The sequence below is a fragment of the Pinus tabuliformis genome, chromosome 5_1 (genome assembly GCF_031772625.1).
Source record: "Pinus tabuliformis cultivar Carrire ecotype Pingquan chromosome 5_1, CPIR1, whole genome shotgun sequence".
In the NCBI taxonomy this organism is placed as follows: domain Eukaryota; kingdom Viridiplantae; phylum Streptophyta; class Pinopsida; order Pinales; family Pinaceae; genus Pinus; species Pinus tabuliformis.
This window is the reverse complement of record NC_142305.1, coordinates 532,815,992-532,884,237: the sequence shown is the minus strand read 5'-3', so window position 1 is coordinate 532,884,237 and position 68,246 is coordinate 532,815,992. Positions and strand designations below refer to the sequence as shown.

General features: G+C 38.0%; 1 pseudogene; it reads right to left on the bottom strand.

Moving 5' to 3' along the window:
- Positions 1–27,665: 27,665 nt before the first annotated feature.
- LOC149165898 (kinesin-like protein KIN-14L) lies at positions 27,666–34,945 on the bottom strand (annotated as a pseudogene).
- Between the last annotated feature and the right edge of the window lie 33,301 nt (positions 34,946–68,246).

The following is a 68,246-nucleotide window of genomic DNA, read 5'->3' as shown; positions in this document are numbered from 1 at the left end:
ATATCACCAAATAGATGGGAAGGGCCCGCCGCCACTCCCTTCCCCCCCAGGGGTATAGGCGGGCCCTATCCATCTATACCGGGGGCCTTAAGAGACAGATGAAGTAGAGGTTTCCGTCTATGTAACCCCATAAGCAGTAGTTGCCATAAACTAGTAACACCAGTAAGAAACTACAAATTGAGAAAATCAATAAAGTAAGAAATAAGAAATTAAAAATTGATAAAATCAATAAAGTAAGAAAGAAAAAAATCAATAAAGTAAGAAAGAAAAAAATCAACATAACAATAAATAAAAGAAAAAAAACATAAAGAGATAAGCAAATTTATGTATCCTCTCATTTGGGTTGGCTGGAGTCGGGGTAAGGTTTACATTGTTGCTTATGCCGAATATAGCCCTCCGAATATAGTCAAAACTTTGGAGTAAAGTTGAAAACTTCTAAAAGAAAATATTAAATCTCTCTAACAGAGAAATAATTTGTCTCACCCATTTCATTCGTTTATAACATCTCTGAGTCAAGAAGTTATTTTCCTAGTCTTTCTCTTTCGATTTGGTTTCTCTTCGTTGATTCTTCTCTCTTTCGGCGTTCATTTCATCAATACCTACCTAAACTCTATTTGAAAGCCAAAAAAGAAGTGAAGGCAAAATAGAAACGCACTATTTTAGACCCGAGGGATGGTGTACACTTACTTCGTTTCGCCGTTATAGGCGGACCTACCCTATTCTATTTTATATAGTGATCCTCATTCGTCGTCATAAAGGCGTAGCTATTTGGGGCGTGAAACGGCATTCGTAAAGTCAAGTTCCACTAAGTGTTTTAGGTATTAGTCTATTTTAGTCTATTTGTTTTCATATTTCCAAGTGGAGAAATTTCATGGCATTCAATTGCAAAAGCATGATTCCAATGGTATTGAACTATCAGTTATTCTCTAAAATTAAATGCTAAGAAAGCATTCTCAGGAATTTTCATTTTTAGACTTTGTGAATCATTTTCTATCAGTCTCCTTTAGCCTTATATATGATGTTTCACCACCAAGAATATTTCCATAAATTAAAAAGATTTTACAGCTCAATGATGCAACGAAGGTTGGAGATTGGTATATATACAAAGGCATTGAGATCATATTATATGGATGTGAGTTGGCACCTTATAGGTTACCCATTTTTCTACCTATAAGGATTTTTGCATTGGGATTTATTAGGCAAAGTTTAAATGTGGATCAAGCTCATTTTCTGCCAAGGAAACACCCTACTATCTTTAAATTAAAGGTATAAGTGGGACCATTCCTAGTGAACACTAGAGAAGCAACAACAAAAATTGAAATTATGTTACAAGAGATGAAGTTTTCTCAAGGAAAAATTTGGCACTCTGATCAACACGGGGTAATTTCAAGCAAAAGGATTGAATAAAAAAATGTCCCTTATAGACATGTGCCAGAGCATGCACTAGAAAAATATGCTAATAAGGAAGTGTTGGAGAAAGAACCTGCAACAGTGACACAACAAATTATTGAAATAATTGAACTGGAGATTGTTGCACCAGTGGCATAGGAAACTACCATAGCAAAGAAATCATCACCATTAGACCTATTGGAAAATCCTCAACCAAAATAAAAGGAGTTAAAAAGAGTATTTTTGGAAACTCAACATTCAGCTTCAGAATCAGGGGATGCAAAATTCATAATGGAAAAGAGATAGAGTGGAAGAGTCAGAGGCTTTTGTTCATAAGTTACATCAAGAGAGCAAATTGCATCAAGCGGGCCTATTTTGAATTTATATTTGTTTCCATTTGTAGCCTTTAGATTTGGAGCATCAACAACTAGCATGTCGCCTACCACTTATTCTAAACAAAAAAGCATATTTTCCCAATTCAAGGAAATAAAAAATAGAAATGCAAAATTGAACCACAAAGCCTGCAATGAGCTTTGGAATCAAGGCTCAGTTTCCCAAACTAGATTGTTGTGAGCCCTTGATTATGAAAAGGAGAAGCTTCAAATGGTGGCCTTCGAGCCGAAATCTCAAATCATTAAGACAACAGAAGATTATAAAGCCTCTAAGCTTAAAATTGATTTAAAAAATATTCATGTAATTGATCAGATGGATCTTCATAGACAAACTGGAGAGATGTTATGTAGAAGTTTTTCAAGCTCAGCTGCAAGTGTTACTAGGCTTGATAATTTGTTGATTAAAGTCAATAATTAGATTAAATCAAAGAATATTTATACTAGAACCAAACAGATGAAGATTTACAATTTAGAAAACATCATTATCAAGCTGGGAGTGGATCCAAATGATTCATCTAAAATTAAAGAATTGATAAAATACATAGAAAGGGACATTCAGTTGTTAATGAAGAAGCTCAATATGATAGCTATGGAGCATGTACAAATTGAACAGTTGGAGGACATGCTAAAATAAAAAGATTATTTACTTTCACTAATTATTGAGTTGAACAAACAAATGGGAAAACTAGAGCTCCAGACTGAAAGTTTACTGAAAGAGAACACAAAACACAAGTGTCAATACTACACATAGGAATAAAATTCAAAAAAATAGTACAACGATATGGCTAAAATTGGATGTACCGTCGAAAATTATAAGAATTAATGTCAAATCTTTATATTTTTTTTAATAAGCATGTGTTCATCTGTCTTGCAATGACATATCTCCACATCATCTTAATTACGATGGTATTCTCCACATTATCTTAAGTAAGTCGGTATCCCACGTTAATCACAATACTGACGAAAGTAAGTTTTTTGACATGTCCCTTCTATCTATTGAACTATTGATGAAACAATTGATCATTTTTTAACTAGTCAACCTCGACTTGGTATGTAAATCTGATGGTACGTAAATTTATAAATATGTTGCATTTAAGAGATGTTGTGACATTTTTGTTATAACTACAACAGTTCTAAAATATTATATATATATATATATATATATATATATATATTGCATTACAAAATATAATAGATCTATTACACCACTCAATTTTATAACATAATCATAACATATTTTTTGTGGTGAAGAATATCAACAAACATTAGTAGGGGAAAAAATCAAGGGGATGACGGAAAATGTTATTTCCCTTGCATTAAATGAGGGGGTTTACGTCACGTAAGAGTTTTAAAAGAAACATATAAAAGACATTGTAGGAAACATGGGCATAACGAAGGGGGATTGAAGGAATATCATCCCTTGGTAAGTTATATATTCATTATTTATTGTGTTTATATTAATTGTATTTGTAAAAATTGATATTGTTATAATATTTGTTATGCATACTTTTGCATGACTATTTGTGATTATAAATCCAAGTTGGCCCCCTGGTCAGTGTCTAAATGCTCCAAGTAGTAGTAGAAATTATGTTGTACAAGCTAAGAAACATGGAGCAAATATTGAAGATCTAGTTAGTGATCTTATGGAAGAAGATGGCAATAATAACATAGTTTAATATGATGGAACAAATGAATTGATCCAAGACTTGTCCACTCGACCAGTCAATGATCAGGATGAGGACGATGATGATATTCTTGATGAACCTCTCTTAGTAAAGGCAACAACGCCACTTTATGAAGGTTCAAGAGCAAATCTTCTCTCCACTACATTATTGTTGGTGAACTTAAAGGTTTTTAATGTTTTATTAAACACTTGTATGACACATATCCTAAGGTATGTAATATGTTTCATCACATATTATACATAAAGGTCGATTTTTTTCCTTTTTTGTGTTAATTAATGTGTAAAATAAGAATGCAATATTTACAATTAATATTCTTTATACTAATTAGTGATTTTTTATGTTGTAGATTGTTAGGTGAAATTTTGTTATCATCATCAAATATTTTACCTCACACATACTAAGATTTATAAGTCAATATGAAAGAAATTGGAATGGAGTATCAAGTTATAGATGCATGTCCTAATGGTCATATTATGTATTATGGACACATGCATTGAAAATAAATTACCCATAATGTCAGAGCAATAGATATTGAACCGATCAAATAACAAAAAAGGTGACTCAAAAGGTTCTTCATCATATTATCATAATTCCACATTAGCAATGATTGTTCAGGTGCAAAAGCATAGCATAGTTTGAGGATTACCATGCATGGAAGAGAAGTGGAGATGGTGTTCTTTGAATGCTTGTAGATGGTTATGCATTTATGGAAATTGAGGGAAAATGGTCATATTTTAAATATGAACCTCGTAATGTTAGGCTTTCATTGGCACTTGATGGTGTTAATCCATTTGGAGAGCTCAGGTTTATTTACTCAGTGTGGCCAATTTTTGCTATCAGCAATAACCTTCATCCTTCGATGTCAATAAAGAGGGAGCACATAATGTTGACAATGATTGTTCTAAGTATTTGTTTACATTAATTTTTCGAATGTAACATTTTCATTTGTCTTGTTTGTTACATAATATCTTATATTTATTTATTTACTTATATATACATATCATGGTAGTAATTATGTGTAATTTCAAACAATTAGGTAAGTACCAAGTTAAAGATATTAATGTATATATTGAGCCTCTTATTGACGAGTTACTAAAGTTATGAGCTGACATCACTATGCATGACTTTTGTAAACCAATAAGGTAGAGATGATTTCAATCCATGGAATACTTGTATTGAGAATCCATGATGCCCCACGACTAACACATTTTTATGGTATGTAACGTTCCAATATTGCACTTTAATAGTGTATAATTATTTGAAGATATCATGCATGTTTTTTAAAGAATCCCTTCATATAATTGACATTAATCCATCTCTTATAGTTCTTCAAACAAAGGGTAAATTTGCATGTCCAACTTATGGACCTAAAATGAAATCTCATCATTCAAAAAGTTAAGGAAAGGAGGTGTTTGAAGAATATAAGCACTTCCTCTCTAAGAACCATGCGTATCTACTAAATAACATATTTTCAATGGAAAATAAGAGGCTGGATTAAAACCACAAAGAATGACACCTAAACTATGGAAGTTGGAATATAACAGAAATTGTCAAGGCACGCAATTTGTTTATGTATCATATATGTAATGTTTTGAATTTTTATCTTCATAAATTTATTTTTTTGATAATTATTGTTGTGATTTCTTCTATGCTTAATCAAGGTCATGAAGGTATTAATAATGGGCTTCCATGAGGAATGAAAAGTTATCCCACTCAATTCATTGGGTTTCCCTACTATGAGGAGCTAAGAATAGTTCAGTACAATGCATATCGGGAAGGATGTGAAAGAAACATTATGGTGAATCATAGATGGTATGAGGGATAAAGAAAAAATCATCAAAATTTATAATGACATTCAGGAATCCAATCATGCAATGCAAAGTGGGATCTAATCAAATAACAATGGATACCAAAATAACCTTCCATGGTTATTAACATAGAAACAAAGAAACAATGTAAAAGAGATCATGCAAAGAAGAATTTAAATGTAAATGAGAATTAATTCATTTTTAGAGAGCTTCGTCTGAAGAAAACCCCGAAGAACAAAATGTCTTGGGTGCGCGGCTACAGCGAGACACCTCTGAAAACAGAGGCGGATCCGGGTGCTTGCTCTTCCTGCGGAGGCGCCGTCTGGACAGCTGATGTGCAGAGGGGATGGAGGTGCTGCTTCGTGCATGTCATTTTCCAGAAGCAGCAGGGTCTGATAGCGCAGGAAGGGGCCAGAGCTCACGCCGATCGTCCGCCTCTGCAACCACCTGTACCAATGAGCCCAGATCTGATCGACCCCCTTATTGGTCATGATCGGAAAAGTATGGGTTACACCCAGAAGATGAAAAATGTCGACAACCCTAGGCTTGGCACAAGCGGTTTGAACGGCCATTCGCCAGGCCGCCACCAGGACATAGTTGACATCGAGAACAAACTTGGCGGGGGAGCGATTTACAACACTAATGGAGCCCTCAGGATGGAAAAACGCAGATTTTGTTTAAGGTATGGAGGAAAACCCCTTTTCATGGAATATCATAATGCTGATCTGGTTATTTATGGTGTAGATCTGGTTACCCACATACCATGGGGCTCTGATTGGGAGCCATATCCATCGCTCCGTGGCACCCAGAATAGATCGAGCACCGGGCTATCAGATCTAGACCTTTTTATGGTCAATCGAACCTTTTTTATCCCGATCCCGGAGATTATGCGCAGATCTAGACTTGGGACCTCTGAACTAGATCCACGCATGGCAGATCGGTCCAAACTCATATCAGATCTGGACGCCCAACCTCTGATAGGGGGCATGCAAAAGCCACAGATCAAACTTTCTGAAATTGACCCATTGAATACAAGAAAGGGAACTCTGGCAGGAGGATTCCAAATTTTTATAAAACTACCTGAAGGAAAATCGAAAACTATCTGGGTAAAAGAATCTGATACTGTTAAACAAATGCAGGAAATGATTATGGAACAATTAGGATTCCCCATCAGATTACAAAATCCGATATACGAGGGCAGAGCTCTTCAAGATACAAAATATCTCTGGGAATACCAGATTGAACCCCAGTCAACAATCATACTCAATCTGAGATTGAGAGGGGGAGCACCCGTCAATGGCAGGAATAATAACAGTGCTGAAGGGAGTGGTACAGGTGCAAAGAAAAAACCAAGCAACATTTCCTTCAAAGACATCCTATAAGGGAAAAACAAAGAAGGAACAACATCAAATCAAGCAGGTACGGAGGCCAGGCCATATATTGTGGAACAGCTGGATCATACCCCAGAATATAACATAGAAATACCAGAAATTGAGGAGTATTGTTCTACATATGAAAGGCATGCAATAATATGTAGATTTAACAGCTTTTGGCCCAAACCAGTGGATTTATTCCATTGGATCTTCACTAACTAGACCATGCAATGCGATATTCACCTCTGCTCCAAAGGACTTTTTATAGTAAATTTCTTATCAGCAACTGACAGGGACACAGTGCTACAAGAAGGACCGTGGTTCTGGGGATCCATAGGACTTTTCATCACACCTTGGTTCCCAGAATTTGACGCAAATACAATGGTTGTTACCAAAATGCCAGTTTGGGTTCGACTACACAACCTCCCAATTCATCTCTGGACTGATCAAGTACTAGCTGGAATCGGAAATACCATTGGATGCTACATCAAATGGGACACCCAGCGAGTGGAGGAACGAATTTACACATATGCTCGGATATGTGTGGAAGTAGACCTCAGCAAAGGCCTGCCAGACCAGATTCAGCTAAAGCATGGACAGAGGAGCTGGACCCAGGGTTTAGATTTCGAAAATACCGCTTTTAGATGTCGAATATGTAGACAAACAGGACACCTACAAAACACATGTCCAGCAGCCAAAAAAGACAATCGAAGAAAGAAGAAAACAGAAAAACAAGCGAAGGGATGGCAATTTTCTCCACCTGATCTAGACGACGAGGAAGAAGAAGAAATGGTGTATACAAATCCCAACCAGCATAGTCAGATAAGCAAAGAACCAACAGCGGAAGACAAAACACCCCAGGAACAGTTAGAAACAACACAGGCACTATCAACAGAAAATATGGACATGGGCAGAAACAAACGACAACACATATCAGACTCATCAGACTCTGATAAAGAAAATCCACCACCTGTCGCTGAAACTGCACTAGCACTGATAAGTCCAGCAGAGACACAAGGGGGTTGGAAAAAAGTTGAGAAGAAAAAGGGGCGAAAACTCTGACTTTCCCCCACATGTACATAATTATATCTGCATAACATGCCAGTTACTTGTACTCGCACACCCTGCGCGGTGTTGACGGAACATTGCATTCTCATAATCGCCATTTTTGACACCAGATTACTGCATACGCCGAAAGGCATCTACAACATGTAATTTTTCAATGTTAATGAAAGATTACGATTTTTCCAGTGGAAAAAAAAAAGAGATCATGCAAAGAATTAAATTTCCCATGGGTTTTTCTTCAAACATAAATATTATCTTAATAAAGAAATGTGAATTTGGTGGGGTAAAAACACATGATTGGCATACCTTAATTAAGGTAATTATTTTGTTATATATATTTCTTTATTGGTGTACATCTTCGTAGTTTTTTTTTGTCTACGTTGGATTAAACAAATAACAATTCATTTTTATTGTTACAGTATGTTCTACCTCTATCTCTCCCAGACGACTTCGACAACAACATCAAACAAATTATATATGATCTTGGGAAATACATGAGGTAAGTAGTGATTTATATACAAAGTGTTTTTTCAATTTGTTGTTCAACTTAATGACATGTGTTTTACTTGTAATGTAATATATTATGTTTTGTTGAAACATGTTATTTTCTTGCATCATCTGTAGATGGTTGTCATTGAAAGAAATCCATAAAGAAGATATAAAGTATTGGAAGAGATAAATTCCTCAGCTAAAGTGTGAAATGCAAAGTATCTACCAACAACATTTTTCAATGCACAAGAACTCTACCTCATACACCAAGTCGAGGAGATTGAATTATGTGGACCTCTACAGACAATGTCGATGTGGATCGTGGAGAGGCACCTGTAATCATTGAAGGCTTTGGTTAGAAAATGAACACGTCTTAAGGGTTCTATGGTGGAGGGATATATGGAATATCAATCCTTGGAGTATATTAGTCAATATTTTCCTAAATTAGGAGCAAATATGCATGTGGATCACATTTGGGATGTGAACTCCATCAAAAATTTTGAAGGGGAGAACCTATTAGGGAAAGGGAGAATAGGCAAAGTGAGAGGTGATTAAGTGTTTGTGGAGATTTATAATGCATATAACTTCTCGTTTTTTGTGTATACCATACTTATTTAATTTTTATTCTTTCATAATTATTAATATTATCCATGGTAACTAAATTTTATTGATGAATTATGATATTTTAATAAAGTTGGTCGAGAGTGGGATGCACTACATATGTACATTGAAAATAATCTCGATTGGATGACAATATGTTTATTAATTGACAATGTCTTATATTATGTGTTTGGTATATTGCAAATGAAACATCACAAGGCTGTGTGGTACAATGGTAGTAAATTTCACATCTAAAAGTTGGATGAAAAGAGGAAAAAATCTTATTGTGGGATAACTATAGTTTTTTGGGTCACTAATGTTTCCTATAGAAGTGACACATGTCCATAAGCCTCTAAAAATCGATATTATAGGTATTTGGATGACATACTTGAGTGTGACCTTAAATTTTTCAAATTGGTTATGTTCAACGGCAAATGGTATAGGTTATGAATGATTGAATGTGATCCTCATATAACTATGGTTAATAAAATGTCATTTGAGCCAAGACCAGATCTCTATGTTCTTTCAAGCCAATGCGAACAGGTATTTTACTCAGATGTTCCAGGTAGAGGGCGTTGATCATATATTGTTAAGTATGATCCAAGAGGAAGGTCATTAGAGTATAATGTAGCAAAAGAGGATGACATTGAAGAAGAAGATGATGTAGAGGAGTAGTTACTTCATGTGTCAAATGAAGACATTGAAGAAGTTTAAGAAGATGTTAATCGAGACAATGTTTTGGATGAAGATGATATCGACAATTCACTGTCAGATGAAAAACTTGAAGAAGTCAAACCAAATGTAGGAGACAATGTTCCTAATGATGATATGATTGGAAATGGCAACATTGATGATGATGCTAATATGACCAATCCTTTCAACATCAATTCTCAACTAGATGATACAGATGTTGACTTGGGTGAAGAATAAGATTAATGATATCAAAATTTTGAAATGTACAAGGTATGCGTTTATATATTTTTAGTCAATTTATTCTCTTTAATTTACCTTAAATTTTTGCTTTATTAGTTTGCAGCTATGCTTGATTCCTACTATATTGATCTAAAATATTTTCTAATAGATAAATTGGGTGTTGGGGAATTAAGAGTGATGTGAGGGGGGTAGGGCCCATATGAACTTCCACCTTCACGTGGTTAGCCTTGCTCAGTAGAGAATATATTATTTTTGAAACCAAGAGAAGCTCATTGATGTTTATACCATCATCTCCAATTTTAACTTTGGTTCTTCTAACAATTTTTAAGGTTATCCATTTTCTAATTAGTGGAAATTATCCTTTAATTAATTGACCCCACACAAAAGGAGTTGTGAATGGGGCCAACATTCATTTTTAACTTTGGTTCTTCTAACAATTTTTAAGGTTATCCATTTACTAATTAGTGGAAATTATCCTTTAATTAATTGACCCCGCACAAAAGGAGTTGTGAATGGGGCCAACATTGATTTTTTTTTTTTTTTTTTTTTTTTTGGTTCAGTTTGTGCTTGTATGCATTGAAATTTGACATGGTTATAATAGATTCATGTGTTGACAGTATTGGAGGGTTAAGAGATTCAAATACAACTCACACAAAGAATCAAACGACAAAATTATGACATAAATGTAAAGGAGGTGAAATTATTTATTATTTTTTAGTGTCCTTATATTGATGGCCAAAATTTTCCTCATCAACATTTGGGAGACCACCCAGTCAGAGCCCCAAGTTAGACTCTTTTCCATTTGGGTTGGTGGTTTCGATTGGTTTTGGATTGGGTCCAATTACCTGTACAGAAATTGCTCCAATGGATGGAGACTTGGAAGGTGTGAAATTTATAAGGAAAGGATGGGAATGGATCAATATTTCTTAATGAAAAAAATAAATAGAAATTTGAACTAAACTATAATAAATACTAATAACCTAGGTGTTGATACTTATATGTGAAAAAGAAATTTAACTTATAGCTTAAAATATAGATTTCCAAAGTATATCGTTAAACAAAATAATATAAAGATAAATTAATTCAATTAAATAGTTAATTGAATTAATTTCATAAAACATTCACATTTAATTTTGTGCCTCATATGCTTATGGTAAATAGATATAAATATATAAAAAAATTGACAATATCTCAATCAATTAATCATAAGCATAAGCAATCAAATATAAGAAGAGATTCCAATTATAAATTGAAGAAAAAAAAGTTGATAGAAGTACCAATTCTGCTTTACTCCTCATAGATACAGAATCAACAAGTGGTTCAGATATTTTATTAAAGAAATGGCAAATTACAAAAGAGTAACAAAGTTTTTCTTACAAAATTTCAGAACCCATGAGCCTCAGCTCGGGAGTCCTTTAAATAGTTTTTTAAAACAAAAAGAGAGAGCAATAACAAGTCTGATATTATTTGAACTAAAGCAAAAAGAACTAGAATAAAATAGTTATTAGTTACAATTTAAAATAAAATGTTTAACTGAGGAGAACAATTACAGACGAGGTGTAGAAATTACTTGTAGACTCAAACTGCAAATTGTAATATGTTAAAACAATTGACTTGAATCTACTCTACTCATCAACGGAAACAATAAACGATCGATGAAATCAAGAAGCATACAAACAAAGAATTCAATCACACACAACAGAATGATATTTTGGGGAAATCCAGAGCTAAAAACCCCTGCTATCTGTATATTGCATTAATCAAAATATATGAGAAGATTACAATGCTTTTCTCAAGCATGAGAAACCTCTACACTATCTCTATCTATCTCACCACTTCCCAGACAAGCTCTAGCCAATACTTAGTCAATTCTTCTGTCTGCCAAGCTCCTATTTCCTTGCACAATTCCCTTTGGAATTAGCCATATTTAATTGGGAAATTCCAAATTATGAATTGCGAAATCCTCATAGGCCTTCCTCTGAATGCATGCACCATCTATACAATTCAGATGATTATACAATTGATAGTACATTGTCCCTGAACTCCAATCTCAACTGGGTCTTTCTCTAATCTGACATGCATGAGTTAATTATGAGTGAATCATCAGTTAACTGGCTGAACACACGAAGCAACACCCCACTATTTGATCAAGAGATCGAATTTTAGCTCAAAAATGAAAGTGCCCATAAAGTCTTGAAGCCAATGTCAAGTCGAAGTGCTCATCATTCTGAATCCAATGACATTCGTTTCACCTCAATCCGACACCGTATGCTCAAGTTATCGTGTGTTAGTCATTTGGCCCAACAGCTTAAATTTTAGCAGGTATGTTGATTGGGCAGCTGACTGGGTGACCGTACAGGTGAATCAGTAAGGTGACTGTGAAAGCACGAGCCAACCAAGTAATGACACTTGTTCTTCTTTGATTCATCAATTGGAGGTCAGTTTTGATTGGTTGTGGTGTTTCTGCGTGGACCAATGAAATGGTGCCACGTGGCACCCCAGTGGCATGTTAAAATTTTGGCATGGTAGGACTGAGGTCTGGGAGTTTCGAACCCCTGACCTCTAGTTCATCAATGGAGCACTCTACCAACTCTGCTATCAGTGGGTCTTAACATATGTAGTTCATAACTATTATTTAAAGTTTATATGGCGCAATTTTGGGAGGAGGGTCGGGCTGTCAGCCCCGACCCCTGGTTGCATCCTCGGTATATGACCATAGTGCATAAGGGCATGGAGCCCATGGACCAGCCCCGACCCCTAATCATGGACTCCCACATAACCACAGAAGAAGCCACCGGTGCATAAATGGAGAGGGGGCTTAGGATTAGCCCCTAACCCTCGATCACATGAACCTAGCACATAACCATGATGAAGTATGAAAGGCATTAGAGGGAGGGTGTGGAGGTTTAGCCCTAGGACAAGGACATATGGGCCTGTAGAAGACCACAGGCTCTAGGGTTAAAGCGCTAATGCTGAGACGTTATGGAAGGGGGCCAGCCCCAGATCCTTTGGACCCTAATGTGACCAAAGCACAAATATTTTTGGGGCCCGGCAGGAAAGGCGGGCGGTTAGCCCAGCCCCTGATCCCATGGCACACACATGACCACACACCCATTGTTTAAGGGCTAGACCGACAAGGGCGGGCATTAAGGCCCACCCAATGACCTTATGTGGCCTATATGACCACATTTTTCGATGTTATGGGGTTATTGGCGAATTTAAGTTTCCTACCAAATGCACCAGCGGAGGGTGAAAATGTCGCTCTGTTAGTGAAAAATAGGGCAGATTTGTAGGATATTTAGATTGTTCGTCCAATTTGTAGGATAGTTAATAGTAAACTCATGGGAGAGCTTGGAGAGCAATATATTTTTGAGTTTTTGACCAAATTGAGCTCAATAAGAGTCTACCTAGGGGTTTTTGGATATTTTGGATCCAATGGTGACCTCTAATTTCTGATTTGAGCACATCTAAGGAGTCTTTTTGCAAGTTGAAGACCAAGGTTGTATGGATCAATCAAGTTTTTGAAGCAGTTCTGGAAGGTGTTTGAGCATGGAAAAGGCCTTGTGGCAGTTTTCTCACCTTCAAAAGTCCACTGCAGTAGTTGTTACTTATAGGGTTCAGCTCAGGTTTACTTTTATTTTTATGTCATGTTGAGGGAAGTTTTGTTTATGTTCTTTAATGAGGAATTGAAGTGCTCACATGCTCATTTTATCTCATTTCAGTTGGAGTACAGGGTATTTGTAGGAGACACCTTGTGTCGTTGCTTAATGTGAGAGTTCTTTGTAGGACAACATTACCTTATATGGGTAATAGCCACATGTTTCCATCAACAAACTTTATGTACTCCCTTTTTTGTACTTAACATATGGAACGGTCTAGCTATGTTGGCAGGCCCGGAGATGTAGCTCAAGAGGGCTGAACTCCGTCAACAAATATTTTTTTATGTTATTCATTATGCCTATATGAGTTATGTGCTATTATGTTGCTTGTGATAAGTTTACATGTGAAGACTAGCTCAGCTTGAGGAGGGTAAATCAAGTTTATGTTGCTTCTAATTTCCAAGATGGATTCAAGTTTGTCTTCAACAATTTAACTTCAAGATGAAGTTGTTTTTGAGCCATGCAAAGATGAGATTAAAGAGAATGTTCAGATTCCACTCATCAGTATTTTTTTCCTGCATCGGAGATAAGAATGTGGGCTCAATTCTTAACAAGACAGTAGGTCTTCACAAAGAAGATAGATGAAGTGCCTTGATTGGGGCTTCAAGGGCAACAATTGAAAAGTAAGCATTTTGGATTAAGTTTTTAGGTGTTTTTGAGTTTCAGCCTCATTGTATTGACTAGGGAAGTAAACTTTTGGAGACCAAAAGTTCCTAGTGGGGAGGTGTGATCAGGAGATCAAATTTTAGCTCAAAAATGAAAGTGCCTAGAAAGCATTGAAAATGGCGTCAATTTGAAGTGCTCGTCATTCTAAATCTAACAACGTTCATTTCACCTCAATCCGACACTGTATGCTCAAGTTATCGCGTGTTGACAGTTTGGCCCAATAATTAAAATTTTAGCAGGTCTGTTGATTGAGCAACTCACTGGGTGACTGTATAACTAAGTCAGAAAGGTGACTGTGCAGGCATGATCCAACCAAGTACTGACACTTTTCCTTCTCTGGTTCATCGATTGGAGGTTGGTTTTGATTGGTTATGGTGTTTATGCGTGGACCAAGGAAATGGTGCCACGTGGCCCAATCATGGGTTGTCACGTGGCACCCCGATGGCATGTTAAAATTTTGGCATGGCAGGACTAACGTTAGGGCGGTTCAAACCCCTCACCTCTATTTCATCAACATTGTGCTCTACCAACTCTTTTATCAGTGGATCTTAACATATGTAGTTGAGAACTACTATTTAAAGTTTATATGGTGTGTTTTTTGGAGGAGGGGTTGGGGTACCAGCTCTGACCCCCAATCGCATCCTTGGTATATGACCATATTGCATAAGGGCATGGGGCCCAGGGACTAGCCCTAACCCCTAGTCATGGACTCCCACATGACCATGGATGAAGCCACTGATGCGCAAATGGAGAGGGGGCTTAGGATTAGCCCCTAACCCTTGACCGCATGAACTTGGCACAAAACCGTGACGAAGTCTGAAAGGCATTAGACAGATGGTGCAGAGTTTTAGCCCTAGGACAAGGGCATATGGACCTACACAAGACCATAGGCTCCAGGGTTAAAGCGCTATTGCGGAGGCGCTATGGAAGGGGGTCAACCCTGGGTCCTTTCGACCCCAATGTGACTGGAGCGCAGAGATTTTTGGCGCCCGACAGCAAGGGCACGCAGTTAGCCCAACCCTTGATCCCATGGCACCCTACGTGACCACACACCTTTTGTTTAAGGGGTAGGTCAGTCGGGGGCGGGTGTTAAGGTCTAGCCCATGGCCTTATGTGGCTTATATGACCACATTTTTCGGTCTTAAGGGGTTATTGTCAAATTTAAGTTTCTTACAAAATGCACCAAAGGAGGGTAAAAATGTCGCTCCATTAGTGAAAAATAGGGTATTTGTGGGACAGTTAGACTGTTGGTCCCATTTGTAGGACAGATAACAGTAAAAATCATGGGAGAGCTTGGACAACAAAATCTTTTTGAGTTTTGACCAAATTGAGCTCAAGAAGAGTCTACCTAGAGTTTTTTGGATATTCTGGATCCAATGGTGACCTCTAATTTCTAATTTGAACACAGCTAAGGAATATTTTTGCAGGTTGAAGACCAAGGGTGTATGGATCAATCGGGTTTTTGAAGTAGTTCTAGAAGTTGTTTGAGCATGGAGAATGCCTTGTAGGGGTTTTCTCACCTTCAGAAGTCTACTGCAACAGTTTTTACTTGCAAGGTTCAGCTTAGGTTTACTTTTCTCTTTATGTCATGTTGAGGGAAGTTTTGTTTATGTGATTCAATGAGGAATTGAAGTGTTCGCATGCTAATTTTAGCTCATTTCAGTTGGAGTATGGGGTCTTTGTAGGATATGCCTTGTGTTATTTCTTTATGTGAGAGTTTTTTGCAAGAGAACATTACCTTGTAGGGGTAATAGCCAAATGCTTTCATCAACAAACTTTATGTACTTCCTTTTTTATACTAAATATATGGAGCGGTCTAGCTATGTTGGTAGGCCTAGAGATGTAGCCCAAGAGGGATGAACTCCATCAACAAATCTTTTGTTATGCTCTTAATTATGCCTGTATGGGTTATGTGTTATTATATTGCTTATGATAAGTTTACATGTGAATACTAACTCATGATTTGAAGAGACATTGGAAAAACTTGTTTTGTGAAAAGGCCCATTTTATCTTACAAAGTGTTAGAATGGTCCTATTTTTTTTTGTTTGATTGTGGAGAAGAGGAAAGTGAACACCTCCTCCATTTTCAGATAATTGTCTGACCTCCTACTAGTTCCTCCATTAGTTGGAACTAGTTTAACTAATTTTAACTCAATTAAACTGAATTAATTAATTACAACTCAAAATAAACTCAACCATGGCTCCTATAATGTAGGAGACACTCTACATGACTCAAGTTAGACCCTCAACTCGAATTAACTGAGCCAACTAAGTCAAATTAACTTAGTTAACTATTACAAGTTGTCATGAGATGTGGAATTACAATTTAATTCCTAATTTAGTTCAAGGACAAAATTAAATTAGGATTTTCTTGTTGCGTTTTCAACACTCCCTCTCAACAAGAAAGGGATTATGTGCTACCCCGATCCTGCCTCTGTGAAACTCGAATTTACATCTTGACAATGACTTTGTCAAAATATTTGCATCTTGATCCTCTGTATGAATGTACTCCAGCAACATGATTCTCATATGCACACAATCTCGTAGATGGTGATATTGGATGTCGATATTCTTGGACCGAGCATTAAAAAGCTGGATTCTCAGAGAGTTTGATACAACTCTGATTGTCACAGTAAATCACTTTAGGATCCATCTACTGACCAAATAACCCAACAAGGGTCTTCCTCATCCAATAACCTCACAAGTTGCTTGACTAGCAACCATCTACTCTACTTTTGCTGAACTGAGTGCAACTAATCTCTGCTTACTATTGTACCAAGACACGGTTGTTGACCCAATACTGAATATTCGTCCTGATGTGCTCTTCCTGTCAGATGGCCTCCCTACCTAATCTGCATCTGTGAAGCCATGGAGCTTCACTCCCTCTGTCTGTTTGTACCAAAGGCCAAATTGAGTGGTGCCTCTGAGATATCTCAACACATTTTTAGTTGCCTTCAAATAAATTTTGGTTGGATTAACCATGGCTTGACTAAGACGGTTAACTGCAAAACACAAGTCTGGTCGTGTGCTCACCAAATACATAAGTGACCCCACAAGCTGTCTATAAATAGTAGCCTCCACTACTTCACCTGAAGTAGCATCTTCCTTCCTCTAATTACCTACTAGAGGAGTCTCCATGGGTTTGTTGCTCTCCATGTTGAACTTCTTTAGTATCTCGTTGGCATACTTTCCCTGAGAGACAAACAGTTCCTCATCTCCTTGCCATACTTCCATACCAAGGAAATAATACATGAGCCCCATGTCCTTCATCTCGAATTATCTTGCAAGATACTCTTTGCAAGATTTTATCAGCTTCTCATCAGTTTGGTCTTCACTTTTAGTGAAGCCCAAACTGATGAAATAGTTGTCAATTCTGGTGCACCAAGCACGGGGTGCTTGTTTTAGTCCATACAATGCTCGCTTGAGTCTGCACACATGTGACTCTCTATTGAAGGTCTCAAATCCTTCTGATTGCTCAATATACACCTCTTCCTCAACCATACCGTTGAGGAATGTTATCTTCACATCCATTTGATGTATACTCCATCCCATTTGTGTGACAGTGCTAGAACAGATATTATTGAAGACTACCTTGCTACTGGAGCAGAAGTCTCATTGTAATCAATTCCCTCCACCTGAGAGAATCCTCTTATCACAAATATGGCCTTGTGTTTCTCCACACTCCCATATGCTGCTTGATTTACCTTGTAAAGCCATCTGGAATTCACCATTGACTTGTTTGTTGGTCTTGGGACCACTTCCTAAACATTGTTTCTGATAATGGAGTCATACTCCTCAACCATGGCATTAACCCATACTGGTTGATGCACTGCTTCCTTGAATGAGGATGGCTCAACCTCTACACTCTTGCTCATTAGAGCCATGTAGCCAGTGTACCGATCTGGTGACCTCCTCTTCCTGCGTTGTGATGTGGGTGCTCCCACATTCTCTCTAGCATCATGCATCAATTTGTTAGCCTCTTTGGTGTGCTTCCTTCCATCTTTGGAAGTCTCTGCATGAGTGGGTGCTTCCACTCTCTACTCCTCTGCATGTGGTTGCTCCACATCATCCAAGGATCCTCCTTTGGAGCTAAAATATCCTCATCTGCATGTAACTGAAGCTCCCTCTCAAGGGAACATCTCATGTCCTTCTCTTCATTGAAATTCACATCTCTACGAACCACTGTCATCCTGTTGGAAGACAGGTACACCCGATAGTTATGAGGTGTATCAATGTACCCCACAAATATGCCTAACTCAGATGTTGGCTCTATGTTTTTTCGTGCATCCTTGATAACATGGTAGTAGACTGGTTAACCAAAGATCTTTAAGTGTGCCACATCTGGTTTCTTACCTAAAAAATCTTCTTCTAGTGTACTCATCCCAAGAATTCGATGAGGGCTTTTGTTATGCAAATAAACAGTTGTGTTGCATGCTTCAGCCCACAATTGCAACAGTAGGCCCTGATCATGTAACATTGCCCGTGCAACTTCCACAATACTTATGTTCTTCCTTTCAACCACCCCATTCCGTTGTGGGTTATGGTTGCTATTAACTCCCTTCGAATGCCTTCTAATGCATATAAATTCTTGAATTCATTCGACACATATTCTCCATCATTATCGCTTCTGAGAGATTTAACTTTCCTATCACTATATTTCTCGACAAGTGCTTTAAATTCACAAAATTTAGTGAACGTTTGATCTTTCTTATGCATGAATAAATCCAACACTTACGAGAAAAATCATCAAAAAATATTACATAATACATGTGCTTGGTCGTGGATGTTGTCAAGAATGGTCCCCACACACCTCAGTGAACTCTATCAAGGATCACTTGCGCTCGACTATATTTATCATGAAAGGATACTTTGATGTACTTCCCCAATGTACACCATTTGTATGTGTCTCTTTGCTCTAGTGTACCCTTGGGAAGTCCTATAGAAATTTTTTGCATGATATTCAAATCTCTGTGGTGAAAGTGACCCAATCTTCTATGCCACAACTCAGCGATGTCTCGGCTCTACACCTTCTCTACTTTTATACTCAAAGGAGTGCAGCCTTCTACATCCAATTTTCAGAGGTTCTTCACCCAAACCCTGATCTGCTTCACCTGTCCTGAGGCTATGTGATGAAGGAAAGAATTTCCCTTGCTAAATATCACATCATAGCCACGATCCTCCAACATGGGAACTGAAACCAAGTTATTCTTCAAACCTAGAACGTACATGACATATTTTAATGTGAGAGGAGAACCAGGCTCCCTCTAAAAAGTAACCGTACCGATGCCAGTCACACTATACCTCCCATCATCTTCCATCTCGATGTGCATCTGGAGGTCCTTCTCCTCCAAGTTATTGAAGAACTCTTTGTTGTCGGTCATATGTAATAAGGCTCCACTATCCAGGTACCACACACTAACCATCATCGATGTCACCATGCAAGCGATGAGGGTGAAATCTAGCTTGAATTGTGAAGAAAGAGATTCACCTGCGCTCCTCCCGAGGGATTCGTACTGGCCTTCTTGTCTGGACACTTTGTGGCATGGTGTCCCAGCTTGTGACAGTGAAAACATTTAATCTTTGACATGTCCTTATTCTTGCCACCCTGACTGGAATCTTATTTGGAATGGGATGAATTCCCCTTCCCTTTCTTCACCTTTCCAGCTATGGTACAGTTCTCCTCATCATCATGATTGGATGAGGATCCATCTCTGGTGTTCCACTGAATCTCATCTTATACAAAGTTGGACCACAATCGCTCCCACTTTAGTAGCTTCTCCCTCCCATTAACTGAGTCATGGTAGTTGTGCCAGCTCTTGGGAAGGCCTAGAAGTGTTAGGCTCACCAAATCATATTCAACAACTGTAACATCGACACTTCCAAGCTCATCCCAAGATTGGGTGAACTTGGTCAAGTACTTCGGTATTGAGTTTCCCTTCTCCATCTTGATCTTTCTGAGCTTGTCCTTCAGTGCTAGCTTCATGTGGTCATTGTTGTTTTGAAACAGGGTTTTCAAGGCCTTCCACATTGCAAATGGAGTTTCCTTACCATGGAGATTCGAGACAATATGATCTCAAACTCCTAAGATAATCCTTCTCACCTTTTCCAGAAATTTTCTCCACTCTACCAGATCTTAAGCGTCAACTATCTTAGGAATATCTTTGTCTATGAAATCCTTAAGCCTGTTGTCTTCCAACACTGCCTCCATCCTGTCTTTCCAAGCAATATAGTTCGAACTACCCTCAAGGGAATATTCGAGTCTCAATCCATAGAATGACATCTTGTTGGCCCTGAAGTATGATACTGCAAATTCGATTTCTCCTACAAAATACAAACTCGTATTCTCCTCTTCTATAGTGATTTCAGCTTTGATAACATGTAGAAATTCCTTGTATACTCAAAATTCATATTGTAATATGCTAAAACAATTTACTTGAATCTACGGTACTCATCAGCAAAATCAATAAACGATCAATGAAATCACGAAGCATACAAGAGAAAGAATTCAATCAAATATAACAGAATGATTTTCTAGGGAAAGCCATAGCTAAAAACCCTTATTATCTATATATTGCATTAATCGAAAAATATGAGAAGATTACAATGCTTTTCTCTAGCCTGAGCAACCTCTGCACTATCTCTAACTAACTCACCTCTTCCTAGACAAGCTCTAGCCAATACTTAGCCAATTCTATTGCCTGCAAAGCTCTTATTTCCTTGTGCAGCTCCCTTGGGAATTAGCCCAAATTGGGAAATTCTGCAATTATGAATTGCATAATCCTCATAGGCCTTCCTCTGATTTCATGCACCACTTGTATAATTCAGATGATTATACAACTAATAGTACAGTGTCCCTGAAATCCAATCTCAACTGGGTCTTTCTCTGATATGCCATGCATGAGTCAATTATGAGTGAATCATCAGTTAACTGGTTCAACACATGAAACAACACCCCATTGTCTAACCTCCTACTAGTTCCTCCATCAGTTGGAACTAGTTTAACTAACTTTAACTTGGTTAAACTAAATTAATTAATTACAACTCAAAATAAACTCAACCATGGCTCCTATAATGTAGGAGACACTCTACATGACTCAAGTTAGACCCTCAACTCGAATTAACTGAGCCAACTAAGTCAAATTAACTTAGTTAACTATTACAAGTTGTCATGAGATGTGGAATTACAATTTAATTCCTAATTTAATTCAAGGAAAAAAATAAATTAGGATTTTCTTGTTGCATTTTCAACACAAGGAGCCATTAGGCAATTGCCAATGTTGATAAACTTCTATAAGAGGTGCCAACTTGGGAGGAGAATAAGGCCTTATGTTCATTTGATAGTTGAATACTTGAGCTTTAAAATATGGTAGTAGTGGAGTTTCCTTTCGATAATAACATTGGTTACTTGAAGGTAACCATGTGGATTGATAAGAAACTCCTAGGTCAATTCAAAATCTACCTTTGTCAATTGTTCATCCCTTTTATTGAACCTTGTCCTGTTATTTTTCCAATTCTCTTTTAATATATCTGCCTCTCGGAGAATCTCCTCATCATCACTTGATAACATTCCCACTACCTTAAGTGATTGGCTAACATATTGTATCATTGAATTGGAAATCCTTCCAACATCATTCACTAATTTTCTAACCAAGTGTATCTTATTCTTCCAAGTATGAAGAGTTGTTGACTTTTGTATTTCGTTAATCTTGCGGAGATTCAGTTAGAACCTTTTAGGGTCTTCCCGCCATTGCAAAATCTCATTGAGTTTTCTCTTGGTTTCATCATATTCGCTTTCTATACTAGTAATTTCATCAACAAAAGAGTTAACCAACTTTTCTTGAGCCTGTATCATGCTTAACTTGTTGCAAAGGAGTTGTTGTTGGTGTTGAAGAAGTTGGTTTAATTCAATAGTTTCATGTTTTAATTTGACAATATCTAAATAACTTGCTTCAGTTTGCTTAATTTTCTCTTGTAGCTCATTTATCTTGTACCTCTTTGCTTAATCCCAGAACCATATTAACCTCTAACCAAGGTTTTTTTGCCTACATTTGTGCTTGGAACTGTGAATATTCTTGTTCCAGTTGTTGGATTCTTTCATTTTTTCCTTAATAAACTCTCTGACACAAGTTGATTTATATACATTAGCAGCAGCATAAGCTCCTACATACCGATTTAATTCCTCAATCTCTTCATTAAGAGTTGTTGATGTTCCTTTTTGTTACAGATCATTTTGTCACATCTTCTCAAAAGGACTGAAAACCAAATCAATCAACATCCTTCAACACTTTTTCATTATCCCTTTGCAAATCCCTAAGAATCACCTCTCCAAAAAGTCTAAGTTTCTGGGTCAATCAACTCAAAACCATGTTTTTAACCCCAATGCAGTTTGCATGCATGTTCACCTGCAATGGTTGCAATTTGCATAACTAATCATATGCGTTGATCATCGCAGATTGTTATACTCTGTAGGTGTGATGATTCTAGAATTTCGGGAAAATTAAAAAATATTTTCTAATCTTCTCCTTCCAGAAGCTTCTAAAGTGGTTTTAACCATTTATCATGGATATAGATCTCAAATTCCTATCTTATCCTACTCTAATGGTATTATCTCTTATCCTAAGAGCTTATCCTCCCTCATATGTGGATCTCAAGCCTAGATTGGTAAATCCTAAACTACCACTTTCACCCTATATATATATATATATATATATAGATATGTATATATGCATATATGTATGTGTGTGTGTGTGTGTGTGTGTGTGTGTGTGTGTGCCTCCCATAGAGTTTAGGTTGTCTTTTGGATATTATTAGTGCCCTCATGCTGCTACTTTAAGCTTAAGGAGTCATCATCCATTTATGCATTAAGGTTGAGTGTGAAGGTTTGCTTTGCAGTAAGGAAGGACAAGAAAATTGGGGAGACATCTACAAAGTCAGCTTCTATATATGGTTGTAACTCTCTCCTTTATTTATAAATACCAAAAGAACTCTATTTTCTATACCTGTGTCATGTTGATGCTTATGTATTTCAATGCCATGTTGACTCATTGATTAGAGATATTGGATTATGCTATGTGGATATTGTAGTTCCCTTGCTTGTTTTAGTCTTTGTTGTAGGTTCCATTTATAATGTGAGGAGCTAGAGTTGGAGCTCACAAGCAAGGAGAAGAAGAGGACTTACTACAGATTCCAAGTAGGTCTATTTTCTGTATTCTAGTCTCTTTGAGGAAAACATAGACCTTTTTTTCTCTGTTGTTCTAGATCATACCACTAGATATAGGGAGTTCCTTTTTGTCTGCAGAAGTGAATTTTCCATATAAAAAATTGGTGACCATACTGGGGTACGAGATTTCCCTTAGTGGTTTCCTTAGCCTTATCATTTTTTTACATTTCAAAGTGACCTTAATTGACTTATTTAGACAATAATTGACCTTAAGAAAACACAATTTTTGAGCTTGGCAGGGTTTCTTGAGTTGTATCTTGACCAAATTAGCCCCAGCGCACTCTCTGTTTTGAGACAGAGCGCCCCGATGCAATGTATTCTATCTGGAAGTGTGATGGTTCACACTGGTACCCACTCTGCACCTGCGGTGATCCAGTAGAATGCAAAAATTTGCATTTCTTTGCCTTGCTCTTCAGTTTGCTTTGGTCCATAAGGTTTTCTTGAGCCTTTGAATTTGTTTGTATCTCTGTAAAACCATCATAGTGTTTACATTTGGATTTTTTTTCCTTTGATGAGAGTGTGTTTAATTTTTCTTTCTTCTTGTCATTAGGGTTGTAAACACTTAAGCTTGATTGTTGATTTGATAAAAGGAATTTTCATATTACAGTTGCAATCTGTGTGAGTTCTTTTGGTCAATGATCTCACTTCATTTTCATTTTCAATGCATTTGAAATTGAAAAGGAAAAGGAAAGGAAAAACTCAGTTTCTTAACAATTTTCTGAGTGTTTTTGCTTTCATTTTTGTGTATGAGTGTTAATTGCCTTTAAATGTCATCTCTTTTGATCTTTGGAATTTTCACCCAATTTCAATTTGAGTCCTCTGTTAATGAAATCTCAAATTACATTTGATTTCATTGGGAATTTCCTTTACACGATTGGTTCTTTCATTGTGTTAGTGAATGAAGGTATTGTTTGTTCATAAGTAGTCTTGTTATATTGTTCTTTCATTGATTTGGAATCATCCTGTGTTTGTTTTGAAGAATACTCTTGCATAGATTACATTTGCATACTTTTCAGGGGAATCGTGCATAGATTACATTGCATGGTTTGGTATCATTTATAGCCTTGAATTGAATTCGAATAGTGAATGAAAGATATAGTTAGGAAGCTCTTGATTGTTGCAGCAATGTTTGTTCTTCCTTCCCGTAGATAGATCTTCATCGAAATAAAAAAAGTTCTTGTTATCATACTAGTTACATCATAGGAAATTCGAGTGAATTCATACCATGAGCCTTAAAATTGAAACTTAATCGAAGATCAACTTTAAAATTCATTCAATCAATCTAAAGAGCATTTGGAACATTAATGACACACATAGAGGTCTAGGTTAGAGATGCATTCTGACGTCTTTAAATGAAGGAGTTGTTGTTACTTGTGTACGTTACATTCTGGGGGTAGTCGGTATTCCATGTACGTAAATATATTGGATCATTCTCCACGTACCTTCGAGTATATCAGATGGTGTTCCCCATATGAAAATTATATTGGAATACTTATTATTGTACATGACACATTATGCATCACTACCACAGACTGTGCTTCCATGTAGCTCCAGGTATATTTTGGAAGTCCCCATTAGGTTGTTATCCTGCCATCAGTAACTGAGTCGAACACCTTGTTATCTGTGATACATCGAACACAACATTTAATAATATTGCATGCATGTACTGGAAATGATATTCCACAATTCACGATGACTTGGTAATCCTTATCTGCCTAGTTACCCTTTTATTTTATTTTGTGTCTTTAATTTCTAAAATCAATTAATTGACCGCGAAACAAAATTCTCACCATGGAACAACTCCTTAGTAAATCTTAGGTTGAGACTAATGGCAACAATTTATGAGTACACCAGTCAAGGAAACCCCTTTAACAGGAATCCTGGTCCTTTTCCTTCTTTTGGAAATATTGGTGCTCTTTCTATGGCAACGTTGTCCCTTCCCATATTCACCATTGGTTTACCAACTTGGTTGTTTTAGACCTCCTTGGTTCCAAATGTCCAAACTTCTTCTCAACCAAGTAGTCCTCCACCTGAACAACATCTACCTCAAGTTGATCCTAAATTTGACACTTTTCCTTCTTCACCTTTTATTCCTTCATCCTTTTCTTCCTCCTCGCCTGGTGAAAGTCTTAATTCAAGTAACTAGGAATCTCATAAGAAGAAGAAAAGGATGACGAAGAAGAAGCAAAATAAGAAGGGGGCAACCAAGAAAACATTTCTATGAATGCAAATGATGTTAATAAATATTCAAAGCCCCGTAAAGTGAAGTTCCCTTACAAGATTTGTGAGGTTGACCACCTTCTTAGATATTGCCTTGGTATTCCACAGGTATTAGAAGTGTGGTCCGTCAGCTCACATCAACCCTTGTCATCAGCCTTTGGAAATCATGTTAGTGATAAACCATCAACTAGTGATAATAAGGTCCACAGGAAAAAGGGTAAAGTTAAGTTTCCATGTAGGTTATGTGAAGGGAATCATCTTATTCACCTTTGTCCTTACATGAATGAAGCCTCAAAAGTGTTGGAAAAACTCACAACTTCTCAGCCACAACCTCCGGCTGGTTACCATAAGCTTTCTCCCAATCCTCCACTAGTTGATGAAGTGATTTATTTGAATCCAATCAATCCCACTCTCTTTGAACATGAATCCCATGAGTCTGTTCCTAACCAACCATTGGTCGATAAAATGGTTGACTTGATTCCACCTTCAATTGATTGTACTTTTCTTGAAGAGAGTGAAGTTCATATTTCTCAGGTTCTTATTGTTTCTTCAGATCCTATTGAACAAGTGGACATTTCTCCTACTATCATGAAACACCCTCCAAGTAATGACTCACTTGGTCAAATTATTCCATAGGTGCAAGTAATTCAACCTATTTATAGCATGCCACAGGTGCCAAGTAGTCAGCATGTTCCAAGAATTTCGCAAATTCCAACAGGGAAACTATTACAAGGAATGCCCAAGATCTTGTTGGTCAGATAAAAATCATGCAACAACCTTATTCAGACCGATATAAGGTCAACCTTTTCAACAATATCAGGGCTTTCCTGAGACTGGACAACCTGGTATGGGTTATCTTAGTTATCAAAACAACTAGTATCAAGGTGGGATGCAAATGTCAGCAACAAAACCCATCCCATCCTCTCCTAGATATCCCTCACCAGCAGTTAACCTTCCACCACAAGGTCACTGAACTACCTAGGGGTCGAAGTAGAGTTCCTTCTATTATGTGAAGCTCGTTAAAAATAAAACAAGGTTACTAGATTAGATTTCCTTTTCCTATGTCAAGCTCGTTAAAAAATGAAACAAGGTCCCTTGAGCATAGTTATTTTACAATGTCTAGCTCGTTAAAAAATGAAACAAATCCCCTTCCAATTCGAATCTTTGATTAGATCTCGTAAATGCCAAGTCAATTCTTTCAATTGATCTCGTAAATTAACCTTCATTCCATCCTCCTATTAGTAATCAATAGTCTACTTAGGTGAATAAAATGAAGCTTGGGGGCATGTCCTGATAATTGTGTAATTATGTTGGGGGCATGAAAACCAATCTCAAGCATAGTTTTCCTTTATTTCAAGCTTGTGTAAAAATGAAACCACTCACACTTTATCCCTTGTGATTGCCACTTTTTATCAACCTATTTTTGTCATATGAGCCTTGGTTTTCTCATTCCAGCGTCACCATCTTCTTGGTCGATCATTCGCTTTCACTTGGTGTTTTACTCTTTCCTGAGGAACTGCTGCGATGAGTGGTTTTATTAGCCAGCCTCTTGACCTTTGCATGTTTTGAGCAGTTCCATCATGACCGAAACCAATTGTTACCCTTTGTACCACTTGGTCCTCCAGGAGGAATCCTCTTTGAGCTCTTTTCAAAATCCCAAAATGTGAAAAGTTTGTCGAGCACTTGTCTTTTTGAACTCATTAAAGTAAATAAAAAGATATCTTCCCAGTATAAGTTTAACCCTTTTTCAGACTGGGATGGACTATTTATGAAAAAGGAATACTTTATTCAAACGTGACTAAAAGGTTCTCTTGAGTATCTTTTTCTGCCTTTCCAGAGTCAAGAGACTAAATATTCAAAAAAGAACCTTTGGAGTTTTCTTTTTTCCCTCTTTTTCAAACTCTCTAAACATGAAAAATAAGTTGAGTTACACATTCGTTGGACTCGTAAAATCATCAAACAACGTTGGACTCGTCAAACATGATGGGACCGAACCACTCCTTCTTAGGGTTCATTAAAAATACTCAAAAGGATTCATATGAAGGATGAACTTATAGATCAAACATATGTTATCCTCCTCAAGCTTGTCAAAAATAAAGAGGTACTGACCAAAATTGGTTGGGGAAACTAGGGAAATAGGGTACTTAATCTATTACTGGCAGTGAGTCACTCTTGAACATGACACTCTTTCACTTCATCTATGTGAATGTTGGGTTGGGTAATCTGCTTGCCTCTTTGGTTACTCACATCATATCAAAAGCCTTCATAATCAGTTTTTTGCCAATGCTGCCATTTTCATTCAATGTCGCCAACATGTTCAAAAGAAATTCCACCCTCAGTTGACATTTGTTACAATACCTTAAGCCTTACTTGATACCCTTTTCGTGTCGTTGATGAGGGATACATCAAGGCCCTCCTGTGACGAGTCATTTCCTATTGATGTCAGCTCATTATCCAAGAAGTTGACTTAGAAACTCCTTCCAATACCTTGAAGCTTGCATACCTCAATGGAAATTTTCCTCTCTCTCAACGACAGGTCATCATCATTAGCCTTCGACCATAAGAGTCTATGTGGTGTTCGACTTGAACTCATTCATTCACACCAAATAGATTGTATTTTAGTACCTTGAGAGCCATTATCATTATCAGTGGTTTCTCTCACACTTGTTAATGGCTTACATCATTGGCCGGTAATCAGATGGTGTCTACCATGTTCAACTCTAGCTCATTTATTCGCATGGTTAGACTCATACTATCGAGTGATGAGGTAGAAGACCCTAGATCTAGTTCCATCCATCTGTGCTGTAATTTCAGGATTGATACTAGGTTATAAAGTATGATGGCTATGATCATTCAAACTCTCATCCAAGCATGGGTCACACTTTGTCACCAGTGGATGAGACTTCTTAATCATTGTACACGTATTATTGGCTTATATGCTGAGCATGGGTATGCCTCCCTCAGCAATGATATCATGATGATAATATGTATTGTTACAGATGATGATCTCGGCCTAATTTGTTCTTGATCTGGACTTGTCATAGGGTAAAGCACTTCAGTCCTCACCCACTACCTCTAACTTTGTACTTTACGGGGCAATCCATTATGGGTCATTTTGTCACATCTGCTCAATCAACATCCTTGAACACTTTGTCATTGTCCCTTTGCAAATCCCTAAGCATAACCTCTCCAAAAAGTCTAAGTTTCTAGGTCAATCAACTCAAAAACCATGTTTTTAGCCCCAACACAGTCTGCATGCTTGTCCACCTGCGATGGTTGCAAGTTTCAAAACTGAGCATCTGTGCTGATTAGCACAGGTTTCTCTACTCTCTAGGTGTAATGATTCTATATTTTCGGGAAAATTAAAAAATATTTTTGAATCTTATCCTTCCAAAAGCTTATAAGGTGGTTTTAACCATTTACCATGGATAGAGATCTCAAATTCCTATATGATCCTACTCTAGTGGTCTTATCTCTTATCCCTAGAGCTTATCCTCCCTCATATGTGGATCTCAAGCCTAGATTGGTAAATCCTAAACTACCACTTTCACCCTATAAATTTACTGCCTCCCATAGAGTCTGGGTTGGCTTTTGGAGATTATTAGTGCCCTCATGCTACTACTTTGAGCTTAAGGAGTCATCATCCATTTATGCATTAGGGTTGAGTGTGAAGGTTTGCTTTGTGGCAAGGAAGGAAAAGACAATTTGGGAGACATTTACAAAGTCAACTTGTATATATGGTTGTAGCTCTCCTTTATTTATTAATACAAAAAATAATTTGTTTTCATATACTTGTGTCATGTTGATGCTTATGTATTTCAATGCCATGTTGACCCATTGATTAGAGATATTGGATTATGCTATGAGGATATTGTAGTTCACTTGCTTCTTTTAGTCTTTGTTGCAAGTTCCATTTATTGTGTGAGGAGCTAGAATTGGAGCTCACAAGAAAGGAGAAGAAGAGGACTTACTACAAATTCTAGGTTAGTCTCTTTTCTGTATTCCAGTCTCTCAAAGGAAAACATAGATCTTTTTGTTCTTTGTTGTTCTAGATCAGATCACTAGATCTACGGAGTTCATTTTTGTCCACATAAGAGAATTTTCCATATAACACTTTCCAAACTATTTCCAATGAGGGTGACTACAAAGCAGTGCTTGTTGTTAAGACTTGTGTATCGAAAAACTTCCTTTTCATCATGTTCTTATTTAGAATGGCCTTATGTTCAGGACTATAAAAAACCTCTATTGGTGGAATTTCCTCAATTTTCAACTGAATTGGATAGTTGGATATGTTGGAATTTTCTCCACACTAGGCCGAGAGATAATAGGTGTTTTAGCAATGACATGTGGTTGTGTAAGAGCGGTCTTTAAAGAATTAGGAGACACATCCATTAACTATTATCCAACGATAGTGAAAGCATTTGTTTCAGGCATTGCTGCTTTTTTCCCCTGTTGAACCGACACTAAAGTAATTTATTACAAATATTTGCCAATATTTAATGATATCGTTAACCAATGTATTCTCTGGAGTAGTTTGCTCTGCAGAATACACTGAAGAAACCTAAACATGAGTGGAAATTTGAGGAGTGATCTGTTGTGAAGAAGAATTGGCAGCTTTTTTTGATATGCCATCACCTTCCAGCAACTTCAACAAGTGTAAAGGTAAGGTGGACCTTATGGTGTCCCTGAAGACTAAGAAATGTTGATAGTTGTAAGGCAACAATTACTTGGATTTATTACAGATAGATAAATAAGAAAGAGGGTAAGTTGTAACGCCTACTTAATCTTATCATGAAAAATTTACTAGGGTTTAAATCACCTTAAAATATTGACTTATAACTATCAAGAAATATTGGTACATACCTACATTGGTGAAACTGTAAATTTAGTACTGATATAAATTTTATCCCCAATTTACCTCCCCAAATTTTTAAATTTTGTGAAGACATAGTCCTCTCCAATTAATTACCAAATTATATATATTCATGCCTCATTCCCAAAATGTCCTCTCATATTTACTTGGGAGAAGACATATTCCTCTCCAATTAATTACCAAATTATATATATTCATACCCCATTCCCAAAATGTCCTCTCATATTTATTTGGGAGAAGACATGGTCCTCTCCAATTAACTACCAATTTATATATTCATCTCTCATCCCCAAAATGTCCTCTCATATTTACTTGGGAGAAGACATGGTCCTCTCCAATTAATTATCAATTTATATATTCATCTCTCATCTCCAAAATGTCCTCTCATATTTACTTGGGAGAATACATGGTCCTCTCCAATTAATTACCCAATTTTATATTCATATCACATCCCCAAATGTCCTCTCATGTTTACTTGGGAGAAGAGAAGTCAAATGTAAGGATCAGGGAGAAGTTATGACATTAATGAGAGGTGGTTGAGGTGGAGAAGAGAAGGGGGCATAAAAGGGGAAGGATGAAGGGAGGAGGGGGATCCTTGGTCTTGCTTTTGTTTTGGTTTGGTTGTGGTTTTTGAGAAAAAAATTTGGTAGGAAGGTGAAGAAGGAGAGTATTGTTTATCTTGGACACACACACACTGCATCTGGTTGGACTTGGGCTCGGAGGGCTAGGGAACCTGTGGAGGTTTCTTGGGCTAGGAATTACTTCCTAGTTGGCTAGGAGGTAAATCCAGTCGGTAGTCAAGAGGAGCATCCCAGCAGGATCAGGAGCTCAGGGGCATCTCAACCAGGATATCGGAACAGGGATTCCTTTATTTATATATTACTCACGTAAGTAATTGAAATGAAATGCTCATTATTTAATTGTAGGGAATAAATTTTAATCGATGGTAAATTATCATCATTTAAATGTTTAAGTTGCAAATAAATTATTGCCCATTTTATTGTATTTGTATTAGAGAATTTAGTTCTGGTAGAGGACCCTAGGAAGGAGTCTTACATGTGGTATCAGAGCCTAGGTTCAAAATCTGGACCTTGAAGCCTACCTCCTTTAAAAATAAAAATAAATAATTAAATAAATTACATCATTTGGTTATAAGAAACTCATCACACCCACATTCATCTTTATCATATCCTCTTGAACCTTTCCTTGCGACCTTTTGTAGGCCTCCTAATGAACTTTTCTCAGTGATCCGCTCAAAAAGCTTCTCATTCTCCTCATGCAAACACTTAATAAGTTGATCCCTTTTGGCAAGTTCTTCATCTAGCTCTTAGCTACCAATAAAGCATTAGTCTCTGAATTACCTTCTTCTTTTTTTTTGTTGAATCACCCTTCCAATGACCATCAGCACCTTCAATTGTCTTAGTAGCCTGAGCTTTAGCAAGCTTATTTTCCAGTTCTTTAACTTTGGTCTCGAGAATTTGAATCACAGTTGTGTGTTCTTGCAACTAGATCTTATGTTCCTGTTCAACCTTCATAATATGTGCTACTTGATTTCTTAGTTGTGCATTTTGTTATTTTTCATATTTCTATTTCTCTTGTATCATTACACTCTCTATCTTTAGATCTGCTTGCAATGCAAATGCAACTTTCCAAGCTTTTTTTTACTTCGTTGAATAAGAGAAGAGATTGATCATCTGCCTCTTTCAGTGCTTTCTCTAAACGCATAACGTCTTGCCTTGCCTCTGAAATTTCCTTTTCTTTTTCATATATCTCCTTGTGAGCTTCATTTGCCACATCTCTCCACTTCTTTATGGTATCATGATTTCGGAGACTCAGTTCAACATTTCGAGCTCTTGTAGCAAATTAAGAGACGATATTGTCTCATGTACTTCTACATGGCTAGGACTCACGTTAACAATAATCAAAGTCTTGGAATCGCCACCTAAAGAATCTGAGAGCATTTGAGTGAGCCTTGATTTATCATAAGGTATGTGGTCCTTCTTTGATGTCAAAGCAATTAAAACATCCCCCAACGCAGACAATGATTTATTTGCATGCAACAACTCTTTGAGGTAGTCCCCATTAGCTTCCTCCTTAGGAAAACACTCAATTCTAGCTAAATCAACCAGTGAAAGCTTGCTATATTGGCACTCCCCAGTGAGGTTGCTAGACAATTGTATATGAATTGTAACAACCAAATGAGAATAGCAGCATTCTTCAACATTCATGGCGTCCATTCCTCGGTTTTGTATTCCTAATTTTAGCACACTCAAAAAGTCAGTTGGATTTTAACTTTTTCCTGTACAAGTTCAATAGAAAACTCTGTTGGACCCATACATATTTTTGAGGGATTTCCACTGGTGTTGAAAAGTAAATCATGAACCTCCTCATTGTGGAGCTCAAACATTGTAACATGGAAGTCGAATTTAGAAGAATATGCATTAGCATTAGAAAAAATCGAATAGCTCCTCAAACGCCCTAAAATAAAGTCCGCGATCATGGCTTGAACCTTCCATTGTATATGTTTGCCTAGAGCCCATTTGGCCATAAGAAAATACAGAGACGTTGTATCCATCAAAAGCATACCGTACTAAAGGCTAAACATCTTGAAAGAAATCCCCATGGCCAACATGAGGTCCATAAACTCTGTCAAAATCAAAATCCTTTTTAGAACTTGTAAGAGGATCACCACCAAGATTCATACGTACCGTAAAATCGTCAGGAAATTCTATTACTGGTACACCCTCATCCTCAAACAGAGGATGAACACGACAAAATGCCCTTATATTTCTTTTTATAGTTAGTAATTCATTAAATAGTTTCTTCCTTTCTGATACCAATGGAGTGATTCTGACCTTAGTTTCTAGAGCAATCTGATCTAGCTTGCGAGCTTTCTCCACAAGTACACTCAAATGTCGTGTAACTCGAGCAATTTCACATTTGAGTACTCTTCTTTTCTTAATTCAAGGTATTCTTTGTATGTTTTATTTCCATAAATTCCTATACATTTTGGTTAATCTATTGTTGCATCCCATAAAAATGTATTCAAAGGATGGCATTGTTCCATAGCTGGGGACTCTGACGATGATGGATGTTGATTTGGGGAGATATATGCATCTTCGAACACTCATATAACACGAATCATTTATAGTGTATTACATTTTATTTGCTTCTTCTTTTGCCATCTTCAAAAAAGGGATGTAGTAACTATGTACCAGTTCCAAACCTATCCTCAAACCGGGATGATTTTGTGCCACTGTATGTGCCCTTTTTCTTAATCAAAGAAGTGTGCCTTCCAGGAGATGCTTCAAGACCTCCAGCATCAAAACCCTTGACCTCAAGTTTGAATTAATATCTACTCCAGAAAGAACATTACCACTTCTGAAATTCTTTACTTTTCGTAGGCTTAAGGAGCGTAACTTGTTATTTCATGGGCTTGAATTCTTATGGAGTTCCTCCTAGACTTTCTATTAGCAGGAGACGATGCAGATGATTGACTCGAAGATCTCTGATGTGTCTCATTATATCCCTAGGAAGATGAGCTCGCATACTCATTTACAGCCAAATACTGATCTTCACTAGTCTTCAAACCCGAAACTTTATGTGGACTCTCAAGTGATAAAGGTATGGCTATGTCAAAAAGAGGATTATATGACATGACCAGAGGAATGGAATATTCATTGTTACATTTTGAAGATAGTGGTGTCAGAAGTCTCTTCAGCTCTGAAACCTTCTCTTCCATAGCAACCATATTATTCTTAAATCTCATGATTGTAGCATTCTTTTCTTATCGATATCTTCTGAAACAGCTAATCTCTTGCAACTTGTATCCTTTTACTTTTGGGTCAAAGTTATTTCCCTTTTGGTAGCATATTTCTGCTCATTTTCCTTCCTCGAACAAAAATTCACCTTCCCTTCCATAGCAACTATATCATCCTTAAGTCCCATGGTCATGGCATTCTTTTTCTTGCAGATGTCTTCCGGAACAGCTAGTCTCTTGTCACTTGCATCCTTTGACTTCTGAACTGCCAAAGTTATTTCCTTAATGGTAGCATCTTTCTGCTTACATTCCTTCCTTAAACAGGCAATTTCCTCTTCTTTTCTGCAAAATTCAACTTATTCTCGATACCCTACTTGACAGCCTCAGCTAGCTTTTCTTCTGCATCTTTTCTATATTTCTCACATAATTTGAGATTCTCCTTTAGGCTTGCCAACTGCAACTCTAGGTTAGCTACTTTTTCTAATGCAATTTCTAGTTTTTCCAATGGCTTTTCCATGACTAGTTCCTGAGAATCACCATTAGGTCGAGAATTTTCTACATCAAGAGGTGCAGTTATCTTATCCACGCTCCTTTTCACTGCAGCTCCTATGGCAGAAGGTACATCAGCTTCAGTTGAATGCCAAGTATTATGATCTGAATATGATGTAACAGAGGATGACCAGTCTGAGAAATCCAATAATCGACGTTCCTCTTGTTCTCTAACAGTCGGGAGCATCTTAGCAGATGCATCTTCATCAGTTTCATCTTGTCATGAAGCCTTTCTGTAAAGACATGTATATATCCAACAACCATATTTTAATGATCACAAACACTTTATAAATTTACCACGTGTAATGTCAATGAGTTGGTGTAAAGAGTCATCTGATGATGTCCGGGCATGTCAGATACTTACATTATATGCCAAAAACCTTTATTCAAGATCTACATATCTTTTGTACAAATGCTAATAAGAAATGATATAATAATGTTTTATCGATTTATTTATTAAGTATTTTGTACAAATGCTAATGAGAATTGATATAATAATGTTTTATCAAATTATTTATTAAGTAGTGCTGTGGAACATATATGGGATACATATCTGAATATTAACTATTTAAATCGATTATTGTGATGTCTAGATCTGGATGTCATATAAACTAGCAAGAAAAAATATATGGGATCTATACATCCCAAAGATTCAAACAAAACATGCATCGTTATGCCTAGAATCGGAATATGGTTTGAGTATCCAAGACCCAATATACTAAACTAACACACTATCTTTTTTTTTATGTGAAAAATAGAATTGAGTATCCAATATTTAGTCTCAAATCAAAATAAAGGACTTATGAATGTTCTGGATATTAGATGCAACCAAAAAAAAAAGTTTCAGATCTAGATAACGTTATCAGAAGAATTTAAATAGACTCGTTTGGGAATGTTTTGGATCTAGATGTAAAAAATATATATATATATATATATATATATATATATATATGTCTATATATATATATATATATATATATATATATATATATATAGGCTTATTCATATTTTTATTTATAATAATTTGTTTGTGAATTGACAGGATATTAATGATAATGAAGCAAAAACTCATTTTTGGTTTATGATAAATCCTAATCAACAAATCAAGTAAGAGAAAAAATAATAATTTAAAAACAATTCGGAGAGGACTCATTGTGTTATCAAAAACTCTAAAAATAATGAGGTTGGTGTTCAACTACAACAACTCCCTAGGAAGAGGGATGTCTAATTCTTATTATAAAAATTGTTCAATGGTGTTTCATGTAATTTCTTCCATGTTAAATATGGAATTGATATTTATATATATATATATATATATATATATATATATATATATATATATATATATATATAGATATAGATATATATAACTATTTTATTCCAAATATATCATGCTTTAAGAGAGATCAAATCCTTGAAATGCAAACGCTTTCTCAAATTGTATGATTTAAAAAAGAATTGCACCTCCAAACATTTAATCCCTCTTGGTGCATGATATATTTAAAGTTAAGATGAATCTTGGTTGAAGCATTTTAATGGTGTGTCATATAATCCCTTCCATGCTAAACATTGTGAGTCGAGTAAGAATTGACCAGACCCTAAGAAGTGCTAATAAGTCTTACGTATCAAATAGATATTTGAACAAATGGTGAGGACGCAAAGAAATCAAGGTCAAGGAGGGTCATCACAAGGACCTCCTACAAATAACCCATTGCCTTCACCGGAGTTGACTCTCATCTTACAATCCCTAGAGGCAATTAATGAGACTTTAAAAGGGCGCCAAACAAATGAAGTGGAAGTGGAGCACCCTCCCTCGGGGTTAGGAAATCTCAAGGGATCAAGAAACTCTGATAGAGGACCTCCAATCAAGGACATTACTAGGGAGCTCCAAAATATTAAGCTCTCAGAGTTTGCAAGAGGTCGTGCCAGCGAACATGCAGAAGCCTAGTTAGAAGGAATGAGAAGGTGCTTCGCACTAAGGGATTACAATTCCAATTCAAAAGCTAAAATAGCAATATCCCAACTCAGAGATAGTGCTCTGAATTGGTGGGGTAACTTGGAGCATCAACTACACCTCACTCCAGACACGGTTACTTGGGAATTATTTGAGGAGAGATTCAGGTTAAAGTACCTGCCAGCATATTATGAAGAACCACAAGTAGGAGCCTTCCATGCCCTAGTACAGGGAAATCGTACGGTGGAAGAATATGAAATTAGATTCATGGAATTGGTCAAGTATGTCTCCTACATGGATATTGACCAGTGCCAAGCAGATCGTTTTATTTATGGATTGACCGCTAAGATTAGGGCAATGGTTCGGATGTGCAAACCATCCTCAGTTGCAGAAGCTGTGGAATAGGCTCGTTATGTCAAAGAACACTTAGACTTAAAGGGTGAAAACAAAACCATTTTTCCACGCCAACCAAGGTTGATGGGGTAGGCCCCTCGTACCTTCCAAAGGGGAGGAATTTTGAGGGCACCATCATATGGAAACAGGGTGGTACCCAGAGCATCGATAGTGGGGATTTCAATGGTTGCTAGTGCAGCTTCTCCCGCAGGTTCAAGGGCACGTTCAAACCAAGGACATATGCGAGGAACAACAAGTAGAGGCAGGGGTCCCAAGGGAAGGAACTCTTTCCAATGAACTCCACAACATTCGGTTCAAGGTCTACCGCACATCACTTGTTGGGGATGCGGGGGACCTCATTACCAACGTGAATGCCCGGAGTTACAAGCTGGTAACAACCGTAGAGACGGAAAAGCACCAATGAGGGGGGCAAGTAGCCACCATCGAATCTTTGTAGCAGTTGATAACCAACGAGTTGAACACCTATCTGCCGTGGTAGAAACCTCAGGTATGATAAACAAAATAAAGGTTAACATTTTGTTTGATTCTGGTGCTACAGATAGTTTCATTTCACCAGTTGCATTAGAAAAATGTGGGTTGGCAGCCTATGAGCACGATGACTTTAAACAAGTTGAGATGGCTTCTGGGATAAAACAAGCAGTAGGACCTAGTGTTGACCAATGTCAAGTAAACCTCGAGGTGTGTATGACTAAGTTGAAGGCATACGTCACAACATTGGGGACGTATGATGTAATTATTGGAATGGACTGGCTAGAAGCTCATCGAGCTTTGGTAGACTGTTTCAAGAAGAAGGTGATTTGTTTAGATGATGAAGGTAGTCCAATTGAGATTTTTGGAATCAGGAGAGAAGTGTTGCTACGATTCATATCCATGATGAAGGTAAAACGTTGTCTCTGACAAGGTTGCAAGCTATATGTAGTTGAGGTTGTAAGTGACCAGAAAGGACCCTCCCTAGATCAACATCCAATTTTATCAGAATTCAAGGATGTTTTTCCTAAGGAATTGTCTGGATTACCTCTTGCAAGGGAGATTGATTTCACAATCGACCTAAAACCTGGTGCAGAGCCAATATCTAAGACACCCTATAGGATGACAACTCCAGAACTTTGTGAGTTGCAGATGCAATTAAAAAAGCTCTTAGACTTGGGATTTATCAAACCTAGTATTTCACCTTGGGGCGCACCAGTGATTTTTTTTAAGAAAAAGGATGGTTCCTTACGGCTATGCATAGATTATAGGGACTTGAATAGAGCCACAATAAAGAATAGGTACCGATACCTCGAATAGATGACCTATTTGATCAAATGAAGGGAGCAGCGATTTTCCCAAAGATCGATCTACGATCTGGATACCACCAATTGAGGATTAAGGAAGAGGACATCTCAAAAACTGCATTTCAAACTCGGTTTGGGCACTATGAGTTCGTAGTTGTTCCATTTGGTTTGACCAATGCACCAACAGTATTCATGAGCCTCATGAATGGTGTGTTCAGGAAGTATTTAGACCAATTTGTGCAAGTCTTTCTGGATGACATTCTTGTGTATTCCAAGAATGAAAACGAGCATGAAAATCACCTAAGGGTTGTATTGACTTGCTTAAGGGAAAATCAATTGTATGGAAAATTGTCAAAATGTTCCTTCTTTTAGAAGAAAGTTCATTACCTTGGGCACATCATTTCAGGAGAAGGGATTTCAGTTGACCCGAAAAAGATAAAGGCCATAATGGATTGGCCAGTACAGAAAAATACTCATGAGGTATGTAGTTTTATGGGGCTAGCAGGGTATTATCACAGGTTTGTGGAGGGGATTTCAAGGATTGCAAAACCTATCACCACATTACAACGAAAGGGGGTCAAGTATGAATGGGCATATGAATGTGACACTGCATTCATAGAACTAAAGAGGTTACTAACTAGTGCACCGATCCTTCGAGTACTAGACATGGAAAAAGACTTCACTGTCTGCACCGATGCTTCGGTGCAAGGATTGGGTGCAGTATTGATGCAATAAGGTGGAGTAATAGCTTACGCATCTAGAAAATTGAAGAAACATGAAGAGTTGTATGCTACCCATGACTTAGAATTAGCAGCAGTGATGTTAGCCTTGAAACTGTGGAGACACTACCTCATTGGGAGAAGATTTGAGTTAAGAATAGATCATCAAAGCCTGAAGCATCTCTTCAATCAAAGGGATTTGAATGCCAAACAAAGGCGTTAGAGCGAATTCGCGAGTGAGTATGATTTTGAGATCTCATACATCAAGGGAAAGGAGAATGTGGTGGTGGATGCACTAAGAAGGAGACCACGAACCTTCTCCCTAGTAGCCTTAAAGGTAAATTTAAGGGAACGTGTGTTGGAGAAACTCTTTGAAGATAGTTGGTATCTAAAGGTCATCTCAGCACTCCAGAGTGGGAAGCAGATAGAACCAAAGTTTGAGGGATATGTCCTTGAACCAGATGGGCTATTGAGATTTCAAGGGAGAATGTACGTACCTAAGGAAGGGGGTATAAGAAGAACCATCCTCGAAGAGTCACATAGAGCACTCTATTGTGCACATCCTAGAGTAAAGAAGATGTACGCAGACACAAAGAAACTCTTCTTTTGGGCAGGCATGAAGCACGACATAGTCCAGTTTGTCGCCAAATGTCTTGAATGTCAACGAGTGAAGGTTGATCATCGCCATCCAACAGGACTCCTACAACCACATGACATCCCTATATCTAAATGGGAGGTAATTTCCATGGATTTTGTTGTGGGTTTGCCACTCACTTCACAGAGGCACAATGCTATATTGGTTATAGTTGATAAATTGACCAAAAGTGCCCATTTCATTCCAGTAAGAGACACTTACGATGTTACGGATGTGGCATGAGTGTTTATAAGTGAAGTTATTCGACTACACGGGTTACCCACAAAGATCATTTTTGATATAGACTCTCGATTTACATCTAGGTTTTGGACAAGTTTGCAATCAGCACTAGGGACTCAGTTGAACCTGAGCACTGCATATCATCCAGAAACAGATGGGCAGACTGAAAGAGTAAATCAAGTTATGGAAGACATGCTTAGGATGTACGTCATGGATAATCAGACTCAGTGGGAAAGGTACTTACCATTGGTAGAGTTTGCCTATAATAACAGTTACCACAGTTCAATCGGGATGCCTCCTTATCAAGCTCTATATGGAAGGCCATGTAGGACGTCATTGAGTTGGGAAAAGTTGGAGGACCGAGTAATAGTTGGGCCAGAATTAGTTCAAGAAATGGAGGAACAGGTAAAGCAGATTCGACAAAGGTTAAAGGAAGCACAAGATAGACAGAAGAGTTATGTTGATTCACATAGGATTGATCGCAGTTATGAAGTAGGGGACCAAGTTTTTATTCGTATCTGACCCAACAAAAGCACCATTCGGTTTGGGAAGGGGACGAAGTTGTCACCTTGGTTCGTAGGACCTTTTAGGATCAAGGAGAAGATTGGACCAGTTGCCTATCGTCTTGTACTGCCACCCCATTTACATAAAACTCATGATGTTTTTCATGTATCTATTTTACGACATTATGTTTCTGATGAATCTCACAAACTGGATTGGAGGGAATTGCAGGTCTCGGATAGGGGAATCATAGTGGTCGAACCATTACACATATTGGACCATGGGGTTCGAAAGCTCAGACGTCGCATGGTGGACCAAGTTAAGGTCCAGTGGGTCAAGTATAGCCCAGGATCTGCTACCTGGGAGGATGCAGAGACTATACGACCCCTCACTTTTCGAGCATTTGTGATGCCCATTTTGACATAGATAGTTACCTATGCTGAGGCTCTATTTTACAGTTCCATGTTATTTATTTATGAACGCTATGTAATATTGATGCATTTAGTTGGACATGTGAAACTACTTATATGAATCCTTAGATGGATTTGGTATTGATGAAGGAATTGTTTGATGTATGGCTAATGTATGACTTACTAGGTGATGAATTATATAGTGCATGACTTATCAGAATTATTGTTGTTTCATGTATGGCTCAAATGGATATGATTTATTTAATGAATGACTTAGTGAAATTATGATTTATTTCCAGTATGAACTGCAAGATTGACACGTGGGTACCAGACTAAATAACATGATGTTTAAGACCACTTATATATATATATATATAGTTGTTATATAAATGCATGAATAAGAGCTAACTCGCAGATTGGAAAGAACTATATGATAGCCAAGATCTACTCTACCATTGGGGGAAGGTCAAGACATCTCATGAGGAAAGGTATAATGTGCATTGTTCTATTACATTTTGTATCTACTGGATATGCACTCTTATGACATGGGTAAAATATGAATGACAGGTGACAAGACTACCTAACTGGATTATTCGATGACAAGTATCCAACTAGCGTTGTAGTGTGGTTCATATTAGGGCATTGACCCTACTTGTGAGGAGGGGTGGAGGTATTTCCCACCGTGTAACCTCCAAACCTAGAATCGTGGGAGGGCAGTGAAGGACACGCTCCCCTAGATGTGTGATGATGATTGCTAGTTGCCTGCTGGGGAAGTTAGGTCGATATATTCGACACTTCCACCATGTTGGTTTTATCAGTGGTTAGATGATGCCACCGTATATAGAAGCAGAGAATGGATAGGGTGGGAATGGAAGTAGGTCGGAAAGGATAGGAGGATCTAGATCAATTGGAGACTCTTGATGGAACACAATGTCATTGTCTGACTTATCAAATTTTACTACTATAACTCTCTCTCTATTTTGATATGTCTTATTTCCAAACCGCTTCGAACTCCTTATATCTTTCACACTCTAACTTCGGGATGAAGTTTTCTGAAGGAGGAGTGTATGTAATGCCTACTTAATCTTATCATGAAAATTTTACTAGGGTTTAAATCACCTTAAAATATTGACTTATAACTATCAAGAAATATTGGTACATACCTACATTGGTGAAACTGTAAATTTAGTACTGATATAAATTTTATCCCCAATTTACCTCCCCAAATTTTTAAATTTTGAGAAGACATAGTCCTCTCCAATTAATTACCAAATTATATATATTCTTACCTCATTCCCAAAATGTCCTCTCATATTTACTTAGGAGAAGACATAGTCCTCTCCAATTAATTACCAAATTATATATATTCATACCTCATTCCCAAAATGTCCTCTCATATTTACTTGGGAGAAGACATGGTCTTGTCCAATTAATTACCAATTTATATATTCATCTCTCCTCCCCAAAATGTCCTCCTAGATTTACTTGGGAGAAGACATGGTCCTGTCCAATTAATTACCAATTTATATATTCATCTCTCATCCCCAAAATGTCCTCTTATATTTACTTGGGAGAAGACATGGTCCTCTCCAATTAATTACTAATTTATATATTCATCTCTCATCCCCAAAATATTTACTTGGGAGAAGACATGGTCCTCTCCAATTAATTACCCAATTTTATATTCATATCGCATCCCCAAATGTCCTCTCATGTTTACTTGGGAGAAGAGAAGTCAAATGTAAAGATGAGAGAGAAGTTATGACATTAATGAGAGGTGGTTGAGGTGGAGAAGAAAAGGGGCATAAAAGGGGAAGGATGAGGGGAGGAGGGGGATCCTTGGTCTTGCTTTTATTTTGGTTTGGTTGTGGTTTTTGAGGAGTTGTTTTGGGAGGAAGGTGAAGAAGGGAGTAGGGAGACAAGGGGAGTATTGTTTATCTTGGACACACACACTACATCTGGTTGGACTTGGTCTCGAAGGGCTAGGGAACCTGTGGAGGTTTCCTGGGCTAGGACTTACTTCTTAGTTGGTTGGGAGGTAAATCCAGTCGGTAGTCAAGAGGAGCCTCCCAGTAGGATCAGGAGCTCAGGGGCATCTCAACCAGGCTATCAGAACAGGTATTCCTCTATTTATAGATTACTCATGTAAGTAATTGAAATGAAATGCTCACTATTTAATTGTAGGGAATAAATTTTAATCAATGGTAAATTATCATCATTTAAATGTTTAAGTTGCAAATAAATTATTGCCCATTTTATTGTATTTGTATTAGAGAATTTAGTTCTGGTAGAGGACCCTAGGAAGGAGTCTTACATAAGTCCACTGCAAAGGAGTGGGGTGAGATGGAGTGGAAGTATGTGGACGGTGGACTCAAGGCCCAATAAGCTAGCATGAGTATGAGTATACACGAAGCCTACAAGCGGAAGAGAGGAGATGAGATGTCCAATGTTGAGTTGTCTCGGCTCTTTTGAATGGATGTTCATTATAACTTATGGGGAAGAAGGGATGGGATGACATGGAATAATGGTGGATTGAAGAGCACATAAAATAAATATTTAAAATGGAAGTCAAGTGGGAAAAGGGGCCCCGCTAAGCCATGTTGTATGATTGTGTCACCCTGCAAGGTGATCCTTGGAAGAATGGCCATGTGGAATTTGTAAAAGCTTTAGGGAAGGCTTGCCGAGATACGTGTCAAATAATGAAACAAAGCACGCGAGGGTTTTGAAATGAACGTTTTATTAAAGCTCTTAAGCTCAAAACTTCACTTTATTTGAATTACACTCGACTGTGATGGTTCTAGCCTATGGCCTTATTATATATATTTCTAATTATTCAATAATGCATGAAATAAAATGTAGGTTAAGTACATTATTCAAACATAAAATTCAAAGGACTTTTATAAGTTTTTAAAGAAACATTAAGGAAAATTTAAGTCTAAAAATTTAAAGGGTCCCCATTTTTTATTATGATATTAATATAAAACGGGGGTTGTTGTTTGCCACAACAATTGGCGACATACTAGGTGAACCGATTATCTTTGTCTATGTATTAATGAAGAGAGCAAAAGATAAGATTGTATGAGGAGAAAAACTTATAACTTAATGAAAATTCATGACAAAAATTTTATGATCATTAAAATAATAAGAAAGAAAAACTGTACTCATACCTTTTCATCTTACCTTTTTCCATAAGGGAGGGGATGTTATGATCTATTTATTTGAATAAGAGTCTAGGATTTTTATTTGTTTACTGAGCATACCTTAGTATTGATTTATGCATGCTTTTTAATTACAACTTTTTGTACCCTGCATCACTTCACTTCCAGTAGACCTGTTTAGTGCATTGACGAAGTTACCTTAGTATCTTGCATGCATTTACCCGCAACCAAAAACCTTATTCAGTACCCCAGTGGGTTTACATACATTTCCCATAACTTCTTATCTTTAATTTAATAAGTGCCTTTTGATTATAGTATTTGAGATTGCATATTTTGCAATGGCATATAAGAAGTTTGGTGATAAGAAAGTTATTCAAGTGCAATGCATATAATGGTATTTAGTCAGTCGTTCATCTATTAATTTTCCATTCTCAATGCATATTAATCATGAAAACGGAAATTATACTTTTGGAGAAGGGAAGACTTCAAAGTATTTTCGAAAGAATATTTTCTTACATATAATAAATTAATCATAAAATATAACCATTGATGATAGATAAAGTATAAGTTTCAAACTTCTCTCCAATCTCTTAATTGATAATTCTTTGCTATCAAAGATGTATAAACAAGATACAAAAGTTGCAGCATGTTGCAAATCATTATGAACAAAGAAACAACTAGAAAACCGAATTTACAAATGATTTTTACATATGTATAAAAGAGATTGAATTTTCATGAATATTTTTTTTCAAAACATGTCCATTCACTGGAATATTTTCTTTAACCCCCTCAAGGGTTTGTAAAACAAATGTGGATGGACCGATTTTCTTGGAGATTTGAAATGGACCAATCTAGAGTTTTTGGAATTTGGTGTGTTTTCCCTTAACTTCGTGTGCCTTGTCCCATTTCAAAACCAAGTCACCAACATCAAAATCTTTGTTGCCTACTTAACTACTATCAAAACATTTTTTTATGACTTTTAGGTGGTTGTTATAGGTTTATTTGGCATTTTCTCTCATTTCCTCTAGCTTAAAAATTTGTGCTAAACGTTGTTGTAGGCTAGAGAAAGATTGTTCCTTAATGGACCGTAATAGGGCTAATCAAGGAAAGTGTTGAGATTGCAACAAGATGATGGAGCTTAGTGAAAAGAGTCGCCTTCACTAAGTGGGCCCGCAGGCAAATTATGGCGCAAGTTCTATTTTTGATCCCAGCAGGGATGATCACAGTGTGGGTGACCACAGTATGAGTGATCACAGTGTGGGTGACCACAGTGTGAGTGATCACAGTATGAGTGATCAAAGTCTATTTTTAGATTGGCTGTCAAAAATAGAAAAGTCAAATATTATTGTCTCATAATAATATTTGGACTATAAACTTGATCTTATTCTCTTGGAGCACTTCAGGATGAGCTACGGTGTGGTACATGCAGATCCCAGAGGGAAATACGTGGTAACCTATGGGATGACTAATATTTACATGCAGGACTTCAGTTAGAACTCAAGTGAGTTGAGTTTAGTGGACTCGAGGTGCAGTTGATGGAGTTGTGTTCAGTTTAGCTTTGTTAAACTGGTTGTATTTAGTCTAACTGGCAAATAGACTAGAGATGAGTTGGGTGAATTAGTTATTAATTAATTCACAAGTTATTAACTCATAATGCAACTATAGAATACATCAGTTAACTCAGTTGCATGTCAGTGCATGTTCAGTTCAGCAGGGACAGGTGTTAGAGGATCAGATTGCTATCAGTTGTGACTATAGTTGTGCATGATGATTTGCACAATCAGAGGGATTGAGTATGCCAATGAATTGGCCAATATCAAGAATTGTAGCCTGTGCTCACGTCCAACACAGTGTGAGTGATTCTTTGCAGGTGAAATACGAGTTTGGTAAACCATTCTCATCAGTTCTTGAGCAGGTATTGAGCTGGAGAGGCAGGCAAGCAGTGGAATAGATTTGGAGATCAGATCTGAGTTGTATTATGTGTAACAGGTGGAGCTGGTACTGGATTGCTTGTGATAAGCATTGTACTTTGTAATGTTACATGGTCTCAATCATTAATATACAGATAGTGTGGGGTTTTTAGCGAGATGCTTTCCCCGGGTTACATACTGTGTTAATGTGTGAATGCTCTTGATGTTTTATTGTTATTGATGCTGCTATATTGATGATCAACGTAGAGGAGCTTATGTATTGTGTATGTATTCCGCAATAGTACATGATCAGGATAATCTCTGTTGAATATGTGTTAAATTATTCAAAATTTCTACAGAAAGGAAATATTAAGAGGTAAAATTGTAGAAAATCTCATAGATTTACAAGCTCAGGCAATGTACTAAAGCACAGGACAAGAATCTACTTCTACTTTCAACTAGCGGAAGCCAATAGATCGATGAAAACAATATGAACAAGAAAAAGATAAATCAATGGGACATAACACAAGATGTATCTGGGGAAAGCCACTGCTCAAAACCCCGCTATATGTATTGCATATATCAGAAATATGAGTGAAGATACAAAGCTTGTTATCACTAGAAAAATTACGCACAAGTATGCTCAACTCTCTCAACTCACAAGCTAGCTTAAGCCAAATCCTTAGCCTATTTAGCAGCTCTCCAATCCCCTAATCTCTTTCATAATTCCTAGGATGAATAGCCCGTATTTAAAGGGAATTCATGCTTCCAAAACTGCATAATCCAAACATAGGTCCTTCTCTGATTGCATGCATGATATTTACAACTCAGTAAACCACACAACTAATAGTACATTGTTCCTGCACTCTAGTCTCAATTGGGTCTTTCTCAGAATTGAAATGCATGATTTTCTAACGAGGGAATCTTCAGTTAACTAGAGTGGCACTTGTGGATGCACTAGTGCACCAACTGACTGTCAACTCTCTATTAGTTCTACAAACAGTTTGGAACTAATTTAACTGAACATAACTCAGTAAACTGAGTTATCTAATTTACAACTCAATTTAAACTCATCCTGGACCCCTAAAACTTAGGGAGAACATATACATGACTTCAGAAAGACTTCCAACTCGAAATTCCTAAGATAATTAAGTTAATTAAACTTTATTAACTATTTACAAGTTATTATGAGAATAGAATTCGATTTTAATTCTCAATTTAATTCAAGGACAAATTAAATTGGAATTTCTTGTTGCCATTTCTCAACACTCCCTCTCAACAAGAAAGGGATTATCAACTACCCCGATCCTGTCTCTGTGAAACTCAAATTTACATCTTGACAATGCCTTTGTCAAAATGTCAGCATCTTTCTCCTCCGTGGGAATGTACTCTAACAACATAATCCGCCTCAATACACAATCTCTGAGATGATGATATCAGATATCAATATGCTTGGACCAATCATGAAAAACTAGATTTTTAGAGAGTTTGATACAACTCTGATTATCGCAGTAAATCACAGTTGGATCCATCTGTTGACCAAACAAACCAACCAGGATCTTCCTCATCCAGATGGCCTCACATGTTGCCTGACTTGCAGCCATGTACTCTGCCTCTGCCGAACTGAGTGCAACTGATCTTTGTTTCTTGTTGTACCAAGAAACTATCGCTAATCCAATACTAAAGATCCCTCCTGATGTGCTCTTTTGATCGGATGGAATCCCTACCCAATCTGCATCGGTGAAGCCTTGAAGCTTCACTCCCTCTGTCTGTCTGTACCATAATACATACTGAGAAGTGCCCCTGAGGTATCTCAACACATGCTTTGTCGCCTTCCACTACAGCTTGTTAGGCCTAACAATCACTTGACTAAGTTGGTTAACTCCATAGCAAATGCCCAGTTATGTGCTCACCAAGTACATGAGTGAACCCACAAGCTGCCTGTAAATAGTAGCTTCCACTACTTCCCCTAAAGTAGCATCCTCCTTCCTCCAGTTACTCACTAGAGGAGTCTCCATGGGTTTGTTGCTCTCCATGCGAAATCTCCTGAGCATCTCGTTGGCATGCTTACCTTGAGACACAAACAACTCCCCATCTCCCTGCCATACCTCCATGCCAAGAAAGTAATGCATGAGCCCCATGTCCTTCATCTCAAATTCTCTTGCAAGGTCCTCCTTGCAAGACTTGATCAGCTGATCATCACCTATCAGTATGATATCATCAACATAAAGTGCAATGATCAAAAATTTACCTTCCACCACTATGTGGTACAGGTTTGCATCCGCTTCACTCTTCGTGAAGCCCAACTCGGTGAAGTAGCTATTGCTTCAGCCCATACAACACTCTCTTGAGTCGGCACACATGTGACTCACAGTCAAAGGTCTCAAAATCTTCAGGCTACTCTATGTACACCTCTTCCCCAATCATGTCATTAAGGAAATTTGTCTTTACATCCATCTAATGTATCTTCCAACCAATCTGTGCTGATAGTGCCAATCTCTAATCAACCAATACCTTACAATAGGAGCAAAGGTCTCATCATAGTCAATGCTCTCTACTTGTGAAAAGCCACGAGCCACAAATCTAGCCTTATGCTTTTCCACACTACCATCTACAACTTGCTTTACCTTCTAAAGCCAACGAGAGCTCACCACTGACTTGTCCTTCGGTCTCAGGACCACGTCATCGCAAACACTGTTACAAACTATGGAGTCATACTCCTCCACCATGGCATCAACTCAAATCGGTTGTTGCACTTCTTCGTTAAAGGAAGATTTCTCTGTCACAACACATTCGCCCATAAGAGCCATGTATCCAGTGTACCTCTTAAGTGACCTCCTCTACCTGCGCTGAGAAGTGGGTGCTCCCACTTCTCCCATGCATCATCCAACAATTTGTCAGCCTCTCTGGTGCGCTTTCTTCCCTCTCTAGAAGACTTTGCCTGAGGAGATGTCTCCACTCTTAGATCCTCTATATGTGGCTGCTCCACATCAATATGAAGCTCCTCAACCTTAGGAGCTAAAATCTCGTCATTCACATGTAGCTCAAGCTCCCTCTCAAGGGAAACTTGCATGCCCTTCTCCTCATCGAATCTAACACCCCTGTGAACCATTGTCATCTTGTTGGTCAGCAAGTACACATGATAGTTGTGAGGTGTATCAGTGTACCCCACAAATAGCCCTAACTCTATTTTCAGGTCAAGCTTCTTTCATGCATCTTTGGTCACATGGCAATATACCTATGATCCAAAAATCCTGAAGTGACCAACATCTGGCCTCTTATCGGAATAAGCCTCCTCTTGTGTCTTCATCTCAAGTATTTGATGTGGGCTACAGTTCTGAACATAAACCGTTGTGTTGCATGCCTTCGCCCACAAGTGTAGTGGTAGGCTCTGATCATGCAACATCGCCCTCACTTCCCCTACTATGCTTTTGTTCTTCCTCTCGGCCACCCCATTCTGCTGAGGGTTATGGGGTGTCGTCAACTCTCGTTTAATCCCTTCCGCTGCACAAAAGTTCTTAAACTCATTTCAGACGTACTCACCACCATGTCACTCTGTAGATCTTTAAGCTTCTTGCCCAATTATTTCTCCACCAATGCTTTAAACTCACAAAACTTTGTGAAAGTTTGATCCTTTTTTGCATGAAAAATATCCAACATTTTCGAGAAAAGTCATCAACAAATATATCATAATACCTATGTTTGGCCGTGGATGCAGTCGAGAATGATCCACACACATCTGAATGGACTCACTCTATAATAGCCTTTGCTCAACTGTCTTTGTCGTGAAAGTAAGGCTTGGTATATTTTCCCAAAGTACATCCCTTGCATGTTTCAACTTGTTCAAGCGTACCTTTGGGAAGACTGGTAGAGATATGTTGCAATGTCTTCAAAGCCCCATGATGCAAGTGGCCCAATCACCTATGCCACAACTCACCAATGTCTTGGCTCTGCACCCTTTCCGCTTTTGTGGTCAAAGAAACACACTCCTCTACCTCCAGCTTATAGAGATTCTTCACTCGAATCCCTATCTTCTTTACTTGACCCATGGCTATGAGTCAAAGGAATACCTTTCCTTCCAAGAAGATCACATCATATCCTTTATCCTCAAGCATGGAAACAGATAGCAAGTTCTTCTTCAGCCCAGTCACATACACAACATTCTTCAAGGTGAGTGGAGCCCCATGCTCCCTCTGAAAAGTAATCGTGCCCAATCCAGTAACACTATACTTCCAATCGTCACCCATCTTGATATGCATCTGAAGATATTTCTCCTCCAGGTCACTGAATAACTCTTTGTCGCTAGTCATGTGGAATGAAGCTCCACTGTCTAAGTACCACACACTTCCCATCATTGATGACACCATGCATGTAATGCGGGAAAAGTCCAATTCAAATTGAGAGACTAAAGCCTCACCCGATGCTCCTCCTAAGGACTTCTTCTTGGATTTCTTGAGTGGACAATTTGTAGCAAAATGGCCTAGCTCATGACAATGAAAGCACTTAACTTTCGTCATGTCTTTATTCTTACCTCCATGACAAGAATCTGATTTGGAATGGGAAGATTTCCCTTTCCCCTTCTTTGCCTTAATCGCTAAGGCACAATTCTCTTCATCATCAGTCTTTGATGAAGAGCCATCCCTAGTGTTCCTCCTGATCTCCTCCTGCATCAAATCTGACCATAGTCATTCCCAATCTGGTAGCTTCTCCTGACCATTGACAGAGTCCTAATAACTATGCCAACTCTTTGGGAGTCCTAGAAGAGAAATACTCACCATATCATCCTCGGCAACCATGATTCCAACACTTCCAAGTTCATCATGACACTGAGTGAACTTGGTCAAGTATTTTGGAATAGTCTCACCTTTCTCCATTTTGATTTTTCGAAGTTTGTCCTTCAGTGCCAATTTCCTTTGGTCACTATTGTTCTAATACAAGTTCATCAATGCTTTGCACATAGCATACGAAGTTTCCTTGCCACGGAGACTCGAGACAATGAGGATTATCCGCCTCGCCTTCACTACACACTTCTTCCATTCGACCAAATTATGTGCATCCGATGCTGCTAGCTTAGGAATTTCTTGATCAACGAATTCCTTCAAGCCATGATCCTTTAGCACAACCTCCATTCTGTCCCTCCAGGCTATAAAATTCGAGTTGCATTCCAAGGCATACTCGAGCCACAAACCATAGAACGACATCTGTCGATCTTGAAGTATGTATTGCAAATTCGAATTTCACCTGTAACCCAAAACTCAAAACTTCGAAATCTCCTCTAGTATATTGTTCTCAGCTTTGATACCATGTAGAAAATCCTGTAGATTCACAAGCTCATGCAATGTACTAAAGCACAGGACAAGAATCTACTTCTACTTTCAACCAACAGAAGCCAATAGATCGATGAAAACAATATGAACAAGAAAAAGATAAATCAATGGCACATAACACAAGATGTATGTAAGGAAATCCACTGCTCAAAACCCCGCTATCTGTATTGCATATATCAGAAATATGAGTGAAGATAGAAAACTTGTTCTTACTAGAACAATTTCGCACAAGTATGCTCAACTCTCTTAGCTCACAAGCTAGCTCAAGCCAAATCCTTAGCCTATTCAGCAGCTTTCCAAGCCCCTAACCTCTTTCGTAATTCCTAGGATGAATAGCTCATATTTAGATGGAATTCATGCTTCTAAAATTATGCAATCCAAACATAGGTCCTTCTCTGATTGCATGCATGATCTTTACAACTTGGTAAATCACACAACTAGTAGTACATTGTCCCTGCACTCTAGTCCCAACTGGGTCTTTCTCAGAATCAACATGCATGAGTTTCTGATGAGGGAATCTTCAGTTAACTAGAGTGACACTTGTGGATGCACTAGTGCACCAACTAACTATTAACTCTCTGTTAGTTCCACAAACAGTTTGGAGCTAATTTAACTGAACATAACTCAGTAAACTGAGTTATCTAATTTACAACTCAATTTAAACTCATCTTGGACACCTAAAACTTAGGGAGAACATATACATGACTTTAGAAAGACTTCCAACTCGAAATTCCTAAGCGTATTAAGTCAATTAAACTTAATTAACTATTTACAAGTTGTTATGAGAATAGAATTCGATTTTAATTCTTAGTTTAATTCAAGGACAAATTAAACTGGAATTTCTTATTACCATTTCTTAACAAAAATTGCTTCTTTCCCATTTACTAAGAAGTAAGGGGAAGTGCTTATCGATGCCTTGTACATAACTATGTTGGCCCATAATGCATATACAAGAGTTTTATGCCAACTTTTTTGGTTGTCACCAATGGTTCTTTTAATTATCCTTAAAATGTTTTTATTGGTAGATTCAACTAAGGCAATACCCTGATGATAATAGTTATATGAATAATTTAGCTTAAAACCCTTTTGAACATCAAATTCAGTTAGTACTTTGGCAGAAAAATAGTTGGCATTATCAAAAATTAATGTGCTCAAGAGACCAAACCTAGTGATTATAAACTGATCAATAAAAGAAATCACTTGTTCAATGGTAACATTTTTAAGATGAATGGCCTCCACCCATTTGGTAAAGTAATAAGTTGTGGTGAGAATAAACCTATGCTTTTTGGAAGAATTAGGACCAATCTCACCACTTACTTCGAGGCCCCATTGCTCAAAAGGTTGATCAATGATAACATATTACAAAGGTAATGCAGGTTTCTTATCTCATTTAGCAGAAGTCTGGCAGATCTTACATCTTCGAACATATGCATGAGCATCCTTGAAAACGTGGGCTAGTAATATCTTGCATGGAGAATCTTATGAGTTGTTGTGTCACCTCCAAAGTAACCACTGACTAGACCATCATTAATTCTTGCACAACCTTATCAGCTTTAGAGTTTTCCAAACAACTTAAAAGCATGGAGATTTTTTCTAAACAAAACTCTGAATAAGTTGGTATTGGTTTGATTTTAGTCTCAAGGCACTCCTTTTCTTAGATTCTAAATGTAAAGGATTTTTACCATAAGTCAATAAATAGATTGGGTCAGCATACTGAGAATTAGAAGTGGTAGGAGTGACACATGCCTAATGTAGATCCTTTGGTTCCTAATCTTCTAAACTATTTTCCGATTTTGAATTTATAGTTTGTGTGACCAACTTACACAATCCATGGCCTCGAACAATCCTTGCAGGCTTAGTTTCCAAATCATATTCTTATAACGTAGTGATCCAATGAGCTCTCTTTTCACCAAGGTTTTTTCTGAACTAATAGGTTTCTAACAACAGAGTAGGGAACAATTACCTTAGGGTGTGATTTAATCAAGAAGGGTCTAAAATGCATAATTAATTTGAATATTGCATATGCTTTCTTTTCAATATCTAAATATTTTAGCTCTACTCCTTGTAATCCTGAACTATTGAATGTTATAGGTACTTCTGCATCTTGATCATTTTTTTATGTCAGAACAACTTCATAAGATTGATCAGAAACAAAAGTATATACAATAAAAAAAAATTGTCATAATTTCGTGAGAATAAAGAGGGAGCTTGTATAATGCCCTGTTTGATAGAGCCAAAAGCTTAGTTTTCTATCACACTCCATTTAAAAGTTGTATTATTTTTAATCATATATTGCAAAGGAAATACTATTTGTGAAAAATCATGAATAAAACACCTCGCAAAATTTATCTATCCCAAAAATGACTGAATTCATTTCTTTTTATGAGGGAGTGCAATTTCTGATATGGCCTTAACTCTATTAAGGTCTATATTATACCATCTCTGGGAATAATTAATCCTAAAAGTTTTCTTTCCGATAAACCAAAAAATGACTTTTTAGGGTTCAAAGAGATACCATACTTCCTACAACATTCAAAATTTTATTTGAAATCATGAATGTGATCAATCGTTTCTTGGAATATATGGTAATATCGTCAAAATATACAACAACAATTTTATTAATTAATCCTGTGAAAGCAATATGCATCACTCTCTGAAATGTTGCTTTAGCATTGATAAGACCAAATGGCATCTTTTGGTAAGCGTAGGTTACCCATTTCGTCCTAAAATTTGTTTTCAACCTATCACTAGGATGAACGAGGATTTTATTATATCCTGGGAACCCATTAAGAAAAGACATTAATTTTGACCCAACAAAAAATTACAAGATCTGTTCCATGAGAGGCAATGGGAAATTATCTTTTACGTAAGCTTTGTTAAGGTTTCTGAAATCAATGTAGATTCTAATATCTCCATTATTTTTCTGAACTGGAACCAAATTAGATACCCACTTTGAATGCCTAATTAGAAAAATAATCTTGGATTTCAACAATTTGTTTAATTAAGCTTTAATTTGAGGCTTGAGATTGGGATGAATTTTCCTCAATTTTTATTAGACGAGCTTTTCATTGGGTAGCATTAGTATGGTATGTTGGATGATATAGGTATCATAGGTCTTGAGATCATCATAATTCCAAGCAAAGAAATCCTTGTATCTCCTGAGCAGATGAATAAAACCTAGTTTTTTGTTTGGTGAAAGTCCAAGACCTAGATTAATGTTTTGAGGATTTTCCTACGAGCCAAGATTAATAATTTCAAATCTTAAGGAAGAGCTAGAAGTTTTGTAATTGGTAGGTGATGAGTCTCATCATTGAGTAATTATGTGGGCCCTAATTGGCCTTAATTCACCTCCTAGCTTAGTCAAACCAACTATTCTCACAACTTATTGCATACTTTTGATTATATTTTGCTTATGAGTTGAGTTAGAGTTGGATATTTTGCTTTGTGGTCTAATGTGCATGTAATGTAGGGATAAAATGTAAAAGTGAGGAACTATGGTAAAAGACCTTGGTAAAAACCCAAATGGGACAAGGGAGAGGAATTACAGGAGGTAAATCCTCCTCATTTACTGCCCACCCATTCGAATATCCCTCCATCAGCTGAAAGTACAAACAGCCAAATCTGAAGTACTAAAAGACAACCAAGCAAGTGGAAGTACAAGCAGCCTCCCTACTAGAAAGCAGCCGAGCTAGTGAAAGGACAAGTCACCATTAAGTTGGGAGCTGTACCTCCCTAATTTTGAGGGAAGTCATTGAGACTTCAGATGTATAAATAGAGGGGCTTAGGACCTTAGTTCTTTTAGTCAGTTAGTCAGCTAGGCAGTCACCAGTCAATTAGTTAGCAAGTATTCAGACTTTTTGTCCAGTTGCAGACTTGTAACAGTTCTGATGTAATACAATTTTGATTTATAATGAAGATGAGTTTTGATTTGAGTCAACACTGAGTTAACTCAGAGGGCTAAAGATCTTGGGTTAGGGCCCAACCCTGGCAGCCAAAGATCCTCTTTCTTATATTGTATTCTATCATAGCTTCCTGCTTTCTATTCATTCGCTAAATCAAATGCATTCTCATTACAGCAGCAGTATAGATTCATACTTTCTGTTCATTCACTTGAAGCAATTAATTTCCATTACAACACTAACATAGATGCATGGTTTGATTGTTCATTCAGTTAAATAGATTCATTTTCATCACAATGGTTCAACATAGATTTATGGCTTTCCGGCTCATTGACTCAAGTAGCTACATGTTTCCTGTTCATTTGCTTGAATAGTTGCAGTCCATTATAGCAGGGTAGAACAAAGTAATTGTGTTTCAATTTGCTCCATTTATGCTTTCATTTAATCAGTAGGTTGGTAAAGAAAAGATCCATTAGGATGCTCACAGGTGTCTCGGCCTCACCTCCTCCCTCTGGGACCATGGTGTGAGGAAGAAACCCTGCAGCAACCCCAAAAACACTAGGTTTTGGTCTTCATAGGGTTTGTCGTTTTAAACACAGTCACCGAGGTTCATTGTGTTGTCACTCTATTCCTCTCATGATTATCCACCCCTTCACTCTCTCTTTCTGCCATAAAGGCCTCCACCCTCTTCCCAGATCTCTCATGCTATCAATCTCCTTCGGCCCAAAATGCTTGCATAAGAGCTGATAATTCAGGGTTAAATGGTTTTACCGGTAAAATGCCTTTCACAAGCCAAATCGTCCAATCAACGCTCAAATCCACTTTTCACGTTTGACTTTCTGCCTTTTCAATCCCCACCATCAATCTGCCTTGTCAGATCTGACAGTTATCGTGCACTCACTCACCAACTTGCTCGGTCACCTCTCCGTCATAGATCTACATTGCTAGATCCAATGGCCCTTGCACCATATCGCGTGGATTTTCTGTCCGAATGTTATCAGGCTGAGAGCATGCGATATGGTTTCCCCGTGCTACGTGTCGGTGTTACAGGGAAAAGTGTCTATTTAGAACTGCTCTATCCCACTAAGGTGTGACAGCTGCCTTAGAAACAAACAGAGAAAAACTACTTTTGTCTTTCCTTTATGAATTATAGATAGAGAGGAACAGAAAGACCAACCTCTATCTTGCGCTAGTCCTTCGATTCAATCCCTCTCTTCTTTGATAGTCCTCAGCTACCTGCTCCCTTGCACGCCCAGCTTCACAAAGTACCTGTAAGATCACAGAAGCATAGCACTATACAAAGGCATGGATCTATAATCATAAACAATCTAGGATCAGATGTAAATTGACCATACAAATGTAACAAGCATCAATGATACAAAAGCGTGGAGGAAAACTCAAATAGTTTTTATTGATAAACAAGAAAAGATCCAGGAGGAGTTACAACCAGTTGTTCCGACCCAGCATCAACCTCCTGTTGTGGCCAGCAACACCCCCCCTAGTTCATTTAAATATCGACCAAGATACTAAACAAATGGGGACCCTTAGTTAAATTTTTAGGAAAATCAAAAGTTCTTTTTGAGGTTACAATCATATGCTTAGGTAAAGCCTCTTGGATATTTTTAGCCTAAGTTTCTGATGAGGAGAAAATATTTAAAGTCGCGTTGCAAAAGGATAGGAAATACCTTCATTTCTCTTTAAAAAAAAATCGATATTCGCACGACCCTCGTGTTAACAATAACATCGCATCGCAACAAAGTAGTGCCCATAAAGAAAAACTTAAAGGTTCACTGATCTGCGATAACGCCGATCGCTAGATCGCATATCGCAGAAATGAGTCAGCAAGATTTGGCAAACATCAAATTTCTGCGATCTGCGATGTTGCGATCGCTGCGATGCTACATCCTTGCGATTTGCGATGATGCGATTAGCGATCGCGCGATATGCAAGGTTACGTCAGCAAATCATAAATCACTTCAGTACGAATCCTCCGGGCACGCCATTCAAAGAAAAGCCACTTACCATAATCTGACCCGAAATCATGCGCTTTTAATGATAGTAAATGAATTAGTTGTCAGTTATTAAATGGATTAAAGACGCGTGCCTTGGTAGAGATTTACTTCACGTAAGGTGGCATATTTGATTTATCTGCTGCATTTAAAACTCTCCCATCACCTTTCTGGATCAGTCATTTCCATTTCACTCGTAATCTGCAGGAACGAAGAGCTAAGACGACTCAGACACAAACGCAGAGAGAAATGGGAAAGAAAAATAAAGCTCAAAGCTCCGAAGCAAAGGAGAAGACTAAGGAGATGGCGCCTCTGTATACAGACACAGCCTGTAATAGAGATGCAGGGATATCAACATGGGAAAGCATGTACAGGCTGCTAGAAGAGGAAAAACCTAGAATATTGAAGGCTGCTGCTGTTGCGGATGCACTGCGCTCTTCTGAGGCATCCTTAGAGGACCTAGCATGTTCATTTCTTCACAGAATAGCGGCAAGACCCAAAATTCTACCATATACGGATATGATCAAGTGGATACTGGATGATGCAGACTTAAACAACAGACATTTCAAAGTTCAAGGATACGGGCTCGTCGGATCATTTGCTGCGCAAGATTTGAAGCTTATGTATCATCTTCCTGAACCACAAGCGACCTATAACGCACAATTTGTTAAGAAGTTAGCAACTGAGAACCCAGATCTATCAGACACCACCAAAGAATGGTCTAGAAAAGAGGAGCCGCTCAAAAAGGATAAAAACGGTATGTACAGCACTGGTTCCCTCACCTCTCCATATTGTTTTGCTGCGGCCATGCTCTGTAGGTTATTTGGGATGCCGGATATCAACAAGTTTTCGTCTGAATGGCTACCATTAATTGATGCTGCCATAAACGCAGACATTATAGATTGGGCCAAAATTCTTTCTGATAATCTATACACAGCTATTATCGATTACCAGTCTAAAAGATCCTTGTCTCAAAGGGTCTATCCTCCTTTTTATCTGTCTGCATATATTATGGATTCTGTTTGTCTTGTATCTAAATTCCCTACTATGGGTTGGAAATGGACTACCCATTGCCCATCCATGTTTATCATAAGGTATTATGGGATTCCCAGTTTGCCCCTCACTTCTACCAGATTTGCCATGGGCTTATTTTGCCCCTATATAAAATAATCTATGACAAAGACCCCCCGAGGTGCTCTCCCGAGGCACAAATTGACATCATCCCCATCGCGAGATGGTTCGGGGAAGAATGGTTTACTTACATTAGAGTTTTTGGAAGCACCGTACCTCCACATGTCCTACCCCTATATGTCCCTGATAAGCTTTTGGCTCAGGAAATCGCGTATCAGACCTGTTCTGAAGGCGGCCTGACCAAAGACCTAAAGGACAAGAAGAAGGCCATATGGCCTCAATTCCCTGTAGCTTGTGGGGTCTTCTCTTTGTTCGATGTGGGACACGCTTTCGGCGAAGTGGAGAATGTGACGTGTCTTCAATTATTTAAATTCCCAACAAGGCCATTCGACCCAAATGATGTTGCCCAAGAGTTCACAACGAACGTCAAAATAAGAGTGTTCTCTGGGAAGAAAGATTTGTTTGATGATCTGTTTCAGAATAAGAGTTCGCTCCAAGAAATTTTGCGGGAAGCTCGGTCGAGGTTGTCTCCAGATGACCTCCAAAGATTCATGTTATACAGAGAAAGAAGGCTGGCCAGTATTCCTTTAGAGAAGCTACGATTGCCTGCTAGAGAACTGACTCCGAGCATTAGCCTCAGCGAAAACTCTAGCACTTCCAGATCTAAGTCCAACACCTCGCAAGGAGTACCTGAGCATCCTAAAGAGTCTGTATACGACCAAGGAAAAAATGAAGAAATAGCCAAAGATACAGCTCAGTCAAGTGCAATGTCTCAACAGCACATTGTCGCCTCCCCACCAAGAGATGTCCCCCCTCCTGTCATCGAAGCACCACTCGGCACAATAGAGCTAGACAAAGAATGGGAAACCTTCAAAGAATTGATCAATCTTGAAGGCCAAGCCCCGAAAACACCCGTGAACAACACACAGGTGGTGCAAGAAGTGGTTTCGACCATAGTCAGCAGTGTCGCAGAAGCAGAACACGTTCATATCGCCCCACTTTCTGAGCTTCTACTTAATGTAGAAGAAATTCCCCCACTGGATGTATTCTATAGTCCCCAACACAAAGCAGTTGTAAGGAGACAGAGGAAGAAGAGAAAACTAGAAAGTACACTGTCACAAGATGCTGAACATTTGGACGTCTTATGGAAAGACCCCAATAATAATCCGACCGAAAATCTCACGAAGTTGTCTCAGATCGCAGGAGCATATGCTTCTGCAACTATTGACAAGGCATCAGAAGTTCAGCAACTATTGAAAGAACAAGAAAATCATATACAGCTGCTACAACAACAGTTGCAACAAGCCAACGCTAACACTGAAGCTTCCAGACAGCTCGAGAAACTACAGGAAGACTTTCAACAGATGCAGATAGGCTATCAAAGAAGTCTCGAAGAGAAAGAAAAACAATTGCAGACTTTACAAGAAATGCATAAATATGAGCCTAAGCTAGCAGAATTTATTTCAGAATCTATTGGCTTGAACGAGCAACTATTGCAGCAACAGGAAGAGTTGGGACGAAAAATATCACAGTGGAGTCACTATTGCGAGCTGAGCGATAAAATCACCAGTCAAGTGGTGGACTTGCAGAGTGACTATGATCAGAATGACAAGAGGGTGACAGAATATTTGACTTGGCAGGATGATGATGAAGGAAAAAGAGCAGGTGCACCTAGGATAGACGAAAATAATAAAGAGTTGCTCTTTAATAAATGGGACGATCAAATCAGGCAGGCGGAGCAAGCAGCAGAGACAGCGGCAACTCAGGCAAGTATTCTTATCGACTGTGTAAATGAGAATTTACACAGGGCCAATTTAATTGCAGAGACCACCCCGGGATACCTACCAAATAAGTCACAACTGGAAACAGAATGGAGGCAGAAAACACAGGCAAAAGGGAAAGCAATCCAAGCATTGGCCAGGTTGAATTGGGAATGTTACTGGACGTACTTGGTTAAACCACACAGCCAATGGATGACGGTGAAATGCATTACAAACGCGGCCAAAAAAGTAGCGCCAGCTCTCGTAGATGTCGTTTTCGCAACCCAGCTCAGCGCAGAAATCAGTCAACCGACTCTCCTCAAGCCCATGCTGAACACTTGCAACTTTAAGGACCAAGTTCATAAGTGACTTTATTTAGAATGTTGTTTTTTCTTTCAACTAGATTAGAAAAAGGACGGTCATTTGAAAACCACATCCTAAATTTTGTAATAATACTATTATTAGAATTAGGAAGTAGTATTTTAACCCTTCTCATTGCATTTGGAGAAGGGTCCATAAATTTGTCAAAAACTTGTCCTCGGAACATGCACTTCTGCACCCTCAGAGGAGGTTTTGATGATGAATGGATCGAGGTTTATTAATGTTTGCATTTTAATGTCTGCTACTGATGTTGCACTTCTGTACTCTTAGTAGATGTTAGAACAAGTAGAGATAAATCGTTATTGCTTGAAGTTTATGAGTGAAATCAGTCATAAATGGTACTTTTATCTCTTGACCAATTTATGCTTATATTCTTAGAGTGATATGCAGTTTTAGTTGTTTATATGTTAATGTATGAATGTGTGGGTTACCATTTGGCACTTCTGTACGGTGGAGTCATTTATTTGTGCTTGACATATGAATAACTTATTATGCGATATGCTGTTCACAACTGTTTTGCCTAACTTTTTATGCAGAATGGTTTATCTTAATTGATTTCTATTCTTATGATAGCTGAATGATCTTTATTACCAGTTATTGTTCGAAATCTCTTTAGATCGCATAATAGAAGAAATACACCCCGGGTTAGCGTAGATTAGATGTGTTGTATTTATTAGATTACAATAGCATAGAGTCAGTTTAGGAGTTAGAATTAAATTAGCTCTAAAATACTTCTAGATCAGCATCATCCAACTCTACACACACACACACCCCTTAGATTGGGAAACTGGTCCCATTATCCCCAGTCGGACCCGCTATACCAAACGGACAAGGAGCTGCCAACCAAGTTCCGGACCGGGTGGGTATCCCCCTTGTTGTCGACCCGATTTTCGGGGCTTCAACATATTTGGCGCTAGAAGGAGGGCCTGAAACATAGTGTCTGTTGGAACGATTTTCAATTGTAAAATTGGAATCAGGATGGCTGCTCATAAAATTCCCATTTGGAGTTGCATCCAAGTTCCTACCTTTTCCAACACTCCATCTGAAGTGGTAAGACTCTTGTCTCAGGTAAAATTCAATGGTAAGAATAACTCTTCTGCTTTTAATCATGCCCTTCAGTTTATTCAAAAAGTTTCAAGTCCTGATATTCAGAGAATTGATGAAGGCGTCTTGTGCAGGATTTTTACTCTTACATTCACAGCGGAAGCTAGAAAATGGTGCAGAACCCTCCCAGTTGCATCAATTCACAGCTGGGACCAATTCGTCAAGACTTTCATTTTGGAATTTGATTGTTATGACTACGACCAGGTATATGATGAAATTGATTATCTACGGAAACAAGATGAATCCGTAAAAGATTTTAATATGCGATTTCATCTTAATTGTCTAAAGTATGATCTTGAAAGTGAGCTCACGGATGAAGAATCTTCGGATTATGCTGAGTATTCCCTACCTCCTATGTCTGATCAAGCAGAAATTAGTTCAACCTTTGTTGCATTTTCTTCTAATGTAAATAAGGATTCCAAGTTGAATACACAAATCATACATGATGAAGAAAATCTACAAAGCCTAGGAGTCATGCATGCTCTAATGCAAGAAGACAAAAACGAGAATGCTGAAGGAGAAACTACCTTGGAACCAGGAGATGACTCTGATACAAGGTCAGACAATATCATTACAAATCAACAAATGCAGATGCCAAGGTTAGAACAGCAAACTATTTCTCTTTCAAAAAGTGTCAGCACACAAAGGTATGATCTAAAACCCGATGTCTATGATGAATCTGATGAACAAAGTTGTTTCCATGATGTTTTCAAATGCATTGTTCCAGATTCGCATTTTTCTCTTTATCCCGATGTTTTTAGTGATGATAATTTCTCCCCTCTCAATATTAAAGATATCTCAAAAAACACAGAGGGTTATTCAAATGACTCATCGTTAGATTTTCAAAATAAAGAGACAACTATAAAACGTCCTTTGACCAATTTCAAACAAGAGCCGCTTGACCTCCCTTGTCTGAAAATATATAATGAAAAAGAGAAACCTAGGGAAATCTGTAAAATCATTTGTGATAGTTACTTTGACAACGATGATGTTGTTGAGTTACCCCAAGTAACTCAACTAAGTTCAGATAATGAGAAACATCCTAATTCAGAAATCATATCAGTCGACCCTCATTTCAAAGAAAAAGATCATTTGCATGATTTTATTATCCAAGACAATGCCCCGATCTATGATTCATATTATGAGGAGACCTCCATGCCTGTTCACGATCATAGCTTATCTTCTGATTCACAAGACCTGGCCAGTTCTTGTGAAAAGCAAGATGTTACAAGTAAATCCCAGTTGTGCTTTAACACTATTTGTACAAATAGTCATTCCTTTCTTTCTCACTTGCACTCATTTTGTAAAAAATCGGATTTCGTTTTAAATTTTCAAACTTTTGATAGACTATGTTTTAGCGATTTATATATGGGAACTTTCATTTCAAACGAAATCGCTAAAAGCTCAGCGTTAACAAACATTGGGTTACAAGCCATTGAAACTAAAAAATCATATTCACAACCTGGCCTGTTATCCTTCCTATTACAAGATCATCAATCCATAACAGAAATTCATCCTAATTTTTATGATCCAATAGGTATCTAGTTGGAAAAAAGCTTCCATGAGAAAGGAAGATCAGACAGAATTCCAACTAAGGTTATATATTCTTATTCCACATCTAATATTCACGGTCCAAGGAAGATTTGGTTCTTAATACTGATGTTTGGAAGTTACAAACTGCTAGGAATAAAAATGAAGAGATGGTTCCATTGGAAATATCATTTCACCTAGCTATTTTTCTGTATATAGTTAGAATAGGAGTAGGAGTAATTTAGCTAGGTTATTAGGTTTGTTTTTCATAATTGATAGGCAAAATAAGAAAAGAAATTATACTTATTCTGTACATAACCCTAGAAAATGTCTACCTCCCATTGCTTTAAATATTCTTCTCCATAATAACATTTGCTATGGTTAAACAGCATTTGACATTTACTAAGGACAACTTTTCTCTGTCAAAGATTTTGAACTTCTACTTCTATGAACAGCAAATCTTTTGGGAAACTTGATCTTTATTATCAATAGAACTTTAACTCAAATATGATACTAGTTTCAACTCCAAGAAATTTGAAGAAAGCTATCTTAGTGAAGAAATTATCTTAGGTCAGTACAATGAAAGGTATCAATAATAAAATAAAGATTCTCTGTAGAAACAGCCATAACCAAACAACTCTATCATTGTCGTCCAGATCTTTCTTAAGGAAAGAAAATTTGACTTCCTCCCTGCTAAAGGAAAATACAGCATTCAGAGGAACAATCCAAAAAGACTCTCATCACGAGCCGGCTTATCATGATCACAGATATTATAACTTGCTGACTTTGCCAAAACTGTCTATCAAAACAGGGCAATGACTCAAGATTGTTGCAATCAAAAGACAAGGGGTCTCATCACGAGCCAGCTTGTTCAGCAAAAGTGTAAATCAAGTGAATGACTGTGTCATAATTTGGCCACCAAACCAAGACATTGTTCTTTAGAGAATAAAAAAGGAAAAAGTGTCAAAAAGGGTTTTTCTCTGAAAAAGTTGTAAATAACCTTAAGCAGGATAAAGGATCATTGCTGGGTAATAGGTAACCCTGTCGAGGCTATGGATGCCTGCTGGCAGCAGAGGCTCTACCTGCGACAAAGGAGCATATTTAAAAGGTTGTTACATAGGGAAGGCTTTATTTTATGTTTTACAAGACCAAGTAATGACTGATTTAAATGCAAGGACAAACTGAGGATGCAAGTAATTGAAATAGAAAGAGGTTGAAACAAAACGTCATTGACAGTTTGAAGTGCCATTTGCTTTATCTTTTTATAATGAAGTTCAAGTTTTCTGAGAAAAAATTTTCAGGAGTTTGAAAGCGTCAATAGAAAATCAGAGATAACTGGTTCTCCCAAGTGAATCGCCAATTGTTGTGGCCAGCAACACCCCCCCTAGTTCATTTAAATATCGACCAAGATACTAAACGAATGGGGACCCTTAGTTAAATTTTTAGGAAAAGCAAAAGTTCTTTTTGAGGTTACAATCATATGCTTAGGTAAAGCCTCTTGGATATTTTTAGCCTAAGTTTATGATGAGGAGAAAATCTTTAAAGTCGCGTTGCAAAAGGATAGGAAATACCTTCATTTCTCTTTAAAAAATCGATATGCGCACGACCCTCGTGTTAACAATAACATCGCATCGCAACAAAGTAGTGCCCATAAAGAAAAACTTAAAGATTCACCGATCTGCGATAACGCCGATCGCTAGATCGCATATCGCAGAAATGAGTCGGCAAGATTTGGCAAACATCAAATTTCTGCGATCTGCGATGTTGCGATCGCTGCGATGCTACATCCTTGCGATTTGCGATGATGCGATTAGCGATCACGTGATATGCAAGGTTACGTCAGCAAATCATAAATCACTTCAGTACGAATCCTCCGGGCACGCCATTCAAAGAAAAGCCACTTACCATAATCTGACCCGAAATCATGCGCTTTTAATGATAGTAAATGAATTAGTTGTCGGTTATTAAATGGATTAAAGACGCGTGCCTTGGTAGAGATTTACTTCACGTAAGGTGGCATATTTGATTTATCTGCTGCATTTAAAACTCTCCCATCACCTTTCTGGATCAGTCATTTCCATTTCACTCGTAATCTGCAGGAACGAAGAGCTAAGACGACTCAGACACAAACGCAGAGAGAAATGGGAAAGAAAAATAAAGCTCAAAGCTCCGAAGCAAAGGAGAAGACTAAGGAGATGGCGCCTCTGTATACAGACACAGCCTGTAACAGAGATGCAGGGATATCAACATGGGAAAGCATGTACAGGCTGCTAGAAGAGGAAAAACCTAGAATAATGAAGGTTGCTGCTGTCGCGGATGCACCGCGCTCTTCTGAGGCATCCTTAGAGGACCTAGCATGTTCATTTCTTCACAGAATAGCGGCAAGACCCAAAATTCTACCATATACGGATATGATCAAGTGGATACTGGATGATGCGGACTTAAACAACAGACATTTCAAAGTTCAAGGATATGGGCTCATCGGATCGTTTGCTGCGCAAGATTTGAAGCTTATGTATCATCTTCCTGAACCACAAGCGACCTATAACGCACAATTTGTTAAGAAGTTCGCAGCTGAGAACCCAGATCTATCAGACACCACCAAAGAATGGTCTAGAAAAGAGGAGCCGCTCAAAAAGGATAAAAACGGTATGTACAGCACTGGTTCCCTCACCTCTCCATATTGTTTTGCTGCGGCCATGCTCTGTAGGTTATTTGGGATGCCGGATATCAACAAGTTTTCGTCCGAATGGCTACCATTAATTGATGCTGCCACAAACGCCGACATTATAGATTGGGCCAAAATTCTTTCTGATAATCTATACACAGCTGTTATCAATTACCGGTCTAAAAGATCCTTGTCTCAAAGGGTCTATCCTCCTTTTTATCTGTCTGCATATATTATGGATTCTGTTTGTCTTGTATCTAAATTCCCTACTATGGGTTGGAAATGGACTACCCATTGCCCATCCATGTTTATCATAAGGTATTATGGGATTCCCAGTTTGCCCCTCACTTCTACCAGATTTGCCATGGGCTTATTTTGCCCCTATATAAAATAATCTATGACAAAGACCCCCCGAGGTGCTCTCCCGAGGCACAAATTGACATCATCCCCATCGCGAGATGGTTCGGGGAAGAATGGTTTACTTACATTAGAGTTTTTGGAAGCACCGTACCTCCACATGTCCTACCCCTATATGTCCCTGATAAGCTTTTGGCTCGGGAAATCGCGTATCAGACCTGTTCTGAAGGCGGCCTGACCAAAGACCTAAAGGACAAGAAGAAGGCCATATGGCCTCAATTCCCTGTAGCTTGTGGGGTCTTCTCTTTGTTCGATGTGGGACACGCTTTCGGCGAAGTGGAGAATGTGACGTGTCTTCAATTATTTAAATTCCCAGCAAGGCCATTCGACCCAAATGATGTTGCCCAAGAGTTCACAACGAACGTCAAAATAAGAGTGTTCTTTGGGAAGAAAGATTTGTTTGATGATCTGTTTCAGAATAAGAGTTTGCTCCAAGAAATTTTGTGGGAAGCTCGGTCGAGGTTGTCTCCAGATGACCTCCAAAGATTCATGTTATACAGAGAAAGAAGGCTGGCCAATATTCCTTTAGAGAAGCTACGATTGCCTGCTAGAGAACCGACTCCGAGCATTAGCCTCAGCGAAAACTCTAGCACTTCCAGATCTAAGTCCAACGCCTCGCAAGGAGTACCTGAGCATCCTAAAGAGTCTGTATACGACCAAGAAAAAAATGAAGAAATAGCCAAAGATACAGCTCAGTCAAGTGCAATGTCTCAACAGCACGTTGTCGCCTCCCCACCAAGAGATGTCCCCCCTCCTGTCATCGAAGCACCACTCGGCACAACAGAGCTAGACAAAGAATGGGAAACCTTCAACGAATTGATCAATCTTGAAGGCCAAGCCCCGAAAACACCCGTGAACAACACACAGGTGGTGCAAGAAGTGGTTTCGACCATAGTCAGCAGTGTCGTAGAAGCAGAACACGTTCATATCGCCCCACTTTCTAAGCTTCTACTTAATGTAGAAGAAATTCCCCCACTGGATGTATTCTATAGTCCCCAACACAAAGCAGTTGTAAGGAGACAGAGGAAGAAGAGAAAACTAGAAAGTACACTGTCACAAGATGCTGAACATTTGGACGTCTTATGGAAAGACCCCAATAATAATCCGACCGAAAATCTCACGAAGCTGTCTCAGATCGCAGAAGCATATGCTTCTGCAACTATTGACAAGGCATCGGAAGTTCAGCAACTATTGAAAGAACAAGAAAATCATATACAGCTGCTACAACAACAGTTGCAACAAGCCAACGCTAACATTGAAGCTTCCAGACAGCTCGAGAAACTACAGGAAGACTTTCAACAGATGCAGATAGGCTATCAAAGAAGTCTCGAAGAGAAAGAAAAACAATTGCAGACTTTACAAGAAATGCATAAAGATGAGCCTAAGCTAGCAGAATTTATTTCAGAATCTATTGGCTTGAACGAGCAACTATTGCAGCAACAGGAAGAGTTGGGACGAAAAATATCACAGTGGAGTCACTATTGCGAGCTGAGCGATAAAATCACCAGTCAAGTGGTGGACTTGCGGAGTGACTATGATCAGAATGACAAGAGGGTGACAGAATATTTGACTTGGCAGGATGATGATGAAGGAAAAAGAGCAGGTGCACCCAGGATAAACAAAAATCATAAAGAGTTGCTCTTTAATAAATGGGACGATCAAATCAGGCAGGCGGAGCAAGCAGCTGAGACAGCAGCAACTCAGGCAAGTATTCTTATCGACTGTGTAAATGAGAATTTACGCAGGGCCAATTTAATTGCAGAGACCACCCCAGGATACCTACCAAATAAGTCACAACTGGAAACAGAATGGAGGCAGAAAACACAGGCAAAAGGGAAAGCAATCCAAGCATTGGCCAGGTTGAATTGGGAATGTTACTGGACGTACTTGGTTAAACCGCACAGCCAATGGATGACGGTGAAATGCATTACAAACGCGGCCGAAAAAGTAGCGCCAGCTCTCGTAGATGCTGTTTTTGTAGCCCAGCTCAGCGCAGAAATCAGTCAACCGACTCTCCTCAAGCCCATGCTGAACACTTGCAACTTTAAGGACCAAGTTCATAAGTGACTTTATTTAGAATGTTGTTTTTTCTTTCAACTAGATTAGAAAAAGGACGGTCATTTGA